This window comes from Mus musculus, chromosome 4, assembly GCF_000001635.26.
Source record: "Mus musculus strain C57BL/6J chromosome 4, GRCm38.p6 C57BL/6J".
Classification (NCBI taxonomy): Eukaryota; Metazoa; Chordata; class Mammalia; order Rodentia; family Muridae; genus Mus; species Mus musculus.
The window spans coordinates 96352968-96414601 of NC_000070.6; the positions used below are offsets into that span (position 1 = coordinate 96352968).

Below are 61634 nucleotides of genomic sequence, written 5' to 3' on the forward strand. Positions count from 1 at the left end.
CAACTGCCAGAGAATCAAGCATGAAAGATTTTTGGTGAAAGTCTGCCCTTGAATTATACATGTCTTTTTAAGTGACTTCAAAAAAAATGTTCATCAAATATATTATAGGATTAACATTTCAGATTTCTTATCTTGATTCCTTATATCAGATGGTGAGATGCATGCTCTCACAACTTGCAAAGACCAAAACAGAAATGTACAGATTTAAATGTCTTGAGGAATTTAGATAACTCATATGGATGCCCCTGGGCGCTTCATCCTAAATCCTTCAACATTCCCCATTGGTTCTCAGCACAAATGTTGAATTGTTAAGACTAATTGAGCTCAAACGAAGAAGACTGGACTCTGAGATAGAGCTCTGGAATTTCGCATTGTCCCTAAGCTGCCTATTATTAGAGGAAGCCATGTATAATACTTAGTTACCAGGCTATACCTTGTCTCAGGTCTGTCATATGCTGGACCTCCCATGGTGCATGTAATCCAGCTATCCAACCAGACACACTGTTTTTTGGTTTTTTTTTTTGTTTGTTTGTTTTTTAATAATGAGGTCATTTTATGTGCCCTTCCTGCCTTTGTTCTGAGAACATACAGTACCTTACTTATTTTTACTGCTAGGTGCAGCATGCTGGTTTCTACTTTTCTTTGACAAAGACAGATTCAAGATCCATGTCCTAAGATTCTATTTGTAAAACATGCTCTTTTCTTATCATGTGCCTTGTAGAGCAAGTGCCAGAAGAAACAAGGAGAAGGGTAATGGAGCTTCAAAAGTAAATGAGAAAATCTCATTAAAAAAAAAGCATTAACAAAACTGTTGCATAATTCTTGAATGGAAAGGAACCTTATCTGTTACAACATTTCCAGCAAATTTAAAGAAAAAAGATGTGTTTTATGTATTGAAATTTCCATAAGGAGTCACGGTCACTCCCAAAGTTTCTAGTTCATTGTGGCTCATTACTATTTGGCCCTGAATACTCCTGTCTTCAGGGCTCATAGTGAAATACCAGTATGTGTGTGTGTGTGTGTGTGTGTGTGTGTGTGTGTGTGTGTGTGTGTTTAGATGCATTTACTGTATTTTTATGTTCAGGTCAAGTTCAACATTTCTTATTGTCTCCATACCATGTTTTTTAAAAGTGGTTTTTCACAATCCACTTTGCATAGGAGACTTTGTTCCAGAAGCCAATCTTACTCCATTTAGAGAATGATTATTTACCTGAGTGGACACATGCATGGTACCAATTGTTCTGTACAATGGAGGAATTGTAGACTGATCAGTGATATCAATGTCTGTAAGGGTGCCAGGCTATAGATATACAACAGTGATTTGGTACTGTAAGGGCATAGGGTGCCACAGTCTCTGACCTGCAGAGACAAGAACGACATGGACACCAAATCGGGTTCACGCAGCAGCTTCTTCTTCTACTTCTCCTCCGGGCAAGGGCTATTCTCTTATAGTAGCGGCAGCTGACCTCATCTCACTCCACACCACCTCATCCAATCAGAATCACACACACCCCAGGCACGAGCTCAGGTTGGTCACAGATAGGCTGACAGATCCAGATCACGAGGAATAGTCTAACTTGGCAGGCAGCTTACGCATGCAGTTTCACTGCACATGTTCAGGCAAGGCAGTAAACATGTGGGGTTCACAGGGCCTGGCAATGGGTAAGGGCACCATCTAGGCCCATGCGGCCACATCTGCTTCCTGAAATAGGGCACCAAAACTTATTAGACACAACTGATGAAAAATAAAAGTAGTAATTGCACCAGATAGACATGGCAATAGTTGGCCCCTTAATTTTGTGGCTATCTTTAGGAATATAATTTAACAGTTTAACACAGCCGAGGGAATGGGGGAAGGACAAGGCCTACCAGAGTCATGTTTGCCATGCTCAGGGCCATGAGAGTTCTTCAATTACCAATTGCCTTCCAAGCATGCTCCAAGATTTTGTTTATCTGTGACCACATATTAGCTAGCTCTAGGTTAAAAGTCAAGCTACAACATGAAAAAGAAAATTGATGTTGCCACCTAAAGCAAGTGGGTGTGCTGGCTCTGGGGTAATGAAAGTGGGAGAAGTGGTCCAGCTCATCAGCTGTAAAACCAGCTGAGAACAACCCTGTTCCTCCCCTGGAAGGCAGAGTTGAGCTGGCACTGATGGTGTGGTGACCCAGCCCCAAGAACATGAGAGCAAGAGTTGGCTCTGCCCCTTATTGGTTGTACCATTGGATTGGCTAGCTGGGACAGGGCAGGTGCTCTATCCCAGATGATGTGGGAGCTGGAGATCTAGGGGCTGACCTGCTCCGATAACTGACAGGCCCAGATCTAGTGCTTTGAAATGGCCCACTTCCATATCTATTCCATCTATGTGCTTTTGTAGTGGCTAAAGTATGAGACCTGCAGATCAAAACTACAGAATCTCCATGACACAGGATAACAGCATATTCAAAAGGAGTCAGAGTAGAGATTCAATATTGACAATATAACAGTTCCAAAATGGTATACTGTTAGACACACTGTAACACACTATAGTTTCTGCCATCATTTTTATTTTACTTTATTTTATGTTTTTTTGGAAGAATAAAATGTGGAGGGTGTGAGGTGATGGAAGAAATAAGTGGGATTGGGGTACATGGTAGAAAACCAACAAAAAAGCAATAAAAAAGGAAACTTATTTTACTCTACTTCTTTTTCTGCCTGTGGGTAGGGAAACATCCCTTCTCTGTTGTTTTATAGGACTACTTGGAAGTAAACTACTAAAGTTAGCAACATATCTGCCATATGGGGGAATCTTCATGACCTGCTTCTGTGAATGAAATCAGAAACTCAGTTCTGATTCTCATTATCTCTTTACATCACTTTATGCTAACATTTCAATGGGCCAGAAAGAAGGAAGGCGGCACACTGATGACAGACCACTTAAGATGTGATTCAAGATGTACTTAGCAAGTTTAAATTTTAATTAATAAATAGAACTTTTATTTTTAATTTAAATTCATTTTTAATTAAATTTAATGCATTCTCTTTATAGTAAGAGCAAACATAATCCTTGAACGTTTTATATAATAAGGTATGTCACTGGGCTCAGAAGTGATTTGCCCACCACCAAATTAAGCGGCCAGCATTGTAGAAGGTTGATTGAATTTTCTTAGTTCAGTTTCTTTAATATTTCTTGAGTCACCTTCATTCTGTGACCTCTTTCTCCTCTCATGTGAGAAAGGTACAGAAGTTCTAGGGTGTGTGCCATATCTTCCTGTTCTATTTTCTCTTTCCTTCTCCAGCCTCACTGTCTAGGAACAGCACAGATGTGGTGGCTGACTGGGGAAAGCGTGAGGCCATTTTTGAACTTCAGCTTCTCATTGACTGGGGGACTGAAGGTAAATTTTTGTGTAAAAAGTGAAGAAAATGAACAGTTCAGATATGGCCATTTGTTCTCCAGGGCAAGATCTTTTTCCTGCAGGACAAAACAGATGTGTCATGTTCTTAGATGACTAGAATATTAAGGGCCTGGTGTTCCAATTTCCCACCATAAATTCTGAGTTGATTCTTCATTGTGTTTCCCACTGATTTTGTCTAACATCTTCCTGATTTGGCCATTAGAGCCAGATTCAAACTGGCATTTCCTGACCTTTGGCATAACAGTGTATTCCAGACTTGTATTCTAACTTTGTTAGTCCTGGAAATTGTCATGTTTACGGGTATCCTTGTTTCTTGTATTGAATAATTGTATGCAGAAGGTAAGACATGGGCAGTAGGCATTCTTACAACACTGGTCCTCTTGGTCTAGATCACCTCATATGATACACATATGTCACAATCTATTTATTTAAGTGTATATATACACACTAGTGTTTGTTTCCCTGTCCATTTCTGTATCTATATTCTTGCCAGTCTTCCTGTTAAATATCTGGGTTTACATGTGTGATTGCTGGTGATCAGAGACAACCCTAGTACTCTGCTATTCTCTTCCTCACTGAGCATCCTTACCATCCATCCCTGCTTCACTTCAGCCAGCATTCCTTACAACTCTAGCTAATTTTTCAGGCCCTGTTTAAGGGGATTTTTTTGTTCACATGTGTTTAGAAGTCAGAGGCTCACTGTGGGTGCTGATCCCTCAAAGCCATCCACTTCATTTATGCATTTATTTATTTATTTATTTATTTATTTATTTATTTATTTATTTTTGATATGGGATCTCTCCAAAATTGGCTTTGTTTCTGGCCAACTGAAAGGGTGGTATGAAAATATGGTAGCATATCAGCTTTTAGTGTGAATTGTAGGGAATCAAATCAGGGCATTATGATCACATGGCAAATAACTTACCAGTTGAGCCACCATGTCATTTACCTTTAGCGGCTTTTTTATTAGCTTCCTTTCTTCCTACAGAATATATTTCGATTAAAAAACAAGTAATAGTATAAAATTTAAAGCAAAGCCTAAGGCTTCATATTGGCTGTTTTAATTAAATATAAGTTTACTGAAATGAATGGATTGGTTCTGGGGAAGTGCTTGCTGTAGAAATTATTTAAACCTGACCTGAGGTTTCTATCCTACCTTTGACCCTATAATTCCCAGATAAAAGACACACACATCCTTTCTGTTTACAATTAGCCTTAAACATCACAACAGTTGGATGAATGCCTACCATCTCTGCTATTAGAATCCATTTTTCTATCCATAGCTCTGAGTCATTACTTACTGTTTCATTTGGGCTCCACTTAATTCCACCTGGCCAGTCCTCAGAGCTACCTTTTCTTTACTTCTAACCCATGGTGGCTTTTTTCCCCTCCTCCTGCACTTTCTGCTCCTCATTCTTCTCCTCTGACCTCCAGCCCAGGAAACTGAATCCCCACCTATGTTACTTCTGCCCACCTGTTGACTGTTGGGCTCCCAATATTCCTATCAGAATGCAAGCAGCATCAGGTTAATCCAATACAGTGCTTTTATGAATGGCCATTTAATTCTGGTCATTTCATCAATTTGGTGACTGTGTAAACCATACTATTACTAATAGCACTTACAGTATATTGAGTATGTCTCTTGATAATACCCACCAATGTGGATACTTGTGTCAGAGTTCATACTAGAGAATAATAGTATGTTTTTTATTTTATTTCCTATTTTCTTTTTCTTTCCTATCATTTTATCTTGTCTCCCTGTCACCTCTTGCTCATTCTTTCTGTCCCTCTCATACACTTGTCTCTTCCTAATGAGTGCTGGAACTAGAGTTTTGCATATTCTAGAAAGTATAACCTCATTGGGCTACTCCTATCTCTCATTTTCCTGTTAATTTGAAACAAGTGTCTCCAGGATTCATTTAATGACTACAGTTTGCAGGGTTAATAATGGTGGAGTTGATTTGTTTGATGTGACATATGACATGTGCCTCAGAGGTGGTCTACTTTGAACAAACTGGAGAGGCATGACATCCCTTGATTTACTGTGGATGGAGGGTTTCAAAGACTGAAGAAGATTGGGAAAGTGGAATGATTGACAAGGGAAAACCTATTCCCTTGTGATGGGGGAATGCAGGTGATCTCACAGGAAAAGTAAAGGGTACTTCAATTCAAAGATGCACTATCATTGAAGTGTGTGTGTGTGTGTGTGTGTGTGTGTGTGTGTGTGTGTGTGTCTGTGTGTGTGTCTGTGTCTGTGTCTGTGTCTGTGTTACCCTATGGACTACAGTCACTCAACTGGGAGACTTGAATGATATCACAATGTTCACCTAGTCCCTGTAACTTGGTGGATGTAGTTTAGTTTCTGATTGTTCATGTCTCAGAAGGTGTTCTGAACTAGAACTTGGGTTGCCAGTTGACACACTCCTAAGAAATGCTAAAAAAAATTAAAGAAATGTGCCTATGGTAGTTCATATGAGCCATGTTCCAGATGGTATTTTCAAACATTTTTTGCTTCCTTTTTTTAGTTCCTGGCCACCATGGGATATTTCTAACAAATGCTTTCTCCCATCAGGCACAGGTTACATGGCCACTGAAAGCTCAGAAACCATAAGGCAAACAATACCTCATCCAAATAAGTTGTTCATCTCATATATTGTTTCAGTGGCAGAAATATTGCAAACACAGCTTGGGCTAAAGGCTACTTGACCCCTTTCCTTTCACAAAACAGCAGTAGCAAAAACAATCAGAAAATGGCCTAATGATTTAAATAAATGGATTGACCTAAGGTATGACCAGTTATCTTCATGAACCCTGTTCTTATGCTCTATGATACCATTTCTTAATGAAGAATGGGCAGTGCTTTCCTTTGTTGAAACTATTTGTTTAATCACTCAGAAGAAAGCATAAATGAGAACATCTTCATGTAAATATAGTTTTTCATCTCCACCGATGAGTCACAGGTAATCTTTTTGCTCTAGTTAACTTTTCCTAGAGAAGAGATTCTTCAATTTGACTCCATTTTCCCCAGGTTGCGTCCTTTAAATTTTCTAGAAAAGGCAAGAACAGGCAGCAGGATGAGAAAAATCAAAGAATGATTTAAAAATTCACTTTCCTATGTTAACTGAGCAGGTTTTTCAGGTTTGTCCATCATGCTCAGTTCAATTGGTTTTCATTGTGTATCCTTAGGCAAGTGCATTTTATTTTCTCCATCAAAAATTGAGTAGATAACAGTAGAACAGGGACAATGGTCCTCTGTTCTTGCTTCCATATTATGTTTACTGTTACTGCTATGCTATTCCAACCAAATCCTGAAGTAATTTCCCTCCCCTGGAATTATGGCTGGCTTTTTGACTTGTCACCAGAATATAGAGACATTATTATCTGGGCTGTGTGCTTCTGACCCCCCTCTCAGGAAATGGCTACCACCATGTGAATAGTTATCTGAGAACTCTAACATTCCACTGGGTTCATCACAGACCTGCAGTCAGCCAGAAGGCTAAGAAAAAAGAGCCAAGCCTTTAAACTATCTCGAGATCTCTAAGCAACAATGGTTTTTACTAAGTGGTATAGTTTGAGATGCTTCAATCATAAGGGTTTTGAGAACTGCACTTATAACAGATGATCATGGGGCATGAATCTTACCTCGTGGGCTGTCTCCCTGGCTCCTTTCATAACTCTTTTAAAGTCATTAATTCTCTTCATAGGACTAATCACTTTATAACATCATGCCATTGGTAATTAGGTTGCAGCAAATGAATTAGACCACAGAACATCAGTAGACAGTGAATTCTCATTATATTTTTGAACAACACAGCTAAAGACATTCTTTATAAATCAGATTCTACATCTGATTGATGAGAATAACTGTGCCTTATCTGAGGGACAATTTGAAATTTATATGAACAGATACAATTACAATAACAAATGTTAGAGCTTGTTAGCTGTGTTCCAATATGATAATAGAGCTTGAACAGTTCTGCAGCTAAGAAACTCCAGTTCCTGGAATCCTTTGTCAGTAAACAACCATGTGACTAAGACATTACAAGAAAAACTCAAGCAGACAACTGTTCCTGGTTTCACATGCCTTTAATCCCAGTGTTAGGGAGGCAGAGATAGGTAGATCTCTGAGTTTGAGCACAGCTTGTTTGACAGAGGAAGGTACAGGATAAGAATGGGCTACAAAGAGAACCCTGTCTTGAAAAATGAAAGATCAAAATTAAAAACCAAGCAAAACTCATAAATGAACATGTGTCTTGTCTTTGGAACAGGGCTTGATAAAATAGGGTGTCTACTTCCTTCTTTTCCCTTCCAGGGAAAGGAGGCCTTAGGGGTTTATACAAAACAATTTTTAAAAATTGTAAACAAAAAGCCCATTACAAAATCGAGCTTAGAGATTTTTCCTGAGAGAGTAATGTATGTATATCAATGGTATTACTCCCTATATTAAAATGAATTAGGAATATACTCTAATATTAATCTTGTCAGAATCACAATTTTTTTTGTTTTTGTACTTCAAATTTAGCTAAAAAACTTCAAATTGTGCCAGTCTTTCCTTTAGCTCTTCAAGTATTTTGATAAATGTTGGGAGTTACTAATCCCAATTCTTGTTAGTGTTTTTAACCTCATAGTTCAATAACATTAATTATGTTCATATTGTTTTATAAGCAATGGGCAAATCTTTTCATGTGGCAATTTTCATCTTAAGGAAAAAACAGTTGGCCTGAATATACTAAATTGATTTTATATGTCATGAATAAACAGTTACCCAAAATTAAACAAAACCAAAGCCAGAGCAAAAGGACAATGGCAACAACAAAACCCATATGCTATAACAGGAACAATATTTCTAACCTCAAGTTATTAAAATTTGCTAGAATAAGAAGGAATAAAACAATGTTAGGATGGATCACTCACTGGAACAGATGCCAGTCAGAGAAGACTGAAACAATGTGCCAAGCACAGTTGTCTCTGGAGGAAAAGAATTACAGTTATTGTAAAGTCATCAAGTTCATGGAGGAATTTGAAATGACTTGAGTAGGTAACACTTAGGAAGATTCTTCAGAATGTGTGACAGAACACTTTTGGTAAAGATCCAATATCATGGGTTAGAGGCACAAATAAGGATAGGGCCGAAAGAAGATAACATAGTGTGTTAGAAGGGCACCATAGAGGGCGGGTGGTTTTGAGGCTGAAAAGGCAGAAAGGTGATAGTGATATACAAGAATAAAGAGTTTGGACAGAGTGTGAGCTGTGCTGTATCTGGGGCTATGCATATGTGACTGCCCTATGCTTCTACCTGAGCCCATAGCGATATTCGTGGACTGTCCTGCTTCCAGGGAACATGCTGGGGTCTGTGATGCTGCTGTAGCCCAAGGCTATATGTGTGTCCACACACTTATATACCACGGAAAGCCACATGGATGCCACTGCTCTATGCTGCCTGTTGACTTCATGTTGATATCCGTGGGCTGGGGTGCAAACAGAGATAATATTGGTATCCATGGCCCCTGTTGCTCGAATACCATATTTATGTCCACACCCTGTGCTGCTGGCAATGGTGTGTTGTGGGGGGGGGGGGCTATGATTGTGTCTGTGGTACTTGCTATGGTACAGGGCTGGGTTGGTGTCCATAGTCTGTAACTGCCATAAGAGACTATGTTTAGATCCCTGACACTTGCTGACACCAAAGTCCATGGGAATATCTGTGGTCCATATTGTCACTTGAAACCATGTGGAAGTCTATGATTCATGCTCCAACTGACTGCAAAAGGCAAGGAAGTTGACTTTCCAGAGAAATGGCTGACTACATATTCATGGTAAAGAAAGAGAGAAATAGAAGGCTGCTGTGATAATCCCTGTACCGCCAACTCACATAAACCAAGGAAGTTCTATATTGGAATCCAAAAAGAGACGTCTTAAAAATGTGATAGAGACACCTAATTATAGTTCTCCATAATTGTTGTATTCTGGTGTGTGTTTATGTATCAGGGGGAGAAACCTACTTTTGTTTACAGGGCCACTTGAAGCTACACCATCCTCTAGTGGCTGTATGAGCAAGAGATTGGACAATTTTTGTTTCCTTTTTCAGTGTTAAAGGAGATCAAAAGTTTGGAGGGGCCCTTCCGGTCGGTGTTAGTACTTTGGGCACGGAGTCTGTGGACAACCCCAAGGTCCCCACAGGACTCTCCACGGGAACTTAGGACCTATGGTGAGTGGAACACACCTGCTGCTCCAATCCAATCGTGCGGGACCTGAGACAGCATTAATTAGGGAAGCAGAAAACCCGGCCTGACCAGGGTCACAAGACTCTTCCAGTCAGCACCAGCACCAGGATCGGGGCACCTTGGGCACAGAGTCGGCAGACACCCTCAAGGTCCCCACAGGACCTTCCACGGGATCTTAGGACCTCTGGTGAGTGAAACACAACTTCTGTCAGGAGGCAGGTTCGAACACCAGATATCTGGACACCTTCCCTGCAAGAGGAGAGCTTGCCTGCAGAAAGTACTCTGACCACTGAAACTCAGGAGAGAGCTAGTCTGCCAGGTCTGCTGATTGAGGCTAACATAATCACCTGAGGAACAAGCTCTAACCAGAGACAACTATAACAACTAACTCCAGAGATTACAAGAAGGCGAAAGGCAAATGTAAAAATCTTACTAACAGAAACCAAGACTACTCACCATCATCAGAACACAGCACTCCCACCTCACCCAGTCCTGGGCACTCTAACACACACGAAAAGCTAGACCTGGATTTAATAGCATATCTCATGATGATGGTAGAGGACATCAAGAAGGACTTTAATAACTCACTTAAAGAAATACAGGAGAAAACTCCTAAACAGGAAGAAGGCCTTAAAGAGGAAGCACAAAAATCCCTTAAAGAATTGCAGGAAAACACGACCAAACAGGTGATGGAATTGAATAAAACCATCCAAGACCTAAAAAAGGAAGTAGACACAATAAAGAAAACCCGAATTGAGGCAACACTGGAGATAGAAAACCTAGGAAATAAATCTGGAACCATAGATGCGAGCATCAGCAACAGAATACAAGAAATGGAAGAGAGAATCTCAGGTGCAGAAGATTCCATAGAGAACATCGGCACAACAATCGAAGAAAATACAAAATGCAAAAAGGTCCTAACTCAAAACATCCAGGAAATCCAGGACACAATGAGCAGACCAAACCTACAGATAACAGGAGTAGATGAGAATGAAGATTTTCAACTTAAAGGGCAAGTAAATATCTTTGACAAAATTATAGAAGAAAACTTCCCAAACCTAAAGAAAGAGATGCCCATGAACATACAAAAAGCCTACAGAACTCCAAATAGACTGGACCAGAAAAGAAATTCCTCCAGACACATAATAATCAGAACAACAAATGCACAAAATAAAGATAGAATATTAAAAGCAGTAAGGGAAAAAGTACAAGTAACATATAAAGGCAGGCCTATCAGAATTACACCAGACTTTTCACCAGAGACTATGAAAGCCAGAAGAGCCTGGACATATGTTATAAAGACACTAAGAGAACACAAATGCCAGCCCAGGCTACTATACCCAGCCAAACTCTCAATTACCATAGATGGAGAAACCAAAGTATTCCAGGACAAAACCAAATTCACACAATATCTTTCCACAAATCCAGCCCTTCAAAGGATAATAACAGAAAAAAACCAATACAAGAACAGAAAACATGCCCTAGAAAAAGCAAAAAAGTAATCCTTCAAGTAACCAAAAGAAGACAGCCACAAGAACAGAATGCCAACACTAACATCAAAAAATAATAGAAAGCAACAATTAATTTTCCTTAATATCTCTTAATATCAATGGAATCAATACCCCAATAAAAAGACATAATCTAATAGACTCACTACACAAACAGGACCCAACATTTTGCTGCTTACAGGAAACCCATCTCAGGGAAAAAGACAGACACTACCTCAGAGTGAAAGTCTGGAAAACAATTTTCCAAGCAAATGGTCTGAAGAAACAAGCTGGAGTAGCCATTCTGATATCGAATAAAATCGACCTCCAACCCAAAGTTATCAAAAAAGACAAGGAGGGACACTTCATACTCATCAAAAGAAAAATCCTCCAAGAGGAACTCTCAATTCTGAATATCTATGCTCCAAATACAAGGGCTGCCACATTTATTAAAGGAACTTTAGTAAAGCTCAAAGCACACATTGAACCTCACACAATAATAGTGGGAGACTTCAACATCCCACTCTTATCAATGGACAGATCTTGGAACACAGTGAAACTAACAGAAGTTATGAAACAAATGGACTTAACAGATATCTACAGAACATTTTATCCTAAAACAAAAGGATATACCTTCTTCTCAGCACCTCATAGTACCTTCTCCAAAATTGACCATAAAACAGGCCTCAACAGATACAATAATATAGAAATTGTCCCATGCATCCTATCAGACCACCATGGACTAAGGCTGACCTTTAAATAGCAACATAAATAATGGAAAGCCAACATTCACGTAGAAAATGAACAATACTCTTCTTTTTTTAAAATATTTTTTATTAAATATTTTCCTCAATTACATTTCCAATGCTATCCCAAAAATCCCCCATACCCCCCCCCACTTCCGTACCCACCCATTCCCATTTTTTTGGCCCTGGCATTCCCCTGTACTGGGGCATATACAGTTTGCGTGTCCAATGGGCCTCTCTTTCCAGTGATGGCCGACTAGGCCATTTTTGATACATATGCAGCTAGAGTCAAGAGCTCCAGGGTACTGGTTAGTTCATAATGTTGTTCCACCTATAGCATTGCAGATCCCTTTAGCTCCTTGGGTACTTTCTCTAGCTCCTCCATTGGGAGCCCTGTGATCCATCCATTAGCTGACTGTGAGCATCCACTTCTGTGTTTGCTAGGCCCTGGCATAATCTCACAAGAGACAGTTACATCTGGGTCCTTTCAATAAAATCTTGCTAGTGTATGCAATGGTGTCAGATTTTGGAAGCTAATTATGGGGTGGATCAAGGGATATGGCAGTCTCTAGATGGTCCATCCTTTTGTCTCAGCTCCAAACTTTGTCTCTGTAACTCCTTCCATGGGTGTTTGGTCCCCATTCTAAGGAGGGGCATAGTGTCCACACTTCAGTCTTCATTCTTCTTGAGTTTCATGTGTTTAGCAAATTGTATCTTATATCTTGGGTATTCTAGGTTTTGGGCTAATATCCACTTATCAGTGAGTACATATTGTGTGAGTTCCTTTGTGAATGTGTTACCTCACTCAGGATGATGCCCTCCAGGTCCAACCATTTGGCTAGAAATTTCATAAATTCATTCTTTTTAATAGCTGAGTAGTACTCCATTGTTTAAATGTACCACATTTTCTGTATCCATTCCTCTGTTGAGGGGCATCTGGGTTCTTTCCAGCTTCTGGCTATTATAAATAAGGCTGCTATGAACATAGTGGAGCATGTGTCCTTCTTACCGGTTGGGACATCTTTTGGATATATGCCCAGGAGAGGTATTGCTGGATCCTCTGGTAGTACTATGTCCAATCTTCTCAGGAACCACCAGACTGATTTCCAGAGTGGTTGTACAAGCCTGCAATCCCACCAACAATGGAGGAGTGTTCCTCTTTCTCCACATCCTAGCCAGCATCTGCTGTCACCTGAATTTTTTATCTTAGCCATTCTGACTGGTGTGAGGTAGAATCTCAGGGTTGTTTTGATTTGCATTTCCCTGATGATTAAGGATGTTGAACATTTTTTCATTGATCCACTTAGATTTGACCTAAGTACAATGAGATAGGTATGGATCGATTCGCATTCTTTTACATGATAACAACCAGTTGTGCCAGTACCATTTGTTGAAAATGCTGTGTTTCTTGCACTGGATGGTTTTAGCTCCCTTGTCCAAGATCAAGTGACCATAGGTATATGGGTTCATTTTTGGGTCTTCAATTCTATTCCATTGGTCTACTTGTCTGTCAGTATACCAGTACCATGCCGTTTTTATCACAATTGCTCTGTAGTAAAGCTTTAGGTCAGGCATTGTGAGTCCACCACAGGTTCTTTTATCCTTGAGAAGAGTTTTTGCTATCCTAGTTTTTTTATTATTCCAGATGAATTTGCAGATTGCTCTTTCTAATTCGTTGAAGAATTGATTTGGAGTTTTGATGGGGATTGCATTGAATCTGTAGATTGCTTTTGGCAAGATAGCCATTTTTACAATGTTGATCCTGCCAATCCATGAGCATTGGAGATCTTTCCATCTTCTGAGATCTTCTTTAATTTCTTTCTTTAGAGACTTGAAGTTCTTATCATACAGATCTTTCATTTCCTTAGTTAGAGTCACGCCAAGATATTTTATATTATTTGTGACTATTGAGAAGGGTGTTGTTTCTCTAATTTCTTTCTCAGCCTGTTTATTCTTTGTGTAGAGAAAGGCCATTGACTTGTTTGAGTTAATTTTATATCCAGCTACTTTACCGAAGCTGTTTATCAGGTTTAGGAGTTCTTTGGTGGAATTTTTCCGGTCACTTATATATACTATCATATCATCTGCAAAAAGTGATATTTTGACTTCCTCTTTTCCAATTTGTATCCCCTTGATCTCCTTTTGTTGTCGAATTGCTCTGGCTAATACTTCAAGTACTATGTTGAAAAGGTAGGGAGAAAGTGGGCAGCCTTGTCTAGTCCCTGATTTTAGTGGGATTGCTTCCAGCTTCTCTCCATTTACTTTGATGTTGGCTACTGGTTTGCTGTAGATTGCTTTTATCATGTTTATGTATGGGTCTTGAATTCCTGATCTTTCCAAGACTTTTATCATGAAAGGGTGTTGGAACTTGTCAAATGCTTTTTCTGCATCTAACGAGATGATCATGTGATTTTTGTCTTTGAGTTTGTTTATATAATGGATTACATTGATGGATTTTCGTATATTAAACCATCCCTGCATCCCTGGAATAAAACCTACTTGGTCAGGATGGATGATTGCTTTAATGTATTCTTGGATTCGGGTAGCAAGAATTTTATTGAGTATTTTTGCATCAATATTCATAAGGGAAATTGGTCTGAAGTTCTCTATCTTTGTTGGATCTTTCTGTGGTTTAGATATCAGAATAATTGTGGCTTCATAAAATGAGTTGGGTAGAGTACCTTCTACTTCTATTTTGTGAAATAGTTTGTGCAGAACTGGAATTAGATCTTCTTTGAAGGTCTGATAGAACTCTGCACTAAACCCGTCTGGTCCTGGGCTTTTTTTGGCTGGGAGACTATTAATGACTGCTTCTATTTCTTTAGGGGATATGGGACTATTTAGATCGTTAACTTGATCCTGATTTAACTTTGGTACCTGTTATCTGTCCAGAAATTTGTCCATTTCATCCAGGTTTTCCAGTTATGTTGAGTATAGCCTATTGTAGAAGGATCTGATGGTGTTTTGGATTTCTTCAGGATCTGTTGTTATGTCTCCCTTTTCATTTATGATTTTGATATTTAGAATGTTGTCCAGTGCCCTAAGTGTGTCTGGCTAAGGATTGATCTATCTTGTTGATTTTCTCAAAGAACTAGCTCCTCGTTTGGTTGATTCTTTGAATAGTTCTTCTTGTTTCCACTTGGTTGATTTCACTCCCGAGTTTGATTATTTCCTGCCATCTACACCTCTTGGGTGAAATTGCTTCATTTTTTTTCTAGAGCTTTTAGGTGTGTTGTCAAGCTGCTAGTGTGTGCTTTCTCTAGTTTCTTCTAGGAGGCACTCAGAGCTATGAGTTTCGTTCTTAGAAATGCTTTCATTGCGTCCCATAAGTTTGGGTATGTTGTGGCTTCATTTTCATTAAAGTCTAAAAAGTCCTTAATTTCTTTCTTTATTCCTTCCTTGACCAAGGTATCATTGAGAAGAGTATTGACAAGTCTCTTCCGGTCTACTCGAGCACCGGGGTGCCTTGCCAGCAGAGTCTCCCGACACCTGCAAGGGCCCACACAGGATTCCTCATGGGATCCTAAGACCTCTGGTGAGTGGAACACAGTGTCTGCCCCAATCCAATTGTGCAGAACCTGAGACTGCATTAACTAGGAAAGCAGACGATCTGGGCCTGACCTGGGGCATAAGTCCCTTCCAGTCCACTCGAGCACTGGGGTGCCTTGCCAGCATAGTCTCCTGACACCCCCAAGGGCCCACACAGGATTCCTCATGGGATCCTAAGACCTCTGGTGAGTGGAACACAACTTCTGCCAGGAGGCAGGTTCGAACACCAGATATCTGGGCACCTTCCCTGCAAGAATAGAGCTTACCTGCAGATAATACTCTGACCACTGAACCTAATGAGAGAGCTAGCCTCCCAGGTCTGTTTATAGAGGCTAACAGAGTCACCTGAGGAACAATCTCTAACCAGAGACAACTATAACAGCTAGCTTCAGAGATTACCAGATGTCGAAAGGCAAACGTAAGAATCCTACTAACAGAAATCAAGACCACTCACCATCATCAGAACGCAGCACTCCCACCCCACCTAGTCCTGGGCACCCCAACACAACTGAAAATGTAGACCCAGATTTAAAAACATTTCTCATGATGATGGTAGAGGACATCAAGAAGGACTTTCATAACTCACTTAAAGAAATACAGGAGAGCATTGCTAAAGAGTTACAGGCCCTTAAAGAGAAACAGGAAAACACAACCAGTTAGAAGTCCTTAAAGAAAAACAGGAAAACACATCCAAACAGGTGATGGAAATGAACAAAACCATACTAGATCTAAAAAGGGATGTAGACACAATAAAGAAAACCCAAAGCAAGGCAACGCTGGAGATAGAAACCGTAGGAAAGAGATCTGGAAACATAGATGCGAGCATCAGCAACAGAATACAAGAAATGGAAGAGAGATTCTCAGGTGCAGAAGATTCCATAGAGAACATCGGTACAACAATCAAAGAAAATACAAAATGCAAAAGGATCCTAACTCAAAACATCCAGGAAATCCAGGACACAATAAGAAGACCAAACCTACGGATAATAGGAGTTGATGAGAATGAAGATTTTCAACTTAAAGGGCCAGCAAATATCTTCAACAAAATAAAAGAAGAAAACTTCCCAAACATAAAGAAAGAGATGCCCATGATCATACAAGAAGCCTACAGAACTCCAAATAGACTGGACCAGAAAAGAAATTCCTCCAGACATATAATAATCAGAACAACAAATGCACAAAATAAAGATAGAATATTAAAAGCAGTAAGGGAGAAAGGTCAAGTAACATATAAAGGCAGGCCTATCAGAATTACACCAGACTTTTCACCAGAGACTATGAAAGCCAGAAGAGCCTGGACAGATGTTATACAGACACTAAGAGATCACAAATGCCAGCCCAGGCTACTATACCCTGCCATACTCTCAATTACCGTAGATGGAGAAACCAAAGTATTCCAGGACAAAACCAAATTCACACATTATCTTTCCACGAATCCAGCCCTTCAAAGGATAATAACAGAAAAAAAAAACATACAAGTACAGAAATCACGCCCTAGAAAAAACAAGAAAGTAATCCTTCAACGAACCAAAAAGAAGACTGCCACAAGAAAAGAATGCCAACTATAACAACAAAAATAAAAGGAAGCAACAATTACTTTTCCTTAATATCTCTTAATATCAATGGACTCAATTCCCCAATAAAAAGACATAGACTAACAGAATGGCTACACAAACAGGACCCAACATTCTGCTGCTTACAGGAAACCCATCTCAGGGAAAAAGACAGACACTACCTCAGAGTGAAAGGCTGGAAAACAATTTTCCAAGCAAATGGTCTGAAGAAACAAGCTGGAGTAGCCATTCTGATATCGAATAAAATTGAATTCCAACCCAAAGTTATCAAGAAAGACAAGGAGGGACACTTCATACTCATCAAAGGTAAAATCCTCCAAGAGGAACTCTCAATTCTGAATATCTATGCTCCAAATACAAGGGCAGCCACATTTATTAAAGACACCTTAGTAAAGCTCAAAGCACACATTGAACCTCACACAATAATAGTGGGAGACTTCAACACACCACTTTCATCAATAGACAGATCGTGGAAACAGAAACTAAACAGGGACACAGTGAAACTAACAGAAATTATGAAACAAATGGACTTAACAGATATCTACAGAACATTTTATCCTAAAACAAAAGGATATACCTTCTTCTCAGCACCTCATGGTACCTTCTCCAAAATTGACTATATAATTGGTCATAAAACAGGCCTCAACAGATACAAAAATATTGAAATTGTCCCATGCATCCTATCAGACCACCATGGACTAAGGCTGATCTTCAATAACAACATAAATAATGGAAAGCCAACTTTCACGTGTAAACTGTATAACACTCTTCTCAATGATACCTTGGTTAAGGATGGAATAAAGAAAGAAATTAAAGACTTTTTAGAGTTTAATGAAAATGAAGCCACAACATACCCAAACCTATGGGACACAATGGAAGCATTTCTAAGAGGGAAACTCATAGCTCTGAGTGCCTCCAAGAAGAAACTGGAGAGAGCACACACTAGCACCTTCACAACTCATCTAAAAGCTGTAGAAAAAAAGGAAGAAAATTCACCCAAGAGGAGTAGACGGCAGGAAATAATCAAACTCAGGGGTGAAATCAACCAAGTGGAAACAAGAAGAACTATTCAAAGAATTAACCAAACGAGGAGTTGGTTCTTTGAGAAAATCAACAAGATAGATAAACCCTTAGCCAGACTCACTTAAGGGCACAGGGACAAAATCCTAATTAACAAAATCAGAACTGAAAAGGGAGACATAACAACAGATCCTGAAGAAATCCAAAACACGATCAGATCCTTCTACAAAAGGCTATACTCAACAAAACTGGAAAACCTGGACGAAATGGACAAATTTCTGGACAGATACCAGGTACCAAAGTTAAATCAGGATCAAGTTAACGATCTAAACAGTCCCATATCCCCTAAAGAAATAGAAGCAGTCATTAATAGTCTCCCAGCCAAAAAAAGCCCAGGACCAGATGGGTTTAGTGCAGAGTTCTATCAGACCTTCAAAGAAGATCTAATTCCAGTTCTGTACAAACTATTTCACAAAATAGAAGTAGAAGGTACTCTACCCAACTCATTTTATGAAGCCACAATTGCTCTGATACCTAAACCATAGAAAGATTCAACAAAGATAGAGAACTCCCCATCTATTTCCCAGTCTTCCCCTTCACCCTTTCCTCTTCCCCTTTCTTCCCTTTCCCCCTTCCCCTTCCCCTTTTTCCCTTCTTCCCCTTTTTCATCCCCTTCTTCCCCTTCCCTCTTCCCCTTCTTTTCCTTTCCCTTCCCTTTCTTCCCCTTCCTCCTCACATCCTTCCCTGTCCCCTTCCCCTTCTTCCCCTCCTCCCTTCCCCTTATTCCTCTTCCACCTCTTCCCCTTCCCGTACGTTCTTCTTTTTACTCCCCCTTTCCCTTCCTTCCCCTTTCCCTTTCCCCTTTCCTCTTTACCTCCCCTTTCTCTCCCTTTCCCCTTTCCCCTTTCCTCTTCCCCTCCAGTTTCTTTCCCCTTCCTCTTCCCCTTCTTCCCCTTTCTTTTTTCCCCTTTCCCTTCCTTTTCCCCTTCTTTTTCCCCATCCCCCTTTTCCCCTTACTGTATCTTTTCCTCTTTTCCTTCCCCATCCCACCTCCCTTTCTTCACCTTCTTCTTCCCCTTCTCCCCCTTCGCTTTCCTCTTCCCCTTTGCTATCTCTCCTCTCCTTCTTCTTCCTCTCCTTCCCCGTCCCCTTCCCCTTCACCCTCTCATTCTCCTTCCCCTTTCCCCTCTTTTTCCCCTTCTTTCCCTTCCCTCTCCCTTTTCCCCTTCCCCTTCTTTCCCTCTTCTTCCCCTTCCTTTTCCCCTTCCTCCTCCCCTTCTTCATCTTCCCCTTCTTCTCTTTCCCCTTCCCCTTCTTCTCTTTCCCCTTCCCCCTCCCCTTCCCCTTCCCCTTTCTTCTTCTTCTTCTTCTTCTTCTTCTTCTTCTTCTTCTTCTTCTTCTTCTTCTTCTTCTTCTTCTTCTTCTTCTTCTTCTTCTTCTTCTTCTTCTTCTTCTTCTTTTTCTTCTTCTTCTTCTTCTTCTTCTTCTTCTTCTTCTTCTTCTTCTTCTTCTTCTTCTTCTTCTTCTTCTTCTTCTTCTTCTTCTTCTTCTTCTTCTTCTTCTTCTCACAGATTCCCATAAGCATTTGACAGAATGATCTGTCATGGCTGAGATAAGCAATTAGTCAGGAGAATCGCACAGAAAACAAAGACAGGAAGTACCTTTTGCTCCTCAGGCCTGGGACTGAAGGCTTTGTGACATCAAACTTGCCTACATGCCGATCTGATGTAGGCCTTTTCTGTAGACTTGCCTACATGCCAATCCAATGGAGGCCTTTTGTCAGCTGAGCTTGCCTCCCCCATCTGGCCCTAGCTTGTGTCAAGTTGATGAAAACTAAAAAGTACACCATCCCTCTACTCTGCTGGACCAATATCACCAAGGTTTGATGGAGTACCACTCCTACCATCAGCCATCTCCCTGGCTTAGTTGAAATGGACTCTGGCCTTCTCTTTCAAAGTAGGTAAAGCCGCCGAGCTGGCCATCCTTTCTCTGTGATTCTTCCATAGCCTCGACTGGTTTGGATGAATGGAAAACCTGAATTATTCAAGCCCATGGAATATTCAGTCTGCTGGGCAGAGGAACAGGCCTGTCAGCACTGGTGAGCTGTTTCCTCCCAAAATGGTCCCATGGGCTGGGGAAGCCGCAGGCTCAGAAAGGCATCCTGTGTCTCAGGCTGGGATAGATGTGGCATCCTGTCCTGACCCAGGAGGGGGCTCTACTGTCTCTACCCCCTGATGAATGTCTTCATTTATGGAATGCATTATTGAGTACAAAGCCTCTTTCCAGCCAAACTCTTGGACAAAATAGCCCAGCTGTGTCCCCACTGGTAAGGGCCCCAAGAGCCTGTGAATCGACTTTGAGCACACTGGGCCTGTAAAAGCTTTTTGTAGCCATGGACAACTCCTGTAGTGACCTCAATTTCAGGAGGAAAACCTGGGGTTTAGAATACCCTGATATTAGCACTATTGTTATCCAGGTGGCTACAAACAGGACAGACCCCTCAGGTTGAGAGCCCTGGCCCTCAGTGGTTGTGAATGTCACCTGATTCCCTGCAAAATGTCAAGTACTAGATTCCACAATTCCAGAAACAGGGGATGGGTTGACCTTGAAGCTTTGGCCTCCTGGTCCCTAGGGAATGGCTCTCAGGGGACAGAGACATGGTCTAGAACTCCAGGGTCATAGATCCTAGAGCTCAAGGATCCAGATGCATAGTTCTGGAAGCAGGGAAGTGTTTTCTAGAGCTCGGCACTCCCAGTCTGGAAAGAGGAGGAAATTTATACAGAAATCACTCTGCCCCTTTTGGGACAGAGTCTGTGATGGTTCATTTTCATTGACAGCTTGATCAGATTCGGAGACACCATGGAAACACACGTCTGGGTGCGTCTGTGAGGATCAGGCAGGTTTAACTGAGGAGAGGAGATTCACCTTGAGCATTCGGAACCATCCCATTGGGTGGACTCGCACCGAATGAACAGGAAAGTGGAGAAAGGGAAGTGGACACCAATGTTCATCTCTCTCTGCTTCCTGACTGCTGACATGCTGTGACCAGACACTGCACACCCTGCCACGTGACCATCTTCACTAAGGAGGGCTGTGTCCACTCAAACCTGTAGCCCAAACAAGTCCTCCCCTCTTTAAGTTGCCCTTTGTCAGGCAGATTGTCACAGTGATGAGAAGTCTCGCTGATGCAGAGACCAAGTAGAAAAACGTGGTCAATGGCCGTGTACCTGGTGGGAAGAGTGAAGCAGGAAGGGGCCTTGCTTTGTCCTTGAAGGCTCAGTTAATAAAAAAATAAGTGGCAGGAGGGTCTCTGAACCATGCGACCAGCTGGGGTGTTCTACTCTCAGAGGCTATCTCTCTACCTGCCGTTGTGACCTGGTTAGAGGGTGCAGATGGCCTGTCCCCTCCCTGCCACCCCTGGAACTCAGGAGAGCACCTTGTGTCAGGGAAAGCCCTGCTGCCCTCTGTTCTCAGCTGTCTACTGGGGCTCTGGGTGGTTTGGGGCATGGCAGCTGTGGGTTGAGTTCAAGTCTGCCTGCATGTGACTTCCCTGTGGTCCTTCCTCTTCACTGATGGGAAAGCTGAGGCCAAGGTACCCTTCTTGGTCCGGGACAAGGTTTTCACATGACAGACCCACCCATTTGAATTTAGAGCTAGGTAGTCCTTTGCTGGAGGCCACCCTGTGCCGTACAGGACACTCAGGGGCATGTCTGACATCTGTTCAAGGTCTCGGCATCTTGCTATATGTCCCCCCTGGTGAAAGGGGACAAACGTTTACTCCATATGTGAGCTACAAGTGTGTAATGATTTCCTGTGTCTTGTATTGGTTTCCGAGATGGGTCGCTGTGAGTCTGGTCTCTTTTCTTCACCACCTGTTAGGATCCCTAAAATAACAACTGGACTTTCCTCATCACAGACAAGAAAACTCAGGCCTGGAACACTGGCAGGGTGTACTTGTTGGTAGTCTCACTGTCAGTCAGGGGGAGAATTAGAATGAGCCCCAATAGCCACACTTTATTTCTTCTTCCTGGCAATTTATACCTTCTTAGACAAAATTTCTCTTTTAAAATTACCTTGTACATAAAATGCTATACAAAAGGTGAGTTACAGATAAATGCCAATGGTAAATTCAATGCAGTCTTTCATTCTATAAGCTCATTATAAGTAAAAATCAACAGTTTCTTATGGCTTTGCTTTATCATAGTACAGACCTATGGCCTCATCCTTTGGCCTGACTTAGAATGAATGCTTTTCCATGATCATAAATCAATCTCAGTTCTTTTTTTGTCTTAGTGTAATTTATGAAGTCTCATTGTATTCTTTATTATGCCTTCTTTATTTACTATTCTATGATGAGGGGTAACATCTTGATTCTAACATTATTAGATCTTTCTGAAAAAATGGTTAAACCTTCTTAAAATTTCTTACCAAAGTTACTTGAATCAAATTAGAAATTCTATTAACACATTAACTTACGTAAGCAGCATTAATTCATGAAAGTTCATCTTCATGTTGACTTTCCAGAAATTTGTCCAATAGGATGGGCTGATGCCCCAGAATCATTAGACTATACAAGTAGCAAGGAAGGCATATCAGTGGCAAGAAATCATTCTGGTATGAAGTCTCTGAGGCTATGCCCCTACAGAGGCTATGCCTCTCCCATAACAATCAAAAAAAGTTGTGGGCCACCTCCTGTAAGCTCACTTGCTTGCCTTAGGTTTTTATAGATGGCTTCTGTCAGGAACCATTTCTAATCAGGGATAATATCATTTCTCTTCATTGATTCTTTGTGAATTATGTATCAAAATCCCACTCATCTTCCATCATTGTCTGCACTTACAAAAAAACCGAAATGAGATAGAATAAAAAATATCTAGTTATGGTAATTGTAGTGTGTCACAATGTGTCAGACACCAAAACCCTTTGTCCAGATATCTTTAATGAAATGTTCAATGTAGTGAGACTTTGGTCTGATTTGAAGCTTCATGATTCTGCTATAATATCTATATTTAAGACTCAAGGGAACAATGAAGATAATGCCACATTGGATCTACCAAACTGTCTCTGCATGTGATCCTGCAGATCATAGATGGGATATATGTAGGAATGGGTTACCCCAAGGCCCTGAATTTTGGACTAGAATGTAATTGATGTAATCAGTCCACAACTCTTCTGTGCCCACAACAGGAGCTCTACAGCACTAGTCTAGGTAGCTCACCCAGTTATTCTGCTCTTTTGTCTTGGAGTCTGATCACCCAACATCTTAAACTAGGGACAGGTCTACTGTACTTCCCAGGCATGGTGCAGGGCCCACTCTACCAATTGTGGTGATTTGTTGAAAAAGAAAAAGAAAAAAAAAAGAAAAAAAAAAAGGAAAAAAAAAGAGGATTATCCTCTTGAGTGATGTAACACAGAAAGATTCACATGAAATGTACTATTGTAGATATTAACCATAAAATACAGAATAACCATGTGTAAACCACAGACCCAAAGAAGCTAAGTAACCAGTATTGCACAAAGGAGGATGTTTGAATCTCACTCAGAAGGGGAAATAAAATACATACCCGAGATGGATGGAAGAAGAAACTGGGTAGAGGAGATAAAAAGTGGAATAGGAATGGGAATCAGCTCTGTGGAGGGGCTGTAGAGGAATGAGAGAGAGAACAGAAATCAGTGAGATGGTACTTCTGGGACTAGTTGGAGACCTATGATAGCAGAGGTTGCCTGAATTCTATGGGGTGTGGGGAGGTGATCCAAACTGAGGCTCCTAGCAGCCGGGATAGAGAAACTGGTATGGTATCCACCTGTAGACAGGCAATCTGGCAGTTCTTACAGTGGAGGGAAGAGTACACAATCCCATGCTCAAAACATTTGACTCAAAATTTGTCATGTGTATAAGATGTTCAGGGGTAGAGATAGAGCAGAGATTGAGGGGGCAGACAACCAGTGACTGACCCAACTAGAAACCCCATGCAATGGGAGAATGCCAACACATGGGACTAGTAATGATACACTGCTATACTTGCAGACAAGAACTTAGCATAACTGTCCTCTAAGAAACTTCATTCAGCAGCCGATGAGAATAGATATCATGACCAAACATTAAGTAGAGCTCATTGTGTCTGGTGAAAGAGTGGGGTCTAGGATTGAGGGAACAGGACAGGTCAATGACATCACAAGAAGACCCACAGAGTCAACTAACTTGGAACTATTGGGGGTCACAGAGACTGAACCACCAACCAAAGAGCACTCAGGGTTGAATCTAAGCCCCCTATATATTCACAGTAGATGTGCAGGTTGCCATTCTTTTGAATACCCTAACAATTGGAACATGGGCTATCTTTGACTATGTTGTCTGCTTTTGGATCACTTTCCCTTAACTGGACTTTTTTGCTTGGTCTCAGTCAGAGATAATGTGCTTAGTCCTAGTACATCTTGATATGCTAAGAAATGTTGGTACACATAGGGGTTTTCTCTTCTCCTCAGAGAATTGGAAAGGGATATGGGAGGATTGACTTGTGAAGGTGCAACTATGGTGAGAGGGGGACTGCAGTGTGGATGTAAAATAAATAAAATTTTAAAATTAATAAAAAATAGACAGTAATACAGTCACCTACATGTATATATAATTATAAATGTTAAAGTAGTTCATATAGATGCTAGAAATGTTTTATATAGGCTAAATTCATAGATTATAAATAGAGGGGGGCTGCAGTGTGGATGTAAAATAAATAAATTTTTAAAATTAATAAAAAATCAAATAGCCCCCTTAAAAGATGGGGCTCAGAGCTGAACAAAGAATTCTCACCCGAGGAATACCGAAAGGCTGAGAAACACCTGAAAAAATGTTCAACATCCTTAATCATCAGAGAAATGCAAATCAAAACAACCCTGAGATTCCATCTCACACCAGTCAGAATGGCTAAGATCAAAACTTCAGGTGACAGCAGATGCTGGCGAGGATGTGGAGAAAGAGGAACACTCCTCCATTGTTGGTGGGATTGCAAGCTTGTACAACCACTCTGGAAATCAGTCTGGCGGTTCCTCCGAAAATTGGACATAGTACTACCGGAGGATCCCGAAATACCTCTCCTGGGCATATATCCAGAAGATGTCCCAACTGGTAAGAAGGACACATGCTCCACTATGTTCATAGCAGCCTTATTTATAATAGCCAGAAGCTGGAAAGAACCCAGATGTCCCTCAACAGAGGAATGGATACAAAAAATGTGGTACATTTACACAATGGAGTACTACTCAGCTATTAAAAAGAATGAATTTATGAAATTCCTAGGCAAATGGTTGGACCTGAAGGGCATCATCCTGAGTGAGGCAACCCAATCACAAAAGAACTCAAATGAAATGCACTCACTGATAAGTGGATATTAACCCAGAAACTTAGTATAGCGAGATATAAAGTACAATATGTAAAACATATGAAACTGAAGAAGAATGAAGACCAAAGTGTGGACACTTTGTTCATTCTTAGAATTGGAAACAATCACCCATGGAAGGAGTTACAGAGACAAAGTTTGGAGCTGAGACAAAAGAATGGTCCATCTAGAGACTGCCATATCCAGGGATCCATCCCATAATTAGCCTCCAAGCGATGACAACATTCCATACACTAGCAAGCCTTTGTTGCAAGGATGGTGATACAGCTGTCCCTTGTGAGACTAGGCCGGGGCCTAGCAAACACAGAAGTGGATGCTCACAGTCAACTATTGGATGGATCACAGGGCCCCCAATGGAGAAGCTAGAGAAAGTATCCAAGGAGCTAAAGAGATCTGCAACCCTATCGGAGGAAAAACGTTATGAACTAACCATTACCCCAGAGCTCTTGACTCTAGCTGCATATGTATCAAAAGATGACCTAGTCGGCCATCACTGGAAAGAGAGGCCCATTGGTCAGGCGAACGTTATATGCCCCAGTACAGGGGAATGCCAGGGCCAAAATATGGGAATGGGTGGGTAGGGGAGTGCGGGGGGGGGGGACTTTTGGGATAGCATTGGAAATGTAATTGAAGAAAATACGTAATAAAAAAAAAAAGAAAAAAATTTTTAAAAAAGTCAAAAAAAAAGACAGTAATATAGTCACCTACATGTATATATAATTATAAATGTTAAAGTAGTTCATATAGATGCTAGAAATGTTTTATATAGGCTAAATTCATAGATTATAAATAGACTGTATTAAATTAAAATTTTAAGATATAATATTAGTTTAAGAATATTCCACAAATAAAAAGTTAAACCTATCTGTTTTTGAATCATTTTCAATGCACTGTTCTTTCAAAAATATGCAAAGGCAGGCAACTTACCACTAACATCATTGAAGCCTCAGAACATAGGGTTTCATCTGTTAACTTCAGCAGCTCCTGAAACTTATTGTCATCATACTCAAAGTGATCCCCAAAGGTAATGAAACAAATGATATTGGAAACTGTAGTGAGGGTCAAAAGGCTGTCCTGGAGATGGAAAGAAGGGGAGCATTGAATCTTTCAAAATATTGATTCTTTCCTCTCTTCCTCCCTTTCTCCCTTCCTTCCTCTCTCTCTCCCTCCTTTCCCTCCTCCTCCTCCTCCTTTCCCTCCTCCTCCTCCTTTCCCTCCTCCTCCTCCTTTCCCTCCTCCTCCTCCTCCTTTTTCTTCTCTCCCTCTCTCTTTCTCTCTCTCTCTCTCTCTCTCTCCCTCTCTCTCATTTCCTTTCTCTCTCATTATTTTCTCTTTCTTTCTTTCTTTCTTTCTTTCTTTCTTTCTTTCTTTCTTTCTCACTTTATTTTATGAAGTTTCTACTCTATTTGTCACAAAATATGCACAGTACAGCATAATGTGGATATCTCTAGCCACAACCCTCTAGATGGACCTGGTATGTTTAAAGACATTGAAAATATGTAGAAAGTCACATAGATAATGAAGTTTTAAGTTTAGCAATTTGTTTAGTGGCTGATTTGTGTCCTTAGCTGGAGTGCACCTGAGGCAGGACCATGGTTACTTGTTAACTGTTCTATCCTCTCTGCTCATCACCCTGCAGGCCAAGGAAAACATTTATACAATATTTAGATACTCAATGAATGAAATATTCAGAACCTCCCGCACCACCCTGTGAAACACCCACCTTTCTCCTCTCCCATGGCCTCCAGAAGATGGTTGGCCTCTTCCTGTATGTGCTGCTCTAAGCTCTTCTTCCCTAATTCAAAATTCTTGAGTATCATCAATGCAAATCTTTTTTGTTCCTTCCATGTCTGGCCATTAGAAAGAAAAAAAAAAAACAATTCCTCGGGAAAAAGAGAGACTCAGCACTATGATATTTTGAATACAGCTTTACAATACCTAAGGATCTGTATTCGACACATGTACAGATGAAATGAAGGGCAAATATGAAAAAAGCTCTCTAATGATATTCCTAATAAAACGTATTCACACATCACTTCACCAGGCTTACACACACACACACACACACACACACACACACACACTATGTGTTCATAAAAGAACTTCTGTAGTCTCTGTTTCTAGGGTTGATTTTTTTAATGCAGCACGATTTGTGTGCATGAGTATAAAGGCCAGAGTTAATCTCCAAGGAACTTTCTGGGGGTGGGGTTGGGGGATGCACCTTCTTTTTATTATTTGCCCAATAAAGCTACAGTGGCTATCTAGTAATCCCTGGAGATTCATTTGTCTGCTCTTCCCTAGTCCAAGGATTACATATGCAAGGTATTAAGCTATCAAATATTTTACATTTGTTTCTGGGTTCATTTATGTAGACTATCATACCATCTGTGAATAGTGATACTTGACTTCTTCCTTTCTCATTGCATTCTCATGATCTTCTTTCATTATCTTATTTTTCTATCGAGAACTTCATGTATTATATTCAAGATAGTTATCCAAATACTATATGCAAGAACATTAAGTACTAAATTTTAGGGAGAAAGTGGGTAGCTTTTTTCCTGATTTTAATGGGATTGTGTCATTTCTTTCCATTGAACTTGATGTTGGCTACTAGTTTGGTGTATATTGCGTTTACTGGGTTAGGTATGTGGCTTGAATTATTTACCTCTCCAAGAGTTTTAACATGAAGTGTTGTGTCCGACCAGCAGATCACATGTCTGGGTTCTAGTCTGGAAAGGCATCTTGGAAACCTGGAAGAGAAGAGGGGCTAGGTGGCGCAAGAGAAAGATGTAGCTGAGACAGTTATCCTGATCAAAGCTCAATTTTACTATTCCGACACTCAGTTATGAAGGAGAGGGAGGGGCCCAATTCCAGCCAAATAATCCTGGAGTCCAGTAGCAGGGTGACCACATGGAGGCAAGCTCCATCCGGATGTAAACAGTGGAACCTGAGCAGGCAGGGGGAGGGGAGGCTACATCTCCTCCTTATTCTTAATTTAAAAAAAGAAAAGGCTGGCCTGAGGCAAAAAAAAATTATTTATGCTCAGTAGTTCTGCCTGAGTTCTTAGGGCTAAAGAAAGAACCCATCTCTGTGGGATTTCCTAACTCTTCTTAGGGTAAACCGTATCTGGATAAGACTGTCCTTTCTGTCCTAGTAAACAACTAACAGAATAGCCCTGAGCTATAGGCTCTGACTTTATAATGCTAATTAGTAATGAATAGGTGAATAACACTGAAGGAGAGTACGTGGATATTCCTCCACACTTTTGGATGACAGGCAGGGAACAGGGCGGAGGGGGTTACGACCAGCTCCGTAGTACAAGGCCAATTGTCTGTTTTAGGGTGGGAGGCTGTGAAGGGCTTGCCCTTCCAACAGTACGGTCTCCAACCTCTCTCCCCCCACTATTAATTAAGTTTAATAAGGCCACACTTAACTGAGGTGATCAAATGATTTTCTCATCCGTAGATGAGTGGGCTTTTGACCTTGGCTTGGGTGGAAATCGACCTGATTCCTCCCGTGGGTGCTGTCACAACCTACACCTGTGGCTCTTGGTATCTTTTGGTGCCACGCTCTCCAGTCGAGTCAGCTTGACAAGCGGAGGCTTGGAAGCTGTCCGTGAGGAAAAGAGTTTCACGGAAACTCCCTCCTGGAGTCTGGAGTCCTCTCTTACCCATAAATTAATTTTCCACTCCCGCGTTAGTCTAGTGTATGGATCCACGTGCTCTCTATTTAGTATTACCCTATTATAAGTGCCTTTTAAGATTGAATTCTGACATAGCTAAAGCCTCCCCCAGTGTTCCAAGATCCCAGATAACAGCAAGGAGTTTAACCTATTCAGTAACTAATTAAGCATTACAATAAAACAGAGCCATTAGCTCAACGGGTCTGCAGAAAGAGCCTGGGAATCTCACTGAGATAAAAATCTTTAGTACAGGCTACATTCCATGCCAAGAGCAAGTTAATATACTCTCCTGACAAATGGGGATTCTCCAGACTAGTTAAGATTTAGCAAGGCCTAGGAATTTAGGGGTCCGTGACACTACATTATTCTTGAGGCCTGCCAAGAGTAAAAACCCCCTGGTGCTATTAACACTAAAGTGTGAAATTCTTGCCTGTCACTAGGCTGATCCTAGGCAGGGCTGCTAATCTCTATTGTAAACATTTATTTGATTTCTGCAAATTCCTTTCGCAGTCATTCTCTTGTATCTGGTAAATTTCAGTGTAGCTTGTCTTATGTGATTTGTAGTCCCTGGAATTTTCTGTATTATAAAATAGTCTAATGCTCGACGTGGCATTACATTCAGATTCAACACCTCTCCTGTGTGCGTCTGTTTGTCAATTTAATCCTATGCTTTGCCCACCTGCCCAAGAGACCCGTTCCACGCAGACACAGAGACCCAGAGGGTCTGCAGCATTTTGGGGAGGGGAGGCAGAGCCTTAGAAAGATATTTTTGGTTGTAACTGGAAATAGATACCAACCTCCATCTAAACCGGGTGTATCTCACAGGGAACCCAGAAACGGTCAAGCTGGACCTTCCCCTGCAGTAAAACTCTGCACCAAGCTGTACCCATACTGTATTCGTATGGTCACGAACCAGTATGCACAGTTCTGAGTACTGTGCAGCTCCTAAAGGAGAATTGTCAACCTCAGAATTAGCAAGGCCTAGACAAGAATTATGTCATTAGTAACACCACGATTTGTGGCTAAAATAGGAGCTGGAAGTCATCCTCCTCATCTCTGTTATTCCCACAGCCTGAGAAACTAAGGGGACCTTGCAGTAACAGCAAGGGTGGAAAACCAGAGGCCAGCTAAGGGACTAAGCCCGTCTATCAGAATAAAAACCAATCTCTTCTAGTATAGAAATATCTGCTTTTCTAGCCCTTGTAGTAAATCTAAATCTCAAATCAGACCTAAAAGCCAGAAAACGTGTTGGAATGTCCTTCGAATGAAAATAACAGTCGCCACCTGTATGCTCTCAGGGGTGAGGATGCATGCCTGCTGCAGTCAGGCTGGAGGATGTTGATTGACCTGCTTGGAAAAAAAAAAAAACAAGATCTATACAATGAGAAAGTAGCAATGCAAATCTTCTTTTGGGGAAGTCCAGGTACTTTATTTAGTTGCAAATATGTAAGCTAAAGCACAGTCTCCAGCCTCCAGTGGGGGAGCTGGCTCAGAGAGTAGCAAGAAAACAGCTTTTCTGGGAGCCTGAATTCCCAGCTGAATTCTAAGCAAAAGAGGAATTTTAGTCCTCAGAGTGATACTTACAGGAAGATTCAGGATCTGCCGAATTAATCTCTTGGGCAGCCACCGAGCTCCATCTTCATCTCGTGAAAAAACATAAACCGAGCCCCTTCCCCAGATTAGAACCAGATCTGGACCCTTCCATTCATTAATTAGTGAGTCCTTCCATTTTACCAATGCATAAGAATTAGAAGTAACTGGATGCCAGTGGCGATCCGCTGCAGACTGACCTTTAATATCAGTTTGCAAAAAATTTAGAACAAATAAAGTAAAGGCAAGATGTGCCTTTGGTGACCTTGGGGGATATAACTGCCCCTGTTTTGTCTTAAAAGGCCAATTCTTTAAGGTGTGATGAGCACGTTCAACTATTCCTTGTCCCATGGGGTTATAAGGAATTCCAGTTTTATGTTTGATACCAAATTTTTTACAGAATGAAATAAAATTTTTACTAGAATAGGATGGCCCGTTATCTGCCTTAATAAGTTTAGGCAATCCCATGGCATTAAAGGCTTGCAGGCAATGATCAATTACGTTTTTAGAATCCTCTCCTATATTCAGAGAAGGAAAAAGAAATCTTGAACAAGTATCAATATGAACATGTATATATTATAGTTTTCCAAATTCTGCATAATGGGTTTTATCCATTTGCCAAGTATGATTAGGCATAAGGCCTCTAGGATTGACTCCTAAATGTGGCACTGGAGATAATGTAATACATTTAGGACATTGTTTTATAATCATTCTCGCTTGCTCCTTAGTGATCTTATGTCGGAGCCTTAGGGTACAGCTAGAGAGATGAAACCTTTCATGATCACGTTTGGCCAAGGCAACAGGATCTGAAATTAAGGCTTCTCCTATTAGAGCTCTGTCAATGCAATCATTGCCTTCAGCTAAAAGGTCCAGGAAGACCAGAGTGAGATCGTATGTGGCAAATATAAAATGGATTTTTCTAGGTGAGAATGATGTTTTGCAATTCTGAAAATAAAGATCCTGATGGCATATCGAAGTTAAACGTACCACAGGTCTCCAATAAGGGTACTGATTGTGCAACATATAAACTGTCAGTAAAGATATTAAAAGCCTCATGTACAGACTGAAAGACCTTTAGTACTGCTGTTAATTCGGCTAACTGAGCTGAAAGGCCAGGAATCTCTATGATAACTTGTTGATTATTAATAAGATATCCAGCTCGCCCTTTAGAGGAGCCATCAGTAAAAATCAATAGAGCATTATATAAAGGCTGTAAGGAAGTCATTTTAGGAAATATCACATTATGTACATTTAAAAATTTTATCAATCTATCTTGGGGGTAGTGGCTATCTATAGTTCCATTAAAAGGCTGAACAATGATATCTGGCTCTTTGCTGAAATAAGTTAATGCCTGCCTTCTTCCAGTGATGATCATCTGTGCCACTGCTTTGTGATATGGCAAGATATTACGTTTAGGAGAAATCCTCGAATGTATCCACATTATAGGAAATTTCTGTCATAGCAGTCCCCTAGGCACATGAGTCATATTAAAAATTAACAGATGCAGCAGCAAGGAGTAATCTATATAAGTGACAAATTGCTGTTCAACAGCTTTTTCCACTAGCTGTGAGGCCAGCAATCCTCCTGAAGTTAGGGATCTAGGGGAAGTGGGGGATATGCTCTGAATTAACTTTGCTAGGTAATTAGGAATATAGGAATCTCTAATATTGGACTGAATATTAGACCAGTCTAAGATTGAGTTAGAATGACTGGTCACACTGAAGAAAAGAGAAAAATCATTATGACTCTATTAAATGACTAATCTTACTAAGTCAGAATATACAGTCTCTTATGTACTATTGCCATAAAGTTAAAAGGCTTGAAGGTAGTCTAAACTGGAAAAATTGTAAGCAAGGATGGATCTAAAACATGAATCTAATTTAGTTTCTTAGTCATTTCAATCAGGGCACTGAGTCAACTTATCTGCTATCTCGTCACACGAATTAACCAATATGCTTTTGCAGTGTTCTGTGGAGAGAACCTGTTTTTCCCTTTCCTAATAAGGTAGCTGTTTAGGATCAATCTATAAGCCAATAAGAAGATCCTTTTAAGATACTATAAAGCATTTATTAAATTCTTTGACATTTAAATTTCAAATTTTGAAAATAAAGGTATGATTTAAATAGTGTGCATGGGAATGCACTAAATAGTATGTACGGGGATACAATTTTTCTCTTTTTTTGTCTTTTAAGAAGTTAAAGTTTTAAAATTTCACAATATCTAATCTTTTGAATTAATAACTTGTTGACAAAACATTTTAAATACTTGGCTGTAAAGGGGCAGTGACTAATTGCACTTTCAATCATTTCTCTTAAGGAGTAGTTGTAACTAGAAGGCTTGAAAAGTTATTAAGAGTCACGTGCATAATTTATTTATTAACTAGAAATAAGAGCATTTATTCATAGGAAATTATTAAGTAAAAGTCCTTAAGAATTAACACGATTATGTGGAAACAAGTAGTAACCGAGGACACTAAAAGGAAAGAATTATACATGCACAATTTTTAAGAATACTAAAATATTATCTTAAACCATAACTGTTATGAATATATAAAGAACGAGGTTATATATCCAATCTATTTTATATGGACAACCCATAGACTGTCTGAGATATAAATTTATCCTGGCATTCTTTTAAAATGCCCAGGCAATTAGGACAATTTAATACATGTCTAAAAACCACCTTCTTAAAAGGACAGCATTTTTCTATGAGTTGTATATGCATAAGCAATTGCAAATTTGAGAATTAATAGTATCTGAGGGACGAACAATCTTAAGCAATTGTGAGCTCAGAGATATAGCATTGACTATTAATATACAAATTAAGGTTTGATTGTTCAGCATTTTAAAACACCATCTACAGCACACAACTAGATTATTTGTACTGAAACAGGGAGAACTGTGTGTCTCAAGGCTCTGCCCCACAGCAGCTAGCAGCTACCTGGGCCCAGGTGGACCAAAGATTGGCTGGGAGGATGAGAAAAATGACTTTACAATGTTTTATTTTCTGGCCAAGGAATTGTCCTGGACACAGCTATTATTTAATTACCAATGAATATAATTAATAACAATTATAAAAGCTTGATTTTTGTAAAACCTTTTGTAGTAAACTAAAACCCTAAGTAATAAAAAAGATATTGTCTCTGAATCTTTTGGGTGAGAGCAAGGATTTAAGGTAAACTTCCCTTGAGAAGCATTAGTTAATAAAATACTTTCTACTTAGGAAACAACATACACTGAAAGATTCAAACTCTTTGCTTCTTGTATAGAAGCAGAGACAATAAAATTTTTTCTTACATAATGTAAAGCTACATTCACCATACCTAGAGGCAAAATTTTCCAGTGATTACCAGTTCACTAGAAGCAAAACCTTTATCATGCATGGAAAAAACGAACCTTTAAACCTATAACAACTTTACATGAAGTAGGCAAGCCAGATTGTAATGCCTTTATAAGTTCTACAGTCTGATTGACCCTTAAAACTTTATTTAGGACAACATCTGGATAGATCTGTAACACTGTTCATTTAGCTAAAACAAAACTTCCCTGGAGGCAGGGAGAGGCAAGTTTTAAGAGCTTCCTTAGGCACCATTTGTAAGACAAAAGAAAGTCACACAAGCCCTGCCAAGGCTGCTCTGAGCTTTGTATGGCTGTATGGCCACAGAGAGCTGTATTAGTGCTATCATAAGATGATTACTCTTGTAATAATCTTAATTAACAATATATGGGTGAGTAGAAAATCTTAAATCTGCAATCAAACTGCAAGCTGCAGTCAATGGAACACTGGCAGTTTTAACCATAATTTTCAAGTTTCTTTTGTAATGTTAGGATAATATCTACAACCTTGGGAAAGCAAAACCCAAGTTTAAAACAATTTATCATCTTTAAAATCAATATTAGAAGCATTACTATCATATTACGAAGTTTGGCTGCCAATTAATACCTATGAATACATGTACATTGCTTTAAATCTTATCTTAAATTTTACTTTTTAGGATAGGAACCACATTAATTATTATCTAAACTAGAAATATCTTTAGAGACCCAGCCTCTTGGCCTGCCTTATGCCACGTGTCGGAAGACATTAAACTTGAGTTATCAATTTTAAGACTAACCATATGTAGCAATGTAACAATTATTAATCTTAACCAACAACTTATGAGCTGATTGTGAAAACACACAGAGCACATTACCAATAAAAAGGAACCAAATGAAGCAGTTACGTTTAGACCAATCAGACAATAGTAATTTTTCTAGCTATAATCATAGAATAAAAAGCACTTTGTCATTTGTCAAACATATTAATCATGAACCATTTATCAGCTTTTTTACCCCCAAACTAAGAGGCTGCAGACTCTCCCTTTTTTCCTAAAACAAACAGTTTTTCCAGCAGGGGCCCTCCTGCCATGTATCTGTTTCCTGGTTGAAGCATGTGGCAGCTCTTGGCTTTGCAGATAAAGTTTTTATGTCATCTTTATTATCCAACATAAAACATAGAACATTCATTCATACAGACTGGACACGAACATACATGAATTGAACACAAGAACAGATTCGTGCACCAGACATTAGACAAGACACAAAAGAGGGCAGAGTACTTCTGCTATAAGGCCCAGAGAGAACAAAGCATGGCACTCCTGAAATTTCTCTCTGCTTTTCGGGACATTTTCCTCCTGCATGATGCAGTTTTTTTTTAACTGCGGCCATCTGCCTGATTATTAATTTTCTTTTAATAAACCCTTTCTTTTCTCATGCCTAAAAATGTAGCTTCTGAGAGCTACGGCTAACTGCCTGTTATGTTCCCAGCTCCTGACGTGCCTCACTGCTGAACCTAAGTGAATTAGTGCTCAGGTTAAATGCTGTTTCAGCTTAGCCCATACAGACCTTCTCTGGTATGAATTTCTTTAATTATTTTCTTCTTCAATGGAGCGCCAAACCAGCAGTGTTTCTTCCAAATGTCCTCTGCCATTTCTCAGTCCTGGGTTGGTTTGCCAAATGTTGTGTCTGGCCAGAGGATCACATGTCTGGGTTCTAGTCTGGAAAGGCATCTTGGAAACCTGGAAGAGAAGAGGGGCTAGGTGGAGCGAGAGAAAGATGCAGCTAAGACAGTCATCCTGATCAAAGCTCAATTTTACTATTCTGACACTCAGTTATGAAGGAGGGGGAGGGGCCCGATTCTGGACAAATAATCCTGGGGTCCAGTAGCAGGGTGGCTACTGGCTCCCACGTGTATGGCTCTGGAACAGCAAAGCGGCAGGTTCCAGCAGTGGGCGTGGCAGAACGATTGAGCAGCAAGCTCCATCCCAATGTAAACAGTGGAACCTGAGCAGGCAGGGGGAGGAGAGCCTACAATGAAGGGTTGTTTGACTTTTTGACAAAGGCTTTTTCAGAATCTAATAATGGAAGAAGAAAATATCTTCCTGAGTGAGGAAACCCAGACCTAAAAATACATACATGATATTAATAAGTGGATATTACCTAAAAAATGCAGAATACCCAAGATTCACCCCCAACAGATACTATGACATTAAATAAGTAGGAAGACCCAAGTGAGCATGCTTAAATCTCACTAGAAGGGGAAATAAAATGATCATGGGATTAAGATAGAGGCAAGGGCCTGGATGGGCAAAGCTAGAAGAAGTGGAAAGGTGTGGGGAGCGGGTGTGGCGGCAGTCCCAAAGGCGCCAGAGACTGCAGCTAAGTCATATGACTTTCACCTGACTTCCTCATATAAGACACAAACATCTTGAGTGCTGCGCAGGTGTACCAGGATACAGGTGAATCCAATTTGATGGAGATATGCCCCTGCTGCCCTGATTAGCTGAGGCTGCGTGCCTGGTGAGGCGGCGTGGCCTGCAGTGCGTGGATGAGAGAGAGTATAAAAGGAGTGAGAGGCCCAGGGTTCGGGGGAGATATAAAAACAAGGGAGATATAAAAACAAGGGAGATATAAACAGGGGAGATATAAACCAGGGAGATATAAAAACAAGGGAGATATATAAACAAGGGAGATATATGGAGAAAGAAGAAACAGGACTGAATAAACGTGTGCAGAAGGATCCTGTAGCAGCGTCGTTCTTCCTGGCCTGTTGAGCGCGCGCAACAAGTGGTGCCGAAACCCGGGAAAAGAAACATCTTCAGGCAAGAGCGAAGACCCCCTGCTACAGGGAGGATTCAGAACTGCATAACGGGGAAGAAGGGGTTAATAAAGGTTCCCGTGAAACAGACTGTTGAGAAGGATCCTGCGTGGATTCAGAACTCTTCAGCTGGGGAACGGTACTGGTAAGTCTCCCAGATTGATCCCCGGGTTAAAGGGGGATATTTTTAAGAGAAAGAAGAGAGATGAAGACTGAAGTTTGCTGAATAAACTGCTGTTAGAAGGACTGGTGGTCGCATCGTTCTTGCTGGTCGAGAGCAGGCGCGACAATTGGTGGCTCGTACGGGGAACCGACTCCCCCACCGAGTTCAGAACTTTCAGCAGTCAGTGGTTGCTGGCAGGGTAAGTTCATGGTGAGTGAAACTTGCGACCCCAGGAGTTTAGGAAGGACCTCGGATAAAATAGAGGTGAGCATAAAGTTGCCAGGAAGTAGGCACAAAGTAACCCAGGAGTTTAGGAAGGACCTCGGATAAAATTGAGGCAAGTATAAAGTTGCCAGGAAGGAGGCACAAAGTAACGATAAGGTTCCTGGCTTTGGGACAAGTTAAGGTTCCTGGTTTGGGGACAAGTTAAGGAACTATGATAACCTCAGTGTAGTGATCAATAGATCCTCGCTGTGTAGTTATGCTTTTTTCTCCCGTTGACCCTTTGTGGGTAGGTCTGATAGTTTTGGTCTTGTTTGTTCTGATATATGGACTCTGTTACTGTTTGAAACTGTGTGTAGAGGCAGTCAAGACAGGTCAGAAAATCCTTACAGAGCAACAAGAAAGTATGTCGGAAGAGGAAAAGGGCTTAAAAAGAAAAAGGAAAAAGAAAGGAGACACAGTGTTATCAGGTGGTCAGGAAGGACGAAACAAAAGAGCCGAGGCGGAGGAGGAAGGAGAATTAGCTTCTGCGTCCTCTCCCTATGCCTCCTCAGCAGCCACCTATAGGTGGACCTTCTGTCCGGAGGTTTGGAGAGAGGATAGATTCTCCTTGCTGGGATGTCCTATTTTCACCGACCAAGCAGGGCAAAGATAGCATGGGATAGGGATATGCTGCTTGGTTAAGGTCGCTTTGCACAACAACAAACAGGATATCCACTGCAGGTGTTTGAGCAGGTGAATCAGATTGCCATAAGGGCTTGGAAATCATTGCCCAACAGAGGGGAAGTTAGTGAAAACTTGACTCTCATATTGACTCCCCAGATGGACACACAGGTGATTGAGGTTATGGTCTCATTACCACGAGGTATTGTGTCCATCTCCCCTGGGGATCGACCAGATCAGGTGTTGACGTGGGCGAGAGGGTCTGTTTGTGTGTTTCCACAGGACCAGACGGAACCTCTTTGGGTGCCGGAGAGATTGGTGAGACGCTGCAAGAATGAGGCTCCTGATCCAGTTGCCCCTGTGGATATGGTGGATGATCCCACAAGCACAAAGGATGGAGCCGAGATGAGAGATCCTTTCGGTATTCCAGAAGCCGATACCAGCTCGACATGACATTCAAAATTTTCCACGCTTTTTGATCCCTGAATTCCCCTTAAAGAGATAGCCCCGCTGGCCATCTATCCCTTGCTTCAGGGAAGATGAGCGGGGATGAGAGCCCTGGGATGTATGCTTGTTATAGTGTGTGTGTGTTTTGTGTTTGGCACATGTGTTAGGTGCAGAGTGTGCAGCCCGCACTTTTGCCATGGTAGCATAGGCTTTTGCTGCAGTGGAGGCGGGACAATCTCCTCAGATTCGGTTTGCCGCTCTAAAAGAAATAATGCTGCTTTATGCCATGGGTTGTGAGGCTAAGCACTGCACAGAGGATAGCTTGCTGTTGGCATCCTGTGGAAGGCACGTCTGATTGCATGAAGGTTCAGTGTCCTAGTTCCCTTCCCCCAGGAAAAATGACACGGGAGCTGGCCAAGACCTCTCTGGGTGATGAGCCTAAGGGATGGTTTTGTGTAGGGCCCCTATGCTTGCACACTGGGGATCAGACCTCTACCTTCACCCATGAGGCTTGCTTGCAGCAATTAAGATCTGGCCATAGATTAATCAACATCCTGGCCTTTTGATGCACCTGCCGCAAGCAAAACACAATCTCCCCAGGAGTGGCTTGGCATAATAGAGAGGTAGTCAGTGATAAGACTCCCTGGGCATGTCACCAACCTAAGACAGGGATCAAACCAATGCTGTTTGTCACCCAAGGACGGGTAAGGGGCATGGCTGCGGGGGGCTATCTACAGACATTCTCTCTGCCAAAAAAGAAAAAAAGGGGGAATTGTGGGGAGCGGGTGTGGCGGCAGTCCCAAAGGCGCCAGAGACTGCAGCTAAGTCATATGACTTTCACCTGACTTCCTCATATAAGACACAAACATCTTGAGTGCTGCGCAGGTGTACCAGGATACAGGTGAATCCAATTTGATGGAGATATGCCCCTGCTGCCCTGATTAGCTGAGGCTGCGTGCCTGGTGAGGCGGCGTGGCCTGCAGTGCGTGGATGAGAGAGAGTATAAAAGGAGTGAGAGGCCCAGGGTTCGGGGGAGATATAAAAACAAGGGAGATATAAAAACAAGGGAGATATAAACAGGGGAGATATAAACCAGGGAGATATAAAAACAAGGGAGATATATAAACAAGGGAGATATATGGAGAAAGAAGAAACAGGACTGAATAAACGTGTGCAGAAGGATCCTGTAGCAGCGTCGTTCTTCCTGGCCTGTTGAGCGCGCGCAAGAGAAAGGGGGTGCAGGAGTAGGTGTATGTGGGGAAGACTAGAGAGAGGCCCAGATTGTCAGTAAAATGAATGAATATATGCATTTTCTGGGGAATGCATTGAGGTGAACCTCTAGAAAGTCCAAGAGATCTAGGATGGGAGAAGCTTCCAGGACTTAATATAGGTGACTTTAGCAGAAATGCCCAACAGTGGGGATATGGAATCTGAAGAAGCCTTATACAATAGTCAGAAAGTATTCCCAGTAGAGGGATGGGAATACCAACAAACCTATGTAACTTTTGACCCCAATTTACTCCTGTCTAAAAGAAATGCAGGGACAAAAATGTAGCAGAGATTGACAGAATAGCTGACAAATGACCAGCCCAACTTGGGATCTATCACATGGGCAAGTACCAATCCCTGAATCTATTACTGATGCTATGTTGTGCTTGGAGATTGGAGCCTAGCATGGCTGTCCACTGAGAGGTTTTACCCAGCTTCATACTAAGATCAAATATTCAGAGACAAGAATTGGATGGTAGTTATAGAACCCCTATGGAATAGTTAGGAGAAAGATCAAAAAAAGTGAAGGGGATGTCAATAGGAAGACCAACAGTATCAAGTATCTTGGACCCCGTGGAAGCTCAGAGATTGAGCTACCAACAGAAGAACATACAATGGTGAATCCATGGCCCTGGTACATACGTAGCAGAGGTCCACCTTGTCTGGTCTCAGTCTTAAAGGCTGAGCCTTATCGTATAGAAACTTGATGTCCCAGGGTAGTAGGAATACCCTACTCTCAGAGGTGAAGGGGATGGGAGAACTCTGCAAGGGAGCACTGGAAAAGGGGCAACATTTAGGATGTAAATTTAGGAAATAATTCATTAATAAAAATTAATAAATACAATAGAAATGTAAAATTTGGTCCTGGAAACCAAATTCAGGTCTCCCTGTCTATATAGTAAGGATCACTCTACCAAAAGTCAGTGCCACATTTTAGGAAATCTGGTAAGATTAACTTCAAGAACTTTGAAATCCAGTGCACATCATAATCCAGATCTTTTTATTAGAGTATCTATCAGTTTTGATGAAGGAAAGTCGATAATCTCATGAGTAAAGTTGGATCTGGTTAGGTTCCTGGATGAAGTAGTTTCTCATAAACAGTGTGGGAGAAGGAAGACTGCTGAGCATTCATACACTGAGGTACCTCACTACTACAATTCACTAAAGTAGAGAAGTTATAAGAAAACAATGATAATTGAGGATGAAATACGTACTAGGCATCTCGGCATTACCTTGGGATTTATTGACTAATTTTATACTTATTCTATAAAATGGTCCAGTGTTTCTTAAAAGTATGTTCAGAGATTTAGTACAAAGTTAGAGCATAGTCATGGGGGTAACCCAATACTTTATGATTGGAACTGAGGCATGTATCACAGGATAGAGTTCATGGCTGGTACTGTAACATAATCCCAAGAGCATGACCGGGAGATCATAGGCACTAGGGGTGAAGATATTGTTGTGCTGCCATGCTGTCATGTTGACACCTAGATATTTATGTTTATTGCCCATAATATTATATTGTTCTCACATTTGGACAGACAAGCTACTTATTGCATTAGATAGTGGTTAATATAGAAATTTACATACAGCCCCAATGCCACATATAAATAGCTGTGAGTTTTCAGCTTTGAAAGAACCATATATATTAATATTCCCCGATTTGATACTGAGAAAACAGTGTGTAAGACTAGGTAAACTAAAATTTCAAAGTGCAAATAAAAACACTATAATAGAAGTCTTGGATTTTCCCACTGTACATATATATCATTACTTGGTGAAAATTTAAAGACAATTCCCTTCTGTTCTATCCTGAGGGGACATGGAGATGAAAAGAGATTGCTGCTATTGCAGTGGACCAGAATTTGATTCTTCAAAGCTAATTTTAACTTCAGTTCCAGAGATTTAACTGTGTCATCTACACATACATGCTCATCACTCATACCTACAAACCAACACACTCCAATACACACACACACACACGAGAGAGAGAGAGAGAATTTAAAATATTTAAAAAAAAACTGTTCTAATATTTCAGTAAGCAGTACTAGAACAATGTGAGAAACTGTAAGATGATGTGGAGGGAAATTATAGTTTCCACAGGCTGAGCAACATGCCAGCTTCTTCATTGTCACTGTGTTTTAACTCTTGTTGGTTCCTTCACTTAGAATGACTTATACATTTATTCCACTAGAGAGTTGTTAAATATCCCTTTGACAGGCTGCACAATATAGGCCATCATTCTCCCAGAAGTTATCTACAGAGCCTCCCCCATAGTGTTATCTGATGTGATGGTGAAAGATCCTGGCAGAATGTAAAAGGACACAGAAGCCCTGAAATTGGCAAGACAGACGTCAGTGTTAGCAGAACTAGCTTCACTGATTTAGAAAAATAGAGGTGCACAATGCTCTGGCCACTCCTTGAACCCTGAATAAAGCCTCATGTGGTTTGCAACAAGCTCGGTCTGTCGTGAGTTCTTGGGTGTCCGCTATTGTTCTGAGGCCTGAGCGAGGGGCTCCTCTTGGAGTCTTTCATTTGGGGGCTCGTCCAGGATTGGCGTGACCACCCACGTCTCTGAAGACCCACTTGGAGGTGAGATTTTTTTGTCCAAAAATATTTCTGTAAGCCGGCTAGGTTCTGTGCTGAAATTTGCAGCCGCGACGTTTCATGAGAAACGGAGACCTTTGCCTCGGGATGAGGCACTGAGTGTGAACAGCAGACATGCTGGAATCACAGGCTGATGCTCGCTCTGGGGGTCCCCCTGAGCAAGGGGAAGGACTCCAGGAGTCCGTCTGAGGCGGGGAGTGTACTCCCTCGACCATCTGTATTTCTGAAGCCCTGAGCGAGGGGAAGGACTCTAGGAGTCCGTCTGGGGCGGGGAGTGTACTCCCTCGACCATCTGCATTTCTGAGATGGTTTTGTCTGTTTGATGGAAAATAGGCATCTGTCAGTGTGTGTTTGCTTTTTGTGTCTGTTTTCAGGCATTTGTCAGTGTGTGTTTGCTTTTTGTGTCTGTTTTCAGGTATTTGTCAGTGTGTGTATGTGTGTTTTCTGTGTTTGTTTTGTGTTTTCCGTGGTACTGGACGGACTGTAACGACCCCCCTAAGTTTGACTTTAGACCACTGAACTGAAGTTAGATCAAGGGCCCATAATCTTTCAGTAGAAATTAAGAAGGGACCTTGGCAGACTTTCTGCGCCTCTGAGTGGCCGACTTTTAATGTAAAATGGTCACTGGAAGGGACTTTTGGTTTACTCTTATCTTTGAAGTTAAAGCCATTGTTTTTCAGAGTCAACCTGGATCCCACCTGGATCAACAGCCTTACCTCATTCAGAATTCACTGCCATAAATCAAACCATGGGTTCCCCCATGCCTCTCAGAGCCCTCCCCCGGCTGCTCCCATGCACTCGAGTGGGTCAGCACAGTGCCCTCGCTTTCTGCCCTAAGAAGCAGTCCCTGCACCCGGCTCTGAGATTGCTAAAGGCACAGTCTGAGGACCGAGGACCCGTAGCTGGGACCTGGAGCTGACAAGCCCTGAGTCCCCCAGCAGATGAAGCTCCTGACACCACTTCTGCCTTTTCCTTTGCGAGCTGTGGGCAACCTGCCCACAGACAGGCAGTTTCTGCAGACCCTCCAATATTGGCTTTTTTCATCGGCTGATCTGTACAATTGGAACGCTGGGTTCTCTCTGGACTGGCCAGATTAGAACTACAACACGGCGCAAGGTAAGGAGAGGTTGACAGTTTACTGGCCGGGCTCTAGTCTAAAGGGAGCGATGAGACGCCCCACCAATTTGGCTAAGGTAAGAGAAGTGATGCAGGGCCTTACAGAGCCCCCATCTGTTTTTCTACATTGTGTTTATAGACCCCAGAGTTCAGGCTAGGTAGAAAGGAAGAAAAAAAAAAGACTTGACTAAATTAATCTTAGAGACTGGCAGGAATGACTGGACAGCCCTCCTTCCCTTTGCCTTGTTCCTCGTTAAGAACACACTGGGAACATTTAAGCTTACTCCATATGAAATCCTGTATGGGGGGGGTCCCCCATTCACTGAAGTAAAGAGAGTGTTAGATCCTTTAAAATTTAACCCTGGTCCTTCATTGTTTACACACATGAAAGCCCTAGAAGTGATCAGAAACACCACCTGAGAGCAGCTCAAAGAGGCCTACGAACCAAGAGACTTGATGATACCACACCAGTTCCAGGTGGGAGATGCAGTTCTCATCTGATGACATCGAGCTGAGAATCTGAAACCTTGTTAAAAAGGCCCTTGCATCCTGCTACTGACCACCCCCAATGCTGTCAAAGAAAAAGGCATCTCTGCTTAGATTCATGCCTTTCACGTAAAGCGAGCTCCTGAAGAATAAATCCCCTTGGTTGACCACTCTCATTTCTACTCTGATAGACCCTCTAATAATTTTGCTCTTACTGCTGACGTGTGGCCCACTAATTCTTAATAATCTAATGACCTTTGTTAGAGAGAGGATTGGTGCTGTCCAGCTGTTAGTATTAAGACAACAATACCAGTCTCTGCAGAACCTTGAAAAAGAGGTTGCAGTTTAGTTCTAAGATTAGAACTAGTAACTAGAAGAAGTGGGGAATGAAAGATCCTGGCAGAATGTAAAAGGACACAGAAGCCCTGAAATTGGCAAGATAGACGTCAGTGTCAGCAGAACTAGCTTCACTGATTTAGAAAAATAGAGGTGCACAATGCTCTGGCCACTCCTTGAACCTGTGTGTCTGCCAATGTTCTGACCAGGTGTGTGCCCATTGCTGCACCTTCATTAGACTCTTTCCTTGTACCCCTCCCATACCCCTTTCTTGAGAATAGTCATTGTTTAGATCTGGAAATCACTTAATCTCCCCCTTCTCCTTTGCCCCCTGAGGGCCTATAAAAACTGGGAACTCTTTCCCCTCAAAGTCGACTCCTCTACCCCTGTGTGGGATATGAGTCGTCCCCAGAGCTCTGGCTTTCCCCGAATAAAGCCTCATGTGGTTTGCAACAAGCTCGGTCTGTCGTGAGTTCTTGGGTGTCCTCTATTGTCCTGAGGCCTGAGTGAGGGGCTCCTCTTGGAGTCTTTCAATGGCACAGTTATTAAACAGTTTCTCTGTATGTTTGTCATATACTCTGACAGTCTTTGTAGGTACTTAATAACTGTTTATTCACTAAGTAAGTCCATAAGTAAACATTCTGTAATTATGCCATTAAGCTGCAATTAGAAAGGGCAGAGATTAAGTGGTGAATCAAATCACATTGGGTTCAGGACCTTTTTTGCCATTATCCTGGTAAAAAACATTGGGAAGCCAGGTCTCTATTTTCCTATCCAAGTTTTCTCAGTGTTAAGTAGAAATGTTAGTCGATTGAAGCCCACATGTGTGCCTGTCATGAAGCCTGTAGGAAGAGGAACATGCAAACAAGAATAAATGCCAATATATATGAGGATTATTTATTATTGGCAAAATTGAAGCAATTATAAGTGTACAATTTTACTTCACTTGTTTATACCCATAGATCACAAAATGTGAACTTTAGTGCACAATAAATGAATGAGAAATAACTCAACAGAGAAGAAGTGCCCTGTTTCAGTTTCATCATAAACCATAATTATGACATTTGGCATATTACTTAACCCCCATGGTCACATCTAACTTAACAACAAAATAGATATAGGTCAATATTTTTTAACAAATTAATAATGATGTAAAATAATTTCTTAACCATTTAATTACAGCACCAGTGGACAGAGGGTAAACACTGATCAGAGATTTTAGTCTTTGGTCAAAAGCCATGAAACATGCAGACAAGCAGGGCATCTGGCCTTTCTTGCCTTCCTATATGTCTTTCGTTGAACATCATAAAACAATGTGGACTTCTTTAAACCTACAATGGGTTGCAGTAGTGGGGTTTATAGGTGGAGCCTTTTCACTTACTCTGCTTTGATATCATATCTGGGCTGAGTTTTTTAGTAGAATCATGAGCTCCACTGTGCTCCACCTGCATTGTGACAATGAAAGACTACAAAGAAGCCTGGGGTTGGACTCAGATCTCTCTCCTTCTATTGTAGCAAAAGTGCCTCCTAGTGATAGAAAAGACAAAGCTTTTGTGTTCCTATATTGAAGTGTGACCCCCTATTCTGATGTAGCCCTATGGTTTGCAGCTGTCCTTGGTCTCAACACACTATGCTAATGAGACATTCATGGGAATTTCAGTAGAAGTGGTAGCCACACCCTGAGAAAACCAAGATTAACACTTTTGCCTCTTTATACTAACTTCAGTTTTGAACATCCACTGAAAAAAATATTTAGATCTCCAACAGGCTACTTCCAGAAGAAAAATTACTCATCCATAAAGAGGAACATGTTCAGCCTATCTAGATGACACACTTTGGAATTCAGGGTTATACGAAAGATTATAAAGCAACTGTCATATTTTTTTAAAATGTTGACCTGCCACAGCAAAGAAATGAAAGTTACATGGGGAAAGGAAAGAGAAATTTGAAGATAAAAAAGTACAGTTATCTAAATGGACATATTTACAGAAGAGATCAGTAGAGAAGCAACTTGAGAACAGAAGTGGTCTGTGCAGAGGTGACAAGCTTCTACAGCAGAGAGAATGCAGGTAGTAGTCAGCAACAGCCAACACCATATGTCACAGTTGTGCCTCAGTGTCCAGTTGTCATCCAAAACCAGAAAGAGTTTTTGAACATGATAAAATACTTCAAGAATGGTAGTAATGTCCTAGTGGGACAAAATACAAACATGCCAAGAAGAAATCAACAGCATGAAGCCACAAACTTTATTAAGCAAAATCACCATAATCAATGCTGAAACTAAAATCAGAAAAGCCTTGAAAGCAGAAGAAAACAATGCACTACTTATTATGAGGAAAACACAAAAGTGGAACAAGTTTGGATACTATGTGAAAACATTAGGTGAAGCATTTCATCAACCTAGTTCCCTATGATCAATGGAAGCCATTGTGGGAATGGAAGGGAAAATCATTCCGTAAGGGGCAAAGGTAAAAAAGATTCCTTCTCCTGCAGCCTCCTGTAAAGGGATGGAGAAAGGAAATGCTTGAGGTCTGGAAGAAGGCATCAGAGATATTTGTAACAGAGAGGGGAGACAGAGGTCTTCTATCCTTGTAGTCACTTTGTTTCCCATGTAAAACGGTGTTAGTAAGTCTCATAAGCTACATGTGCCCATTGCCCAGCTCAGAGCAGCTGTGGAGTGGGTGATAAAAGAAATGTAAGGAAAGAATGACAAAGAACATCCACTTCTGTGTTTGCCAGGCCTGGGTATAGCCTCACAAGAGACAGCTATATCAGGGTCCTTTCAGCCAAATCTTGCTGATGTATTCAATGGTATCAGCGTTTGGAGACTGATTATGGAATGGATGCCTCGGTATGGCGGTCTCTAGATGGTCCATCCTTTCATCTCAGCTCCAAACTTTGTCTCTGTAACTCCTTCCATGGGTGTTTTGTTCCCAATTCTAAGGGGCAAAGTGTTCACACTTTGGTCTTCCTTCTTCTTGAGATTCATGCATTTAGCAAATTGTATCTTGTATTTTGGGTATTCTAAGTTTCTGACCTAATATCCATTTATCAGTGAGTACATATCATGTGAGTTCTTTTGTGATTGGGTTATGTCACTCAAGATGTTGCCCTCCAGGTTCATGCATTTGCATAGGAATTTCATAAATTCATTCTTTTCAATAGCTGAGTAGTACTCCATTGTGTACATGTACCACATTTTCTTTATCCATTCCTCTGTTGAGGGACACTTCGGTTCTTTCTGGCTTCTGGCTATTATAAAAAAGGCTGCTATGAACATAGTGGAGCATGAGCCTTCTTACCAGTTGGAACATCTTCTGGATATATGCCCAGGAGAGGTATTGGAGGATCCCCCAGTAGTACTATGTCCAATTTTCTGAGGAACTGCCAGACTGATTTCCAGAGTAGTAGTACAAGCTTGCAATCCCATTAACAATGGAGGAGTATTCCATTTCCAGCATCTGCTGTCACCTGAAGTTTTGATCTTAGCCATTCTGACTGGTGTGAGGTAGAATCTCAGAGTTGTTTTGATTTGCATTTCCCTGATGATTAAGGATGCTGAACATTTTTTCAGGTGCTTCCCAGTCATTCGGTATTCCTCAGGTGAGAATTCTTTGTTTAGCTCTGAGCCCCATTTTTAATGGGGTTATTTGATTTTCTGGAGTCCACCTTCTTGAGTTCTTTATATATATTGGATATTAGTCCCCTATCTGATTTAGGATTGGTAAAGATCCTTTCCCAATCTGTTGGTGGCCTTTTTGTCTTATTGATGGTGTCTTTTGCCTTACAGAAGCTTTGTAATTTTATGAGGTCCCATTTGTCAATTCTCAATCTTACAGCACAAGCCATTGCTGTTCTATTCAGGAATTTCCCCCCTGTGCCTATATATATATCTGAGGCTTTTCCCTACTTGCTCCTCTATAAGTTTCACTGTCTCTGGTTTTATGTGGAGTTCCCTGATCCACTTAGATTTGACCTTAGTACAAGTAGATAGGAATGGATCAATTAGCATCCTTCTACATGATAACCACAAGTTGTGCCAACACCATTTGTTGAAAATGCTGTCTTTATTTCCACTGGATGGTTTTATCTCCCTTGTCAAAGATCAGGTGACCAGAGGTGTGTGGGTCCATTTCTGGGTCTTTAGTTCTATTACATTGGTCTACTTGTCTGTCGCTATACCAGTACCGTTCAGTTTTTTTTTCCACATTGCTCTGTAGTACAGCTTTAGGTCATACATGGTGATTATACCACAGGTTCTTTTATCCTTGAGAAGAGTTTTTGCTATCCTAGGTTTTTCGTTATTCCAGATGAATTTGCAGATTGCCCTTTCTAATTCATTGAAGAATTGAGTTGGAATTTTGATGGGGATTGTATTGAATCTGTATATTGCTTATGGCAAGATAGCCATTTTTACTATATTGATTCTTCCAATCATGGGAGATACTTCCATCTTCTGAAACCTTCTTTAATTTCTTTCTTCAGAGACTTGAAGTTCTTATCATACAGATTTTTCACTTCCTTAGTTAGAGTCAAGCCAAGGTATTTTATATTATTTGTGACTATTGAGAAGGGTGTTGTTTCCCTCATTTCTTTCTCAGCCTGTTTATCCTTTGTTTGCAGAAAGGCCATTGACTTGTTTGAGTTAATTTTATATCCAGCTACTTCACTGAAGCAGTTTATCAGGCTTAGGAGTTCTCTGGTGGAATTTTTATGGTCACTTATATATACTATCATATCATCTTCAAAAAGTGATATTTTGACTTCTTCCTTTCCAATTTGTATCTCCTTGATCTCCTTTTGTTGTCAAATTGCTCTGGCTAGGACTTCAAGTACAAGGTTGAATAGGTAGGGAGAAAGTGGGCAGACTTGTCTAGTCCCTTACTTTAGTGGAATTGCAATGTGTGCTTTGAGCTTTACTAAAGTTTCTTTAATGGATGAGGCTCCCCTTGCATTTGGAGCATAGATATTCAGAATTGAGAGTTCTTTTTGGAAGATTTTACCTTTGATGAGTATGAAGTGCCCCTATTTGTCTTTTTTTATAACTTAGAGTTGGAAGTCCTTTTTATTCGATATTAGAATGGCTACTCCAGCTTGTTTCTTCAGACCATTTGCTTGGAAAATTTTTTTCCAGCTTTTCACTCTGAGGTAGTGTCTGTCTTTTTCCCTGAGATGGGTTTCTTGTAAGCAGCAAAATGTTGGGTCCTGTTTGAGTATCCAGTCTGTTAGTCTATGTCTTTTTATTGGGGAATTAAATCCAATGATATTAAGAGATATTGAGGAAAAGTAATTGTTGCTTCATATTATTTTTGTTGTTAGAGTTGTCATTCTGTTCTTGTGGCTGTCTTCTTTTACATTTTTTGAAGGATTACTTTCTTGCTTTTTCTAGGGCATAGTTCCTGTCCGTGTATTTTTTTTCTTTGTTATTATCCTCTGAAGGGCTGGATTCATGGAAATATATTGTGTGAATTTGGTTTTGTCATGTAATACTTTGGTTTCTCCATCTATGGTAATTGAAAGTTTGGCTGGGTATAGTAGCCTGGGCTGGCATTTGTGTTCTCTTAGTGACTGTATAACATCTGTCCAGGATCTTCTGGCTTTCATAGTCTCTGGTGAAAAGTCGTGTGTAATTCTAATAGGCCTGCCTTTATATGGTACTTGATCTTTTTCCCTTATTGATTTTAATATTCTACCTTTATTTCATGGATTTTTGTTTTGATTACTATGTGTTGGAAGGAATTTCTTTTTCTGGTCCAGTTTATTTGGCGTTCTGTAGGCTTCTTGTATGTTCATGGGTATGTCTTTCTTTAAGTTTGGGAAGTTTTCTTCTATAATTTTGTTGAAGATATTTGCTGGACCTTTAAGTTGAAAATCTTCATTCTCATGTACTCCTATTATCCGTAGGTTTGGTCTTCTCCTTGTGTCCTGGATTACCTGGATGTTTTGACTTAGGATCTTTTTGCATTTTGCATTTTCTTTGATTATTGTGCCCATGTTCTCTATGGAATCTTCTGCACCTGAGATTCTCTCTTCCATCTCTTGTATTCTGTTGCTGATGCTCGCATCTATGGTTCCAGATTTCTTTCCTAGGGTTTCTATCTCCAGCTTTGTCTCACTTTGGGTTTTCTTTATTGTGTATACTTCCCCTTTTAGGTCTTGTATGGTTTTGTTCAATTCCATCACCTGTTTGGTTGTGTTTTCCTGTTTTCCTTTAAGGACTTCTACTTGTTTGGTTGTGTTTTCCTTTTTTTCTTTAAGGACTTCTATCTCTTTAGCAGTGTTCTCCTTATTTCTTTAAGTGAGTTATTAAAGTCCTTTTTGATGTCTTCTACTATCATCATGAGATATGCTTTTAAATACGGGTGTAGCTTTTCAGGTTTGTTGGGGTGCCCAGGACTGGGTGAGGTGGGAGTGCTGGTTTTTCATGATGGTGAGTGGTCTTGGTTTCTGTTAGTAAGATTCTTACGTTTGTCTTTAGCCATTTGTTAATCTCTGGAGTTAGTTGTTATAGTTGTCTCTGGTTAGAGATTGTTCCTCCCGTGATTCTGTTAGCCTCTATCAGCAGACCTGGGAGACTAGATCTCTCCTGCGTTTCAGTGGTCAGAGTACTCTCTGTAGGCAAGCTCTTTTCTTGCAGGGAAGGTGCACAGATATCTGGCATTCGGACCTGCCTTCTGGCAGAAGATGAAGGCCCTGAAACAGTGCCTGTCCCAGAAGCTGTGTAGCTTCTGTAGTTGGTACTCTCACCTACATTGTCTAGTCTCTGAGAGAACCAGGACCAGAGATGGCTCCCCCAGGTGCTCCAGCAAAGCCCTACCAGGCAGGACATACACTTTTCCCTGGCAGGGAAGGTGCCCAGATGTCTGGAGCCCGAAATGGGGTGTGCCCCAGAAGCTTGTGGCTTCCGTCTGTCCCACAAGCTGTTAGCTTCTGTACTCCATACTTTCACCTGTGCAGACTAGTCTCTGAGGGGTCTAGGAACCAAGATGGCTCCCCGAGGTGCTCAGGAAAAACCCTTCCACGCTGATCATATTCTAGCCACCATTGTGCTCACAGTGGCAAACATGGTGAGAGTCTGAGCTGGGCCAGTCCCTTGACAGTACTGACAGCCCTCTGCTAAATTCCACCTTGTTCCTAGCTAACTAAGTCTGTCTCTCTGTGTCTTTCCAGAACACCTCTATTCTGCTATGTTCACTATATTCCTATTGGCCCCACCCCCTCTCTATGCCCTGCCCCTATCTTCAGCAATGAATAATACTGAAGTCATAAACAGTATCCTTTGCTTCCCTTCACCTTTCGCCAAACTACTCTGCTCTCTCCTCTTAAGGCTTGTTACAGTGTTCTCTGCTCTGCCCCTTACCCCAAACCATGCCAATGTGTAGTTATTGTGTTTCCTACCACTAGTTCCAAGATGTTTTGTTCCCAGACATTCACACCTAACATGGTTTAAAAGGTCCAGTTAAATGTTCAGAGTTATGGCCCAGCTGTAGCCACCAGCTAAGTTGATTTCTATGAGCTGTGCTGTGCATCTGGGGCTATGTATATGTGACTGCCTTATGCTCCTAACTGAGACCATCCTGATGTTTGTGGACTGGCCTGTTGCTAAGGAACATGTTGGGGTTTCTGATGCTGATGCAGCTCAAGGCCATATGGATGTCCACACACCTAGTTACCACTGAAGGCACATGGATGTCCACACACCTAGTTACCACTGAAGGCACATGGATGTCCCTGCTCTATACTGCCTGCTGACTTCATGTTTATATCCATGGGATAGGGTGCAAACCGAGATAATATTGGTATCCGTGGCCCCTGTTGCTCAAATACCATAGTTATGTCCACACCCTGTATTGGTGGCAGTGGGGGGGGGGCTATGATTGTATCTGTGGTACTTGCTATGGTACAGGGATGTATTGGTGTCCATAGTCTGTACTGCCACAAGAGACTATGCTTAGATTCCCTGGCACTTGATGACACCAGAGTCCATGGGGATATCTGTGGTCCATATTGTCACCTAAAACCATGTGGAAGTCTATTATTCATGCTCCAACTGACGTCAAATGTCAAGGAAGTTGATTTTCCAGAGAAATAGATGATTGTGTACTCATGGTTAAGAAAGAGAGATATAGAAAGCTCCTGTGACAATCCCTGTACCACCATCTCACAAAAACAAGGAATAATCTATATTTGAATCCATAAAGAGATGTCTTAAAAATGTGATAGAGAAACCTAAGTGTAATTCTCCATAACTGTTGAATTCTGGTGTGTTCATGTTTCAAGGTGTGTGTGTGTGTGGGAGGTACTTTTCTTTACAGGGCCACTTGGAGTTATACTATCCTCCAGAGACTGTATGAGCAAGAGAAATTAAACCTTTTTTTTTTCTTTTCTTTTTCAGTGTCAGAGGAGGTCAAAAGTTTGGAGGACAAAGCTGTTTCAGCTGGACAGTGAGTGTAATCTGTGTGCATTATGTGAATTTCCTAAATATTAAATAAGAATATTATGTTGTAAGGCGCTATTGAGAAAATCCGCTGAAGGCAGTTGCTTTCTTAGAAATTCATTTCTCCTAAGCCATTTTTGTGGCTCTGAGACTTGTGATTTATATCCCAGAAGGATTCTGGTTTGTAAACAAGCTTTCTCCCGTGGTGGCAACATCCCTGAGAAACAATATTACCATGGTCAGAGTAAAACCTTGAAGTTTTGGTTCTCACAGTTTTGCTGAGTCCTTTATCTCCAAGCTTCATCCTTCACTCCATTATTCCTTCTTTCCCATTTTATAAATCATTTCTCTTTAATATTGTGGACAATATATGCTGATCAATGCTCTTACCCCAACCCCTCCAGATTCTACTCTCCACTTTACCTATTTAATTTCATATGTTTTCTATTTTAAAACCAAAAAATTTCAAAAAAATCATGTGTGTGTGTGTGTGTGTGTGTGTGTGTGTGTGTGTGTGTATGTATGTGTTTATGTGCCCTTAATTTTCTAAAGTAAATCCAGGCTCAGGCAACACAAAGTCATCTCAACACAGTAATTCCTGATGGATTAATATGGGCTGAAGATACATTTACACAATGGAATACTACTCAGCTATTAAAAATAACAAATTCATGAAATTCTTAGGCAAATGGAAAGAAATAGAAAATATCATCCTGAGTGAGGTAAGCCAATCACAAAACAGCACACATGGTATATGCACTCCCTGAAAAGTGGGTATTAGCCCAGGAGTTCAGAATACTCAAGATACAATTCATAGATCAAATGAAGCTCAAGAAAAAAGACCACCAAAGTATAAATTCAATGGTCCTTCTTACAGGGGGAACAAAACAACCATGTGAAGAGATTCAGAGACAAAGTGTGGAATAGAACCTGAAGAAAAGACCATACAGAGAGTGCCCCACCTGGGGATCCATCCCATATACAGTCAATAAACCCAGATACTATTGTGGATGGCTACATGTGCTTGCTGAAAGGAGCCTGCTATAGCTATCTACTGAGAGGCACTGACAAGTGCCTGACAAATACAGAGGTGAGTGCTCTCAGCCAACCATTGGACTGAGCACAAGCTCCCCAAATGGATGAACTACAGAAAAGAATGAAAGAGCTGAAGGAGCTTGCAGTCTCATAGGAGGAAAAACAAAAAGAACAAACCAGTATGCCCAGAGCTTCCAGGGATCAAACCACAAACCAGAAAGCATACATGGAGGGTCACATGTCTCCAGCTGCATATGTAACAGAGGATGACCTTGTTGTTCATCAATGGGAGGAGAGGCACTTTTTCCTGATCATACTTGATGCCCCAGTGTAGCAGAATGCCAGGACAAGGAAGCTGGAGTGAGTGGGTTGATGAGCAGGAGAGAGGATGATGAAATGGGTTTTCAGAGGGGAAACTGGGAAAGGGGATAACATTTCAAATGAAAATAAAGAAAATATCTGATAAAAAAGTGTTGAAATTTTTATTGAACATTTGAAAATAAATTACTAATCTTTAAAACAAAAAGTATGGCCTGAAGAGAACTGCAGATAGATACCCAGGAGGAGAAAAAGGACTGATAGCAAAATAAGAGCTTTTCATGGACTAAAAGCAATGCTGCTGAGGAATTGGATCGGGGATTCTTGAGGGGGCAGATGTTATGAAGAAGAGATGTGTGGGTAGAAATGATGGTTTGCAGAAACTACCTTATAAAACAGCTACTATTACAATTGCACTGAGCAGAAAGAAATACTTTATGGAGTCATGTAATTGTACACCTATTAAACTGCAAGGTACCATGCTCAATTGACTGCTAAGAAGAAATGTCAAGAACATTTGTGTTAAATGATTGCAAATCTGGTCAGCTCTTCCTAGAATCCCAAAGAAGGACTGACTCCAGATATTTGAAGTCAAGTAGTGATTATTCATAGCAGGTCCTCCAGGATGACAAGACTATTACTACTATGAAACAGAAAAACTACAATCACCTACTTGAAGTCTTCAATGTATGGAATCTTTTGACATTGACTCATGGAGAGACAGGAAGGGTTCATGAAATTGGGTAAGGCTCCTAACTGAGGTTAAATATCTATGTAAACTATGCTAGGTAGTGCAATGAGGAAGAGGGTGTTTATTTTTTCAGATACATGAGAATCAAGAAGAATTTTTGTTTTTATTGTCAAGGACCAGTCTCAGCTTGGAGATGGGGTATGAGAGAATGGTTGTCTGGGAATGGCGAAAAGAATGACTAGAGTTCAAATAGTATATCTAAGCTGATGACCTGTGTTCTACTTGACACAACTTTTCCAGTCTGCTTCTCTCTATGTTATACATTCTGTCTGGAGATTTCTCTATCTATATTCTGCTTGCTTACTTTTCTAAGAGATTGTCATGTCTACGTTCTGCTTCTGAATGCACACACACACACACACACACACACACACACACACACACACACACTAGTCTGTACTTGTGTGTGTGTGTAGATGCACGCACTCACCTATTTGACCATGTGTATCTGTTTTCAAGAAATTCATTTTTATCCTTCAAAATTTTCTGAATATCTCATCTTATGGTGAACACAGGTCCAGTCTTTTATTTTATGTATTAATCCTGTCATTTATTCCAGCCTTCCTACAGATTGTCTTATGAATCAGCATCCCATTATTCCACCCCTTTGATTCTTTTTTTTTAAATTAATATTTTTTATTACATATTTTCCTCAATTACATTTCCAATGCTATCCCAAAAGTCCCCCATACCCTCCCCCACACTTCCCTACCCACTCATTCCCATTTTTTTTTGGCCCTGGTGTTCCCCTGTACTGGGGCATATACAGTTTGCGTGTCCAATGGGCCTCTCTTTCCAGTGATGGCCGACTAGGCCATCTTTTGATACATATGCAGCTAGAGTCAAGAGCTCCGGGGTACTGGTTAGTTCATAATGTTGTTCCACCTATAGGGTTGCAGATCCCTTTAGCTCCTTGAGTACTTTCTCTAGCTCCTCCATTGGGAGCCCTGTGATCCATCCAATAGCTGACTGTGAGCATCCACTTCTGTGTTTGCTAGGCCCCAGCATAGTCTCACAAGAGACAGCTACATCTGGGTCCTTTCGATAAAATCTTGCTAGTGTATGCAATGGTGTCAGCGTTTGGAGGCTGATTATGGGGTGGATCCCTGGATATGGCAGTCTCTAGATGGTCCATCCTTTCATCTCAGCTCCAAACTTTGTCTCTGTAACTCCTTCCATGGGTGTTTTGTTCCCAATTCTAAGGAGGGGCATAGTGTCCACACTTCAGTCTTCATTCTTCTTGAGTTTCATGTGTTTAGCAAATTGTATCTTATACCTTGGGTATCCTAGGTTTGGGGCTAATATCCACTTATCAGTGAGTACATATTGTGTGAGTTCCTTTGTGAATGTGTTACCTCACTCAGGATGATGCCCTCCAGGTCCAACCATTTGGCTAGGAATTTCATAAATTCATTCTTTTTAATAGCTGAGTAGTACTCCATTGTGTAGATGTACCACATTTTTTGTATCCATTCCTCTGTTGAGGGGCATCTGGGTTCTTTCCAGCTTCTGGTTATTATAAATAAGTCTGCTATGAACATAGTGGAGCATGTGTCCTTCTTACTGGTTGGGACATCTTCTGGATATATGCCCAGGAGAGGTATTGCTGGATCCTCCGATAGTACTATGTCCAATTTTCTGAGGAACTGCCAGACTGATTTCCAGAGTAGTAGTACAAGCTTGCAATCCCATTAACAATGGAGGAGTATTCCATTTCCAGCATCTGCTGTCACCTGAATTTTTGATCTTAGCCATTCTGACTGGTGTGAGGTGGAATCTCAGGGTTGTTTTGATTTGCATTTCCCTGATGATTAAGGATGTTGAACATTTTTTCAGGTGCTTCTCTGCCATTCGGTATTCCTCAGGTGAGAATTCTTTGTTCAGTTCTGTGCCCCATTTTTTAATGGGGTTATTTAATTTTCTGAAGTCCACCTTTTTGAGTTCTTTATATATGTTGGATATTAGTCCCCTATCTGATTTAGGATAGGTAAAGATCCTTTCCCAATCTGTTGGTGGTCCTTTTGTCTTATTGACGGTGTCTTTTGCCTTGCAGAAGCTTTGGAGTTTCATGAGGTCCCATTTGTCATTTCTCGATCTTACAGCACAAGCCATTGCTGTTCTATTCAGGAATTTTTCCCCTGTGCCCATATCTTCAAGGCTTTTCCCCACTTTCTCCTCTATAAGTTTCAGTTTCTCTGGTTTTATGTGAAGTTCCTTGATCCACTTAGATTTGACCTTAGTACAAGGAGATAGGTATGGATCGATTCGCATTCTTCTACATGATAACAACCAGTTATGCCAGCACCAATTGTTGAAAATGCTGTCTTTCTTCCACTGGATGGTTTTAGCTCCCTTGTCGAAGATCAAGTGACCATAGGTGTGTGGGTTCATTTCTGGGTCTTCAATTCTATTCCATTGGTCTACTTGTCTGTCAGTATACCAGTACCATGCAGATTTTATTCCAATTGCTCTGTAGTAAAGCTTTAGGTCAGGCATGGTGATTCCACCAGAGCCCTTTGATTCTTAAGAGACTGTAAGCATACATTTTTTTAACATTTCAAAAAATACAGAGCTGGGCGTGGTGGCGCACGCCTTTAATCTCAGCACTTGGGAGGCAGAGGCAGGTGGAGTTCTGAGTTCAAGGCCAGCCTGGTCTGCAGAGTGAGTTCCAGGACAATCAGAGCTATACAGAGAAACCCTGTCTCGAAAAACAAAGCAAAACAAAACAAAAACAAAAACAAAAAAAACCCAATATACAGAAATCTACCTGCCTTTGTTAAGTAAAAATAATAAACTATTTTGATGGGACCCAGCCATAAAATTACCATTTTTACCAAACCTTGGTCTAACCCTGTGATCCAGGCTGAGCCTGAATTCAGGAATCTTCCTGCCATTGTCTATTTTTGACAAGCTGGCTCATTAGTGCAGCTGTCTTTGTTTCTTTATATTCATGAAGCTCCTCATACTTCATATTACATCCATATATTTTGCATAGTTGAAAAGTAATATGTTTTTGAACTCATGTATCTAGACTTCTTTCCTATAGCCTTAAAGGCTGTCCTGAAGCTCCCAGCATTTACCATTTGGCTGACATATTAGTCACACCGTCCCCTTCAGGATGCATGCTGTCTCAGCTTATCATGGAGTCATTAACATTAACTGAGAGGACATTCCTTAGAGGAATGTAAAAGTGTGTACATTATTACACAGACTAACCTTATGCCCACAGCAGCCATTGACACACCAGGGCTTTATTCAGGGGACAGGTTCCATGTCCCTATGTCACTCTGTCCCTACCAGGGCCACTTGGTTAAAGTTAGCCCTTCAATTATACATGTTCTTAAAAATGACTCCAAGAAATTTATGAGTTCATCAACCTTAAGATATTTTCTGTGTCCTATTGGTAATTTCTGAATCTAAGCTTAATATACACAAATGTTTCTTCTGGCTTTTTATTGGCTTCGTTTGACAGGCACAGTGAGAATAAGTTAATCTTTATTTTTTTTTTTCCTTACTGAGTCCTGTTCATCCTGTGTATAATAGGGTCAGCATTTAACATTTCTTAATCTTATTTGTTATATCAGATTTTGAGGAAGAAATCAAAAGCTTACAAATAGATTCAAATGTCTTGAGGAAATCATACAATCCATGTTAAAATCCCTATGTGCTTCATACAAAATCTCTCAACTCTTCTCTTTGGTTCTCAGCAAAAAAAAAGTTGAATCATTAGGCTCAAAGGAATCCAAGATGAAGAATCCTGGACTCCAGGGTTAGAGCTCTGGAGTTTCCTACTGTCAGTGAGTAAAGGTAACCAAAAATGACTGAAGGAAGACCTAACTCAGATAATATGCAAAAACTAAGACTTTTATTCTGCAGAAACAACCAGCATGAGAGTATCAAGCATTCTGTGAAATCCTTCTTATAGTTAACCGGGGAAATTCTTATAAGGATTTTTAATCCTATAAGGATAAGTTAGACTAAAATTTCATTGGTGGTCACAGATGTAATAGTCTGTACTTCTATGCCATGATCATTTAATCACTTAATGAAATAGGACTGCAAATCACAGATGGACCATTCTGAGATATTTCCCCATTTTTTAGGTGTCCCCAGTCTGTTCTGTGGGAGAGAGTTTTCTGATCTTGCTCTGGATTTTATGGTCTTTCTTAGTGCTGGTGTCTTACAAACTAGTTTCTTGGACTTATGGTCAATATCTGAAGCTGGTGCCTTATATCTTTTTCTGAATTCAGACCTGGTTCTCAAAGTGGAGTCAAATGGAGTCCTTAAATGGAGTCAGATGGGGTTTCTATTGCCCTTTTGTGAACTGCTTTCTATGAGAGGAAGACATCTTTGAAATTAAATTAGATCCGCATCTCTGGTCTGTCACATCCTGGTCCTTCCCATGGTGCATGTGATCCAGGTTATCCAAACAGACACAATTGTTTTTGTTTCTTTTTTGTTTGTTTGTTTTTGTTTTTTAAGATTGAGTCTGTTGCATGTGACATTCTCTGTCTTTGTCGTAAGCACAAAGTACTTTACTTAATACTTTTCATTGCCACATGTGTGTGTTTATTTATTTATTTTTTTTTTGGCAGAGAAAAATACAAGATCCATGTATATAGCATGATCATTTATGTTTATATTCCTTATAGAACAGGCTTGTCTTGTACTGGCAGAAAGAAATAAAAAGAAGCAAGGTAATCAAAAGTAAATGCAATATTCTCATTATAAATTGTGTTTAAAAAAAACTGTATTCTTGCTTGAGAAGGAGACCTCTCTGTTATACACTTTCTAACAAACTTAAAAAAAAAAGAAACAGACATATTCATGAATAGAAATTTCCATTAGGAGTAACAGTCACTCACAAAATTTCTAGTTAATTATGGCAATATAGTTCTTTGCCCTGAGTCTTCCTGCCTTCAGAGTTCAGAGAGAGGTGGTTAAAAGGTGAGGAGGAGATAAGTGGGATTAGGGTACATGATATATGCTTCCTGCCATGATGATAATGGACTGAATCTCAAAACCTGTAAGCCAGTCCCAATTAAATGCTGTACTTCATAAAAGTTGTCTTGGTCTTGATGTCTCTGCACAGCAATAAAATCCTAACAAAGAAAGGAAGGCTACTGATTTCTTTGAGTTAATTTTATATCCAGTTACTGTGCAAAGTTATTTATCAGCTATAGGTGTTCTTTGGGAGAGTTTTGGGTATCACTTACATACACTATCCTCATCTCCTAATACAGATACCTTGACTTTTTCTCCCCAGTTTGAATCCCCTTGATCTCCTTTAGTTGTCTTATAGCTCCAGCTAGAAGTTCATGTGTTATATTAAATTGCTAGGAAGAGAAAGATGGTGTTAGTGAAATTGCTTCAAGTTTCTTTCCATTAAAATTGATATTGGCTACTGGTTTGCTTGATATTGCTTCTACTATGTTTATGTATATGCCTAGAATTCCTGATCACTCTAAGACTTATAACATGAAGCGGGTGTTGAATTTTTTTTAAAGACTCTTTTAGCCTCTAGTGAGATGATCATGGGATATTTTATCTTTCAGTTTGTATACACAGTGGATTATGTTTATGGATTTTTGTATATTGAACCTCCCTGAATTCCTGTGTTGAAGCTTGCTTAATTGTGTGGAATGATGTTTTGGAACTGTTTTTGGATTTGGTTTTCAAAAATTTTATTGTTATTTTTACGTTGATGTTTAGTAGCAAGATAAGTCTGAAGTTCTCTTTCTTTTTTGAATATTTATGTGGTTTATGCATCAGTATAATAGTGGTGTCATAGAATAAACTATGTAGTGTTCCTTTTCTTACTCTTTTGTGAAAGCGTTTGAGGAGTATTTGGTATTAGCTCTTTTTTGAAAGTTTATAGAATTCTGAACTAAAATCATGTATGTGGCCCTGAGTTTTTTGTTTTACACTGGGAGATTTTTATCATAACTTTTATTTACTTAGGGTTTATAGGATTGTTTAGAGAGTTTACCTGATCTTGACTTAACTTTGGTAAGTGATATCTCTCTAGAAAATCATTCAGTTCCTTTAGATTTTTTGATTTTGTGGAGTATATGGTTTTGACTAAGACCTAACAGATTTAAAAATTTTTTTCTATTTCTGTTGTTATGTTTCCTCATTCATTTCTGACCTTATTCATTTGAATACTGCCTTCTTGCCCTTTGTTTGGCTAAAGGTTTGTGTATTATTTTTATTTTTTTTTTGTAGTACCAGCTCCTAGTTTTGTTGATTCTTTGTAATGTTCTCTTTGTTTCTAATTGATTAGTTTCAATCCTGAGTTTCACCATTTCCTGCTGTCTACTCCTCTTGCCTGTGTTTGCTTTTTTTTTTTTTTTTTTTTTTTTTTTATTCTAGAGCTTTTAGGTATGCACATGGGTTTCTAAAATGAGATCTCTCCAAATCATTTATGAAGGCACTTAGTGCTATGAATTTTCTTCTTAGCAATTCTTTCATTGTCCATCATATGTTTGGTATATTTTGCATTGATTTTCATTGAATTCTAAAAAGTCTTTAATTTCATTATTTCTTCTCTCACCATGTGATCATTGAAAAGAGATTTGTTCGGTTTCTTTGAGTATGTGAGCTTTTTGTTGTGTCTGTTTTTGTTGACATCCAGAATTATTCCGTGGTGGTATGATAGAATATGTTGGGTTATTTCAATCTTATATCTGTTGAGTCTCATTTGTGACTAATTATATAATCAATTTTGGAGAAAGTTCTGTAGGTTGCTGATAGGAAGTTATATCTAACATTTGTTAGTTTCATTATTTCTCTTTAGCTTCTCTTTAGATGAACAGTCTTGAGAGTAGGGTGATAAGTCCCCCACTATTATTGTTGGGAAAGTATGTGTGGTTTGGTCTTTAATGAAGTTTCTTTTACAAATGTGCATCTCTTGGATTGGGACATTGATCTTCAGGTTGGAGCTTTCATCTCAGGGAATATTCGCTTTGATGAGTATTTTGTCCTTACCAA

At 40.5% G+C, this 61634-nt stretch overlaps 1 pseudogene; it reads right to left on the bottom strand.

Moving 5' to 3' along the window:
- Nucleotides 3279-27249, bottom strand: Cyp2j14-ps (cytochrome P450, family 2, subfamily j, member 14, pseudogene; annotated as a pseudogene).